Here is a 69,777-nt window from a genome sequence, read left to right as displayed (position 1 = left end):
GTCCGCTGGGGGCAGTGAGGACACCTAGACGCCAAGGTAGACAGACCAAGACCAGCTTTCTGTGTAATACAAAGTCAAATTAAACAGATGCGAGTAGATGGAAAGACGCACCTTATTCTTTCGTAAGGAGACAACGGCATGAAGACGTCACGGGGGAGGTTAAGGTTAAGGTAAACATGCAGCCTGGAGAACTCTGGAAAAGTAGAATAATGAGGTGGGGCTTTCCTTTTGCTTTTTTAAAGTACAGTTGACACTATGTAAAACCATTAGGAGCTGGCACGTGAATAAACAGATCGATAGTTAACAGCTGTGTTAGCCAGAAACCGGTGTAAGGGTAACAGGCTAATGAACCCTGTACTCGTTACACTAAAATTAAGTCCAGATAGAGCCCTCCAAAGTAAAAATAAAGAGAGGAGAAAACATGGGGTGTAACCAAAAAAAAAGAATGAAAGCTTCAGCTGGATTAGCCTCTTTGAACTACTCATAAAATCCAGGAACCATAAAACAAAATTTGTGTGTGTGTGTGTGTGTGTGTGTGTAAACTGAAGAGCAAAATATTACAATAAAACTTAAAGATCAGTGAAAAACAGGAATGTATTTACAAAGGGTTAATTTCCTTAATATGTATCAGTAAATATATAACCCAATAGAAATACAAATCAAAACTACAATTAAATACTATTTTCCACTTCTCGCACTGACAAATGACCAAGTTTAAGAGCACAGCCCAGGTGAAGGTGTGGGGAAATGTCAACGGTGGAAGCTGGCGGTGTCCATCATATTCAGAAATTTCCACGTGCTGTGCCCAGAATTCCTCCCGAGGAAACTTTTCCCTCGCAGATACACTTGCCCATGTACATAAAAACATGTACACAGACATGCCGTACAGCCTTATCTACAGTAAAAATTGCTGAAACAACGTAATGGTTTCCCAAAAAGGGAATGGGTAATTCAAACACGGCTACTACACAGATGTTGAAAAGACTGAGGCAGACGTGAATACAGATATGCAGTGCTCTCCTAGATGTACCACGAACTCAACAGTCCGAAGTGCAAAACAGGCTACGTGTTATACTCACACCTGTCCAGCTTTATACACACAGATTCTCCAGAAAGAAACTGCAGCAACTGGCCACAACAGCTGCCTCTGTGGGGAGGGAGGCTGGGGATTAGAGAAAGATGCCACTGAATCACTCACAGGGTTTGAAGTTCGAACATGTGCAGATATGTACTGAACAGTTTTCACACATCTATGAATAGGTGAAAGGAAACGGAAGGAAACCAGCAGAGCATTTGCCTTTGGGGTCAGCACCTTGCTTTGACACACAGATGGTGGGTCACACAGTTGTCACACTGATGGAAGAATAAGAGGGACAGTGCACCAGTCGCTCTCATAGCTGAGGCTAGAGAAACTCAGGTATTGCCCTCTAGAAGTAGTAAGTCCAGCGGGGCAGACGCTGAGCCAGTGGTGGCTCGCTGTGCACAATGTTCAGCTCCCTGTGTCCCTACCAGTGACCCTATGAGGTGAGAAAGAGCCAGGGCTGGGCTCACATCTGAGCTCCTGGCATGTGGCAGCCCTTTAGAGGACAGAGAGAATGAACTTAGCCCCCGAAGCAGCCACGCTGTGCCCATCGGAGGGCAGGAACAGACAGCACTCCTTCCCAGACCAGGATGCCAGGTAACACTTCCACAAACTAAACAGACAAGTAAATAAGAGATCATTAAACACCGCTTTTTTACAAAATGTCACAGCTGCGTTCCTAGAATAGTTTGGTTGTTGTTTTTATTGTTGTTTACTAAACCTGCTTAGGGGAAAGAATACCAGGAATTAGACTCTGGACTGCTTTGTGCTTAGCTGGGCACCATGTTATACTTGATTCTGGGATGGACACTAAGCAGTTTTTCATGCATTCTGTGGCACCTGAGGAGAGCACCAGCATTATCGATTTTGGCAGCAGATGCTTTCAATCCATCTCACAAAACAGTGTCACTGACCAGGTGTGCCAAGAGCCACGGCAGGTGAAGACACCTACAGATGCTGCCTCCTCTGGGCACTGCCTCTGAGTGCCTCAGCTCTGTACCCAGAGGAATGCAAAAGAGATCCCCGCAGCACTCTTTGCAATGGCTAGAAAACGGCAAATAACCTCAAAACCATCACTAGAAAAATGGTTAAAACGACCACACCAACATGCACAATATTACGTGTTATAGAGCCATAAAAATAATAGTACATATTGTATGATTCCATTTTAGGGCAGAGCATAAAAGGATAAATTTTAGGATATCCACAGCCAGAAAATGTCTGAAGGAATATAAATGAAGTTGTCATCAGTAATTATCTTAGGGGTTGGGAATTACAGAGGAATTTTGTCTTCTATGTGGCCTTTTTCTATAGTGTTTGAGTTTTAATTACAAGACTAGTGATTTATAAATTCATACACTCCACAGCCCCAGCCATTATAAGAACACATAATATAGTAACATTAGCCATGGACTTACCTAAATCTGCATGATTTTGGTCCCCTCAGGACACTGCTTCAATGCAGGGATAAGCAGACGACAAATCCACAGTGCGACCTGGTGCAGAGCACTGGGTTGGGCATCCCCAGCAGTCACATGGTAAGAGCAATTTAAAAATTTTTACCTTCACAAAATTATACATGAGTATATGTCTTGGACCCTGGGGGCCCTTATTAGCATTAATCCCATGAATGCTAAATTCACACAGAGATGACTAGAATCTATCATACCAATTGAAGTTTTAGTGGGTCATTGCATACGTGATAGATCAAAGAAAGCAACTAGCAGAAATCTAAGTTTCATATACAGAGCATCGTAGAGGATATGAACAACAGATACTCTCACACTCAGGTGTGCAAAGCTGGACACCTACTCTGGAGGGCAACAGGGCAGAATGGAGGAAAATGTCGGACCCAGTAATTTCGCTTCTTGGTACCTACCCTGAGAAACACTCATGCATTGTGCACAAGGGGTTGTGTAGGACAATGATCACGCAGTATTGTTCGTAATATCAAAAGATTAGAAATACTGTAAATTTCCATTAATGGCAGAATGGCTAAACAACTCACAGACATACTGCACAGAAGTTGAAAACAATGAGGAAAGTTCTGTGTGTACTCCCAGGCATCTCCCTACTGTTAAATGAAAAGGTAACAAATAATGTACAGGATACAATAGTTATTTTCCCACTTCTATAGAAAAGAAACACAATGCAACATCTTCTTAAGATACAAATGTGAGTCTAGCAGGAAACCCAGCAAACTGGTAACACTGGTTACCTCTGCAGTGTGGGGGATTGGTAGTGCCAACCTTGTCAGTCACCTTTCAACTCTGTGTAATGAGAAAACACCCACATATCACTTCTACAACGACACTGACAGAAGAGAAGCAACCCAGTCACCATGGATGGGAAAAACTGATGAACTGACGGAGGTACAGTCACATGAGGGGCTCTATCCAGTAAATAAACTAAATGAAACACCCCATGGGCAAGGGATAAATCTTACCACATTAAATCAGAATATTCCGTAAGATTACATCCAAAATAACAACTTTTCTATAAGCTAAGAGCAACTAAAATATAAATATATAATTTGAAAAACACATTTAGATTAGATTCTTTTACAAAGTTATATAAAAAGAAAGTAAGTGGGAGATAAACCCAGGATTCAGGATGATGATTACCATGGCCTAGGGGGTAGCAGGGATGGCAGGGGAAGGAGGGTGGAGTGGGACCACATAAGTGGAAGGGGTTACTGTCTGTATTGTCCTAGTTTTTATATTGGATAGGAGACTTGGAAATGCTTACCACATTATTAAAAAACAATCACGGAAAGCCAATGAAAGAGAGCCATGTTATATTCTTAACCAAAAGATTTACCCAGTACTGTGTATTTGAGTTCCAATAAAGAGGGAGAATATTCTTGCCTTAGAGGAGTATTCTAGCTTTCATTTACTAGATTTTAAAGCATGATGAAAAGTGACGATCATTAAATTCCATTGAATTTTATTAACAATAACAATAAAAACTAGAGCCTACAATTTCCAGAAATAGATCCAGACAGAAAATTATAAGAACCATTTGATCTAGCAATCCCATTTCTGAGTATCTACCCAAAGGAAAAAAAGTCATTATACCAAAAAGACACTTGATGGCAGCACAATTCACAACTGCAAAGATAAGGAACCAACCCGTCAACCAGTGAGTAGATAAATAAAACATGGTATATCTACACCATGGAGAATATGACTTAGCTATAAAAAAGAACAAAATAATGTTTTCTTTTTTTTTGCAGTAGTTTGGATGGAGCTGGGGGCTATTATTCTAAGTGAAGTAACTCAGGAATGGAAATCCAAATGCTGCATCTTCTCACTTATAAATGAGAGCTAACTTATGGGTACGAAAAGGTATACAGAGTGACATACTGGACACTAGAGACTCAAAGCAAGGCAGGTAAGGGGGGGGCGAGAGATAAAAACCCACATACTGGGTACCATGTACACTGCTCAGGTGACCGATGCAGTAAAACCTCAGACTTCACTGTTATAGAATTCATCCATATGACCAAAAGCCACTTGTACCTCAAAAGCCATTGAAATTAATACGCACACACAAACATAAAAAAAGAAAATTATAAGAAGTTAATATTGACAGACCTGGAGCAAAAAAAACAAAGACAGTTTTTAGTAATTAAAATTTTGCTATTTCAACTTCATCAGTGTAAATCATTAATTTAAATGTAGAGGAGTGTTCATTGTAACCACAGGAGTACATACATGTTTAGCTACTAAAGAAAAAGTAATGAGCAGCAAATTCAACGGACTTATCAGTTATTATTATTCGACTTATCAAAGGTTCATCAGACTGATTTTTGAAGTCCTGGTGTAGTAGATGCTTTTTGCATCAACAATAACAGGAAATATGGAGGATAAGGTGGACAATCATAAGCGGCAAATGTGGCTTTCCCAATGACACGAAGAGTTCATGATCATATAAAGGTCAGTATGAGAATTTCACATGCTCAGTGGTCAAAGAGGAAAAATGCAGATGAAAACTGTGGTAAAACAGAAAAGTATAAAAACCATTCAATCCAGCAATGCCACTACTGGGTGTCTACTCAAAGGAGAATAAGTCATACCAAAAAGACACCTGACCACAGATAATTCAGAATTGCAAAGATATGGAACCAACCTATGTGCCCATCAACAGAGGAGTGGATAAAGAGACGAGTACAGAAATAAACAGACTAAAACAACTAAAATACCTTGTAACGTTGGATTTGGCAAGGATTTCTTGGGTATGACACCAAAAGCACAGACAACAGCAGTAAAAAGACAGAACTTAGACTATTTCCAATTTTAAAACTTCTGTACCTGAAAGAACACAATCAACAAAGTGAAAAAGCAACCTTACGGAATAAGAAAACATGTTTGCAAATCATGTATTTGATAGGGGTTCATATCCGGAATATAGAAACTCCTAAGTCAGCAACAATAACCCTAATAACCCAATTTTTAAAATAGTCAGAGGATTTGAATAGACATTTTTCTAAAGAAGACATACAAATGACCAATAAGCATATGAAAAGACGCTCAGTATCACTAATCATTAGGGAAATGCAAATCAAAATGACAATGAAATATCACCTCACACCCACTGGTTTTGATATAAAAAGGCTGAAAATAACAACCATTGCAGAGGATGTGGGAAACTTGGAACCCCTGTGCACTATTGGTGAGAGTGTAAAATAGGGCAGTTGCTATGGAAAACATACAGTGGTTCCTCAAAAAAATTAAAAATTGAAATATTACTTCTGGCTACATACCCAAAAGAACTGAAGAAAGGATCTCAAAAAGATGTGTGTACATTACAGCATCATGCTTGTAAATACAATAAAGATATTTGTACATAACACTATTGTTCACAAAAGCTGAAAGCGACCCGTCCATTAATGGGTGAATGGATAAACAAAATAAGATACAAAATAGAATATTATTCAGCTCTTTTAAAAAGGAAGGAAATGCTGACACGTGCTACAACATAGACACATCCAGAGGACACTGTGCTAAGTGAAATAAGCCAGTCACAAACAGACAAATACTTCATGATTTCTCTGATATAAAGTACATAAGAATAGTCAAACTCACAGAAACAGCAAGTAGAAAGAATGGTGCTTGCTGAGGGGGAAGAAATGGATTGTTTAATATTATTTAATAGGTACAGAGTTTCGGTTTTGTTGGAGGAAATGCAATGTTTAAGGTTATTTAATGGGTACAGAGTTTCGGTTTCACAAGATGAAAAGGTTCTGGAGATTGGCTGTACAACAATGGAAACATACTTACCACTACTGAATGTATACTTAAAAATGATTAAGACAGTAAACTTCCACTGTATGTATTTCACCACAAAAATTTTTACAAGTAGCAACAAATAAATAAAATTGTAAAAATCTGATGTTAGTAGCTTTGTAGGGAAAGGGATGTAATATACTCACAACAGGAAGTGTAGCTTTCTGGAGTCATCTGAGTCTGTGAAGAGAGTTTATAAAACCGTAAGTCCTCACTGCCCAGGCAGTGCCACTCCGGGAGATACACATGTACACTGATTACAGAGATGCTCACAGCTGCACAATTTAAATAGTCGAAACAGTTTAACAACTAAAGAGATGAGCTAAATATCCTGTAGTAAAAGCACATTAGCATAAAATCATGCAATCATCCCATTCATGATCTTTTTTGAGGTCATGGACAAGCAGATGAAAGTTATGCTTTCCACAGAAAAATACACACAATGTCAGAGCATTCATAGACTTCTAGGAACCCACCCATGGGAATTCCTTTGGGAAGGTTAAGAATCCCGAGAAAAAGCCTCTTCAAATATGTTTGTGAACTATGCTGGTACAGGGAAATATTAGTGGAAACAAAATTAAGTGTAGAAACAGACCAGACCAGGATATACACTCTGATTCCCATTGCATGAAAGGTCCAGCGCCAGGCGGGCAGCCAGCCAGCCACAGAACAGCGAGAGGGACCCAGGAGAAAGCGGCTAGCCCTGGGCCCCAGGGGAGGTGGAGAAGGAGGGCAGAGGCAGGAGAGTTCACTGTTAAGAGCTCAACAAGGAGTAGCTGCTGCCAAACATCTCCATTCATTTACCCACATTTCACAGACAGTCTCGGGCAGGTTAAGTAACTTGCTCCCAGTCATAAAGTTGCCCAGTAGGATTAGAACCAGCTCCAGTGCCCTATTAGGTCCAAACCTACTCAGATGGGGAAACGGAGAGTCAGGGACCAGCAACAACCAGTGGCCCATTCAGGAAACACCAGCCTGGCCCCGAGGTCTTCTGCAGTGAACCCTCTGACTGTGACAACAGCCCTTCCAGGACAGGGTTCTCTGGCCATAGGAGGTGGGCTCTGAGAGCACCATGCCCCTCCTCACACACACACACAGACTCCACAACACACTCCAGGTGGAATAAGGTTTAAATGTAAAAAAATGAAACCATGCAAGTTTTACAAGAAAGTATGCATTAATTCACCATGTTGACCAGGATGGTCTCGATATCTTGAAAAAAAAAAAAAAGAAAGTATGCATTAATATTTTTGTACTCTTGGGGTGGAAAAGATCTATATATACAAGTTCAGAAACCACAGTAATAAACTAACCTTGGAAAATCATGTAACTTTTATCTATCTGAAACACAAAATTAAAAGGCAATCTATAAACTGGAAAAGAAATATTGTATCAAATATAACAAAAGGTTATTAATATCCTTAATATGTAAATAGTTTTTACAAAACAACCATTAGAAAAATGCCTAATTACACGGCCAGGCGTAGTGGCTCATGCTTGTAATCCAAGCACTTTGGAGGCCAAGGTGGGCAGATCGCCTGAGGTCGGGAGTTCAAGACCAGCCTTACCAACATGGTAAAACCCCCGTCTTAAAAAACAAAACAAACAAACAAACAAAGAAAAATGCCTAAGTAGGAAGTACAAAGTCGCACACGCACCACCCCCCCAAATGGCCAATCAACATACAGTAGATATGTTCAGTCCCCAGCAGACAAAGCAATGCTCACACCCACAGGGGAAGGAGACTTCCCCTGGATCCATTGGAGGAGCAAAGGTTTTCAATGTGACAAAACAAGTTCTGAGGAAGAGGGGAAGGTGTCAGCTTTGCCTCACTAGTGAGAACACTAACTGAACAATCCCTCCCTGGTGGGCGGTTTAGCCAGTTTCACAGTCATTTCCTTCTCCAAATGTATTCGTGCATTCCCAAAGAGATAACAAGAGACATGATAGAGTCCAAGCTACAAGGAAAGTCATCGCAAGTATTATTTTCTAAGAGGAAAGAAAAACCTAGAAAATACCCTACACGTCCATTGAAATGATTGTTTACACTGATATAGCCACTCGAGGTAACATTCTGTTATCATTTTAAAAGGTGTTCACTATATATTAAGTAGTCACCAAACAGAATTTATGGCATCATCTCATTTTTGTATAAAAATGCACTTATCCCATGCATATAAAAGAAATCCTCCAAAAGCAAACATGCCCATAACAATTGTTAATGGTAAGATTACTGAGGACTTTGAAAAAAATTTCCTTATTTGCAAACTTTACAGTAAACTTTTCTTTTACATATTAGAACTCAATGAAGAATTATTTAAAAGAAAAGAAAGGAAAGGCAGTGCATGGCTGTGGGTCTAGGAGGGTGGCGGCAGGCTGTCCTAACCAGCAGCTGGCAGGGGCTGGAGGGGATGCCCTCACTCAGAGGAAGGTCACGGCCACCTGCCTTGGAACACGTACCCACTCATGTTTTCGTAAGTTTAGTTCTTCTTTTGCTATCTTCCTGTTACCATTTCCAAATAGTATCAGTATATTTTTGTTTGTTAGATATGAACATTGAAGACATACCATAAATATCTGTAAGCCTATCTGGGCATGTCTTCATTTCATACCAGCACTGCACGATGAGTACCACACAAAGCCAGAGGATAACACTTCCTCCAGAGACCTCACTGCACAGAGAGAGGTTAGCCTGATTAAAGGTCCTTGGAATCCCTTAATAGTCACAGGCAATAAGATGCACCAAGGGCAGCTCAATTAATCTCCTTTTTGTAACACAGGTCGTTCCTGCAGTTCTGTGTCACCAACCCTGGCATACTGAGGAACCTCAACCAACACTGGTGCTCAGGGTACTTTCCTTTTTAAAAGAAGTTCAACTTTTGCTTTTCTTATGCCCCATAACTTTCATTTTGCAAAGCTCAGCCACGCCCACTCACTGAATTCCATATTACCCACACCTCTGGAAATTCACAAAGTCTGAATTCAGATCCATGCATGAGGATACAAACTGATTAGTGATAATTGCTGGCACTGCCATCAACACCTCCTGGGCATCTCAACCGATGTGAGGATAACTGAAGGCAAAGACTGTGGCCCAGCCCCTGGATTGGGGTGGAGGCAAGGAGGGTGGCGAGCTGAGCCTTCAGCAGTGGCCTCATCTCTTTGCTCCTATATCATGTGCCATTTCATACCCACTTCCAATCCCCAACATTTATACCCCATGAGTCAATTCTTCAGCATGCCACAGTTGCTGGAGATAGCACCATTTACACAGAGGCATCCATAGCAGTTACTTTTCAGGGCGGAAGCAAGAGTTTTGTAATAATCGTAAAAAACAAGAGAAGAAAGGGTTCTGAAAAGAAGAAAAGGTGGGTATAGAGGTGCTGGGGTAAAGAGCAGAGCAAAGGGGTAAGGCAGGAAAGGAGGCCTGGATTATTTCTGCAGCATCCAGGGAAAGCAGTGGCAAGCAGGAAGAGGGCCCTGGAGCCTGTACACAGCAGAGCCCTATCTTGGCGGTGCCATGAGCACAGATAGGTTTGCTGGGTGGGTGGCTCAGTGACTTCCTCTTCCCAGCCCTCAGCCCATTTGTCAGTAGTGTACACGTGGAGGGGTCACCAAGATACAATAGCTCAGGCAAAGAAGACACAGCAGTAAAGACGGCGACCAGCCCCGCAGCTCATGGTAAGAAATGAATCCTTCAGGTCATGATCCCCCACCATTGTGCTGGTCCCCTGGCTAGTCCCAGTTCAGTCCTTATCTCCCCTTCTTAAGCCAACAGGCCCAGGTTGAGTAGAACAAGCCTCCCTTGCGGCTCCCTTTGAATCAAGCACCTTCCTTCTCAGCACATTTCAAACAAATGATTACCAAGTCCCAACAGAGAGCAGATCCCTCCCCACCCACCCAGCAGTCTGCAGACCACTTGGGATACCAGTGCTATTTGTGGTTACCATGCTCTCCTATATGGCCTTAATTACTTGGAGCTAGCAAATCTAGACCTGGTGGCTTCCATTCTAAGCCCAAAATTTGTCTCCTGTGAGGCAAAAGCTTATACCCCAAGAGGTAACACAGAACAGCAGTATAAGTGCAAGGACAGAACAGTCCCACCCACAACATAGGCCGTTTACAAGCCGTGATGCATCCTCCAGAGTCCATGTGCTTCTGCTCACGCCTTTACACAGCCTTTCTTAGTGTAACACATGCAAGGAAGCCCGGACGTCTCAGTCACTCACCAAAAGGAAAAAACAAGCCGCATTCTTTAGTGAGATGAGAATTATGCATATACTTAGACCCAAATCCCAGATACATTCAGCCTTCCAAAGACTCAAACTATGTAATACACGTATTTTTTATTCAGACTTTCCCCTAACCAAACAAAAATAAGTACCACTTAGAACTCTAACCAAGTAATATTTTAAAATATTATGGCAAAGCACTCCCCACCTACACACTCACCTTCATTGGCTTGAGTGGTTCCACACATTTCAAATGATTACCAAGTCCCAACAGAGGGCAGATCCCTCCCCACCCACCCAGCAGTCTGCAGACCACTTGGGATAATACCAGTTCTATTTGTGGTTACCACGCTCTCCTAGATCGCCTTACTTACTTGAAGCTAGCAAGTCTAGACCTAAATCTACAACATGAAAATACATCCAACTTCATTATGAAGGCAATGTGATGGGGTCAAGAAATATAACATAGCAATACAACAATTCTAATGAGTTTAGAACTTGAACCTTTATTTGTGCTGTAAAGGGAAGAAAAGTGATTAGTAATTGCGTACATGATGCAACAGGATTAGTTTTTACCATACAGAGCAACATACCAGTACTTTTAACCACCCACTTCTACAGTTTCAATTTTGCAACAGCATGCCCGAAAATATTTCCCCATATGTCCATGACTAATAACACTCTAAATCCCAATGACAGTAATTGTATCATGCCCAAGCCACCGGTTAAGAACTGAACTACCATGTCAACATATTTTTAAACACTGAAAAAATGGAACCCAGAAGACAGATCCCAAGGATAAAAATATCCATGATTTTAAAAATTGTAAGTGAAATTTAAAGGGAAGAGGGACATGGTAACAAGCCATTGGCATTACTTTATCAATTTGGATGCAGCTCAGAAACAAGTAGAGTTTTCAGATCACACATATAGTAAAGGCAGTTCATCCACTCCCTCCCCACAATCCTCATCCCCTTCCCCTTTTAGCTCTTGTTTTCCAAACAGTTAGGTGACAGTTTAGTTTCTCCTCTAGTCTTGGATCATGTAAAAAGCACAAACATTCAAACTAAAAATACAATAAATTATTCATTTTAACCTTAGCAAAGGTACATGGATTCTGTCTGCTACCAAATATTATAGTAATTTTACGGTGATCACAAAAAGGTTATTTGGTTCTTGTTACAAAGACTAGATTCAAAGATACTAGGTAAGCAAAAATTTTGCCAGGATTAATATTTACCAAACACAGAAAAGACCATTATGTGTTTCTAAGGCACGATTTACATACGAAACCCCTTGAAATTCACTGCACTTTCACTGTGCTCGGAATTTTCAATCACAAGCTATCTGTGACAAATGAGTTACAAATCCAGAGGAGCCTATCTCAACTCATCTTAAGTGGTCCCTTAAATACGTTAAAAGCCCACAATGTAGGCATTTACAATTTCTAAGACTTCCAGCTCCTGTGAAAAATCACATCTTCACAGCTTCGGACCACCTATGAAGCTGGCAAAACGCAGCGAAGGACGCTGCCTATGCCAGTCTGACAAGTGACTGATTCACTTGAAAATACCCACACCCCAAATAAAACCACCCTCTGAAAGAGGCTGCCTTGGCCACCAGGAGGAAGCTGGTAAAGACGTTTACTCTGCCTGTGAGATGGCATCACACACCCCTCCCTGTGGTTCTCGGAAAACTGGTGACTCTGTGTCATCATCTATTTTCAGTTACACTTTTTCAGTCTTCCCCACCTTGCAGCAAAGCAAAACAATTTTGTTTTGCTTTTTTTGCACTTAAAGTTCTAAGCACTTTGGGAAGTTTCTAAGCAACTTTTCACTTCCAAGCAACAATTTAGCCAACATTAACAACTTACTATTATTGATTAGTAATTTCTCGGCTCACCCATTGCACTAAATTCACAAGGGCCCCAGAGTTCCCTTGACCTGCATTTCCTACCACCCCCAGCACCCACACTAGATACCCAACCCTTTCCCCTTCTTCACCTCATCCCTCCCAGTACCAGTGCCAAGTTGCATACCCCCACCTCCACACTGCAACTCCCACGTGACCAGTGCCAAGCTGTTCTCCTCTGCCCATCCCCCACAACTCCCACCTCAGGGTCCTCTTATTAGAATGCCAAAAAAGCATGAAATCTAACAAAATTCAAGTTTTAAAAAACAAAACAAGATCGAAAGGGCACTACTGGGATACCCACCATCCCTTCTCTTAGTAACCTGCAATGCAATCACAATGCCCAAACTAGACCTGCCATTTCCCACACAGATTTCAGAATGACCGACTTGTACCCTCCCAGAGTTCAGCACCACACAATGACACCCTTCATTTGACAATCTGCTTCCTCTAATATAACCCCCGTCGAAGTCATTTAAAATTAAACAGCTTTCCAACACCCCAAGTTATTTCATCAGGCTAGGAACTTCTCCGAGCAATGCATAGGCAGGCAGGCAGACAAACAGGTGGGTAGGCGAGAGGTCACGGGGCTCCTTCTGCAAGCTCCATCTATAAGGCATCAATCTGCGTTGTGGCATCAACGTTAAAATGTTCTACAGCTTAGGAATCTTCTTGAAGCAAGGTTCCAAGCACAGAACTAGTATGACTGGAAGCTCAATTTAGAAGATGCAGCATCTGAAAACCTTTAGCCCAGGAAAGGAGGGGTGCCTGCTGGCATTCATGGCTCCGGAACAAGCATTTATTCAAAGCCGATGGCACCTCAAGCCGGATGCATCTGCTGTGGACTTTTAAGATTGCCCCCCATGAGCTCATCTGAAAACCTTAAATGGTAGCCTCCTGAATACAGGGCTTCCTGAGCAAGGCCTGGAAACATGACATTGGAGAACTTCCTCCTCCTAAGCCTCTGGAAATTCAATCTGCAGGCAGCAGTTGAGGCGGGCTCTCTCCTCCAGGGTCTCCCCTCCTGCACTGCTAGGACTCACAATGGCCAGGGGCTCCATGACTCCCGCTCTCTCCTCCAGGGTCTCCCCTCCTGCATTGCTAGGACTCACAACGGCCAGGGGCTCCTTGTCTCCTGGTTCCATCTGCTCGCCATGAGGAACACTACAGTAACAAACCGAGGTCCATGAAGCATTTTTGTAACTTTACAAAATAGCTGGATCGCTATGGGCCCACTCAAGGGGCACATTCACTCCCCACCCTCTCTGCAGGCAAGCAACATCGATCCGCCCCACCCCACCTCAGCGGGAAGGCCTTTCTTCCTCCACCAACAATACCGACTCCAACAGCCACTGGGCTACTATCCCCGGCTTACCAGACGACCAGGCTATGTTTTAAGTGAATGGATAAGTTAAAGGGAGGAGAAGGAGGGGTGGAGTGAGCTCACAGAAGAGTTTAGCACCAAACCTAAAGAGAAGTCCAAAGGGGCACTGCCACCTGGAAAATAAAGCGTTGGTCAATGTTGCCCCCAACACCCGAGCAGCGTGCCTTGCAGTTCCCGCCTGTCAAACATGCCAGGTGCCGTACCAGTACCGGTGAGGATGGCGCCTTGGCCCCGCATCACTCCTCTGACCACCCCCCACCTCCGCCCAGGGGCCTGGCTTCGCATCCAGACCTGGACGCTCCACCAGTCTGGGCCCAGCTTGGGCCCTGTCCCAGGCTGAGCCAGAATTACATACCACCCTGGGCCAGAGTGGTCAGCCCCGGCGAGCTAAGTTCAGTTCCACAAGACCAGGCCTCATCCCCAGGCGGGTTCACAGCCCTTGGTCTGGAAAAAAAAAGGGCTGCTGGCATGGACAAGTTGAAGCTCGGCCCTCCCGCAGCCCTGCATCCACTGCCCGCCTTCCTGATCATTTCCAGGGCCGCAGCGGCCCATTCCTCCCGGCCTCTCTCCCTGCCTTCCTCCTTCCACACAGATGAGAGAGCACAGAGGCTTGCTCAGCCATGCAAGAGCGGTGCCTTCTCAGAGGTCAAGATCCCCCTCCAGCAGGCAGTAAGGACGGCCTGGCCTGGAGCGTGGCCCTCCCTGTGGGCTCCTGCGGGTATTTCCCACGCAGCCTGCTGCACTGTGGTCCCCCCAGACCTAGTCTCCGCCTCCTTGCCAACGTTCCTTCTCCTCGCACCCCCAAACTCCCAGACTCATCTAACTCAGTCATCTCCCCCCAACTCTGCTCTGAGGCCCTGAACTGGCCACTTCCTCCCTCCACAACTACACCCGAGCGCGCAACACTCCCTGTCGCTAACTCCTGCCGGACTGGCCACAACTTTTGCTTTTATAGCCCTCTGTCGCATCACCGGGGTCACTGCTCAACGGAACGATTCCTCCACGGCCGCCGGAAAAAAAGTCCCTCCCCGACCCTGCCCGGGGGAGACGACCAGGGCAGTGCACGGTCTCCCAGGAACTTCCCCCCACGCAAGGACACTAGTTTATCCCCGCTTCTCCTTAACAGGTGCTTAGGTTGAGGACAGCGCTCAAGGTAACATTTGGGAGGTGGACGCCAAGAGGGAGAAGACGCCTTTTCTTCCCAGGTGTTGTCGGGTCGGGCAGGGGGCGCGCTTTCCCGAGAGAGGGGCTGGAACGAGGCGCGGGTCGGGTGGGTGGGTGTGTGTGGGGGGGAGCTCCTGAGTGGGCGACGGAAGCCGCCAGGGTCGCCTCAGGTCACCCCGCCCCGCCGAGGCTCGAAAGAAGGACCGGCAGGACGTCTGGAAAATTCCAGGCGGCGGCGGAGGGATCTCTGCAGAGGGCGCGGCCCCCCGGGCGGTGCGCGTGACTCTCGGGCGGCTACGCGTCGGGCTTGGGCGGTGACGTCAGCGCCCTGGTGCGGAGTCAGGGCGGGGCGGCCCGGAAGGCTGTCGCGGCCCGGCGAGGGGTCGCGGAACGCCCCACAAGCCAACAGGAGGTTTTTTTGGTCAGGAAACCCTGCTGCGGACTGATAGCGTCCGGGAGCCCGTGGGTGACAACAGGAGCCCCGAGGAGACTCCTGGGCGCTTCGGGGGCAGGCGTCGTTGTTGTGACTGTTCCCAGGGGCCTGGCGAGGGGACGTGGTTCCTGAGAACGCACATCCCTGCCGGGGTTGAACGTTCAAGAAGTGTGTTCAGGATGGATTAAGTGGGGAAAGGCCGTTGCAAAATAATGTAAAATCAAGATTTTGTGCGGAAAGCAGGATCTGTCATCAGCGACAGACAGGCCGGGGGCTCATTTTACATGTGGGTGGGGGCGGGGAGACAGGATACATTTTAGTTTATGCATTCACTTACTGCTGCGGCATCTGTAAGCGGGCCCCCAGCCGCCTCTTCTGGAAGCAACCCTGGTGCACTCCTGAGCCCTCCACCAAGGCGGGCAGGGCCCGGGTGCGCGGAGAGGACTTCGGACCGCGTAGCGGCCTCGGCCCTTGCTAGAGGGTACAGGGTGATGAGGGATCCCTGGCCCCTGCGGTAGAGGGTAGAAAAAGGACTCCGGTCCTATTAACCAGAACAGAAAATGGCATCTGACAGGAACTTCTGCCAGGAACCTCCCTGGTTAACACCCGCACCCCAAGCAAAACAAAACAAAATAAAAACAGGCCCTCTTGGCAACGCGGAGACACTTCGCCTGCGTCGGTGAGGTGGCATCAGCAGGCAGGGCTGGGCCCGACATGCACCCCTCCCTGTGCTGCTCGGAAAACTGGTGACTGTGTCATCCGACCTTCAGTACGGAAGGTGGGGATGTGGCAAGCCCAGGCTGCTCAGCCCGATCTCCGCCAGCAGAAGATTCTGCCACTGCGGCCTTCTCTAGGATCTGCCTCGTCAGCCTGGTCCTGACCACATCTCCAGGGGTGGGTTGGGTGGGGTGATTTGGCTTGAAAGAACCGTGTGGAAAGAGGAAATTGTCTGTCAGAATGTTCTAGAAAGTGGGGCAGCTGAAGCCTATGGAGTGACTCTTCCCTGCTGCTTGACAGTACTGGGCCATGGAGTCACCCAGCCCCTTCTTTATCTCACCAGGCAACTGAGAGGTGGGTCTTCCCCACTGTTCCTGCGGAGTTTATGTCTTAATTTGCTTTTCTCTATTTCTGGTCTCAGAATCTCTCCTAATTCACACACATCATTCCCAAATCCCAGAAACCAACTATTTTATTTTTCAAAACATTAGGATCCAATCACTTTTGAAGGTCAAGGTGCAAGGATGGCCTAGAGGCCAAGAGTTTGGGACCAGCCTGGTAAACACAGTGAGACCCTGTCTCTACAAAAAATGGAAAAAAAAAAAAAGAAGCCAGATATGCATGCCTGCCTGTAGTCCCAGCTACTGGGGAGACTGAGGCATCAGGATCAGGATCTCTTGAGCCTGAGAGTTTGAGGCTACAGCAAGCTATGATTGTGCCACTGTACTCCAGGCTGGCCAACACAGTGAGACCCCCTTCTAAAATATATGTGTGTGTGTGTACGTATGGCCTGATGGTGGCTCACACCTGTAATCTCAGCACTTTGGGAGGCTGAGGGCAGCCTCAGGGATCACCTGAGATCAGGAGTTTGAGACCAGCCTGGCCAACCTGTTGAAACCCTGCTTCTACTGAAAGTATAAAAATTAGTTGGGCAGGGTGGTGGGCACCTGTAATCCCAGCTTCTCAGGAGGCTGAGGCAGAGGATTGCTTGAACCCGGGAGGTGGAGGTTGCAGTGAACCGAGATCGAGCCATTGCACTCCAGCCTGGGTGACAAGAGCAAGACTCTGTCTCAAAAATAAATTAATTAATTAAGTTAAATATATATGTTTTAAGCATGGAGAATCATCGGCATACAAAGCACAGGAGTCTGTAAAGCATAGGCTGCCCCATCACAAAGTGAAGCAAGGCACCTTTGTGCCCTTGTGTTTGGAGCTGCCCCTGCCACCCTGGGTTTCAAGGACAAAAGGACTCTGTTTCAGAGGCTCCTTATGTAGAAGCTCTGCTGGCCGCCAAGTTCCACACAGCTTGTTTTCCTCAGGAGAGGAATGTATTTAAGGAGAGATGAGCTGAGGGTATCTCTATCCTACCTTAAGGGGCCAAAGCTGTGCCCACAATAAGGAGGGTTCACATTGGGCCTGGGTTCTGCTCTCTTCCTCTACAAATACGTCTAAAAATACCTCTGCCCTGCTGGAGGGTGAGCGCACGGAGGTGGGTGTGTCAGCAGATTCCTGTAGATGAAAACAAGATGCAGAAAGCCACAGTAAACAGAGGCCCTTGGATTCCTGGTGGGGCTGGCCGCTGAAGGGCCTGCCCTGCCTGGGTGGGTGGCCACCCACTGCTTCTTTCCGAGCAGACACTGAGGAATCAGAGGGGGCTGCTTTGGCAACATCTGAATTCTGGGGTCAGGACCCTGTCTCCAAGCCCTTTCTTTCTTTTCTTTTTTTTTTTTTTGATGGAGTCTCACTCTGTTGCTCAGGCTGGAGTGCAGTGGTGAGATCTCGGCTCACTGCAACCTCAGCCTCCCGGGTTCAGGCCCTCCCAAGTAGCTGGGACTACAGGCTACACCATCACACCCGGCTAAGTGTGTTTTTTTACTCATTTTTTGAGATGGAGTCTCGCTCTGTCACCAGACAGGAGGGCAGTGGTGAGATCTTGGCTCACTGCAATCTCTGACTCCCTGGCTCAAGTGATTCTCCTGCCTCAGCCTCCAGAGTAGCTGGGATTAGAGGCACAAGCCACCATGCCTGGCTAATTCTTGTATTTTTAGTAGAGACAGGGTTTCACCATGTTGGCCAGTATGGTTTTGATCTCTTGACCTTGTGACCTGCCCACCTCAGCCTCCCAAAGTGCTGGGATTACAGATCTGAGCCACCGTACCCGGCTTTTTTTTTTTTTTTTTAGTAGAGATGGGGTTTCACCATGTTGACTAGGCTGGTCTCAAACTCCTGGCCTCAAGTGATCTGCCTGCCTTGACTTCCCAAAGTGCTGGGATTGCAGGGGTAGCCACCGGGACCGGCCTGTCTCCAAGCCCTTTCTTATGGCTATCGCCAATCAGGGTCACTGGTCTTCTGGGTGCCTGGCCCCCTCAATCTTGTTCTAAAGTCAGGTCAGCACTGTGGTTTCCAAACTATATATAGACAGACCAGTCCCAGGAAGGACCTGGGATTTCCCAAAGGAGCCCCTAGAAAGAGGGAGCAGGAACCGGGTGAGAAAGGGTGGTGCTTCAGGCTTACACCAAGGCAGGGCAATGACAGCATTGCTACTACCACTTGGGAATGTGTTGGGCGTGTGCCCTCCATCCTCCATAGTCTGGTTCTGGAGCTGTGGCCTCCAGGGTCATTTTGGGCTCTCTGCTCACCAGACATCCCAGGCCTAGGCCCTTTTGCTCTCAGCCCTGAGGCCCCTCAGCTCAGGGCCTGCGTCTGGAAACTGCACAGTCACTGCTTGCTGGCCTGGAGCCCGCCTGCCTTTCACGCCTTACAGCCAAAGCAGGAAACAAGCTGTGCCCCCCTCCCGACTCTAAGCAGCTTCTTCCTGCAAGGCTGGAGCCTGTTCTGCCCCCACCTCTCTTGTGACCCCGGCAGGCCCTCCATCGCCCCCAGCCTTGCTTCTCCATTTTGAGGCCCTTCTTGGCCCTAACATCTCTTGATTCTGACAGTGTAGTTTTGGACATGTTGTTTTGCCTGGAACACTCTTCACCCAGTTGCTTCCCAGTCCACTGCCCCTGCTCCTTCAGGCCTCTGCCCCAAGGTGACCACTCAGCCAGCCTGACCACGCTATAAAGCGCCCCCTAACTTGATCTCCTGGAGGGAGGGGTTTCCGTCTGTTTTGCCCGGGATCACTGTGCCCTGGCACGTGACTCTGTAGTTGCTGTTTTGTAAAGGTCACTGAGCACTGTGAGCTCTGGGTAAATATTTGTGGACTGACTGAGGAAGGGCGTTCCCAGCTCAGCTTCAGCCCCACAAATGTGATAACAGATGCAGCTCTGTGGGTGCCCAGGTCAGGAGACAGGAGAGGGCAGGGCAGCAGCTGCTCTCAGTGGAGTGGGACTGCCTGGAGGGGCAAGGGAACTGGGGTGCACTCTCAGCCACACGTTGGTTGACAGAGGGATTTGAGGGAGAGGGCATCAGAGGGAGGCAGGCTCCCCCAGCCCTGGTTTATAAAGCCGAGGGGAGTGAGCATGCCCCAGGCTGTTGCACCGACAGGAGCCGACTGTCCCAACCCCAGTCCCACAGCCCTTCCTCCTTCCCAGCTGTCCTGGGCCCCCCTCCTATCCCCCACACATACTGAGCCCTCTGGCTGTTTTTAACAATTTGACCTAATGTGGACTGGCCCACGGCCTGCTTGAAGACAGGCAGGGGAGGGACCCTCAGAGGCTTCTCACTCTTGCATGTGACCCCCATCATCTCAGGCATGTGGGTGCCCTTTCCTCACCACCGCCGAGGCAGATCCAAGGGGGGCTTCCTCTGCCCAGGGCCAAGCTTCCGGCCTCGGGTTGTGCTTTCCAGGAAAGAACTTTGCCAGTGTCAGCCCCCTGCATCTGGATCTCCTGGGACTACCCCTGTTCCTTGCCATGCTAGAGCACCTGTGCATCTGCCCCTTATCCCAGGCCCTGAGTGCCCAGTCCTCCTGAGCACCACCCACTCCTTGGAGCCTTGTCTGAGCTGGCACCCCAGAACACCCTGCCCTCCTTGCCTCCTCCTGTGCCTTCACTAGCTCACTGCCACCCCTGTCTTCTGTAGCCCCATCCTGACTGTCGCAGCTCTCACTAGACCTTCCTGTTCCCTCCCTGCAATGCGGAGTGCCTGTGTCCTCACTCCTGCTCCTCTAGAGGGAAGGCCTGTGGAATGCGTGGCTGGGCCCCACAGCCCTGCCTCCCCGGGCTGCCCTGCGCCTCCAGTGGCCCCTACATCTCCTCCGACCCTCCCCACACCCCTTTTAGCCAAATAAGCAGACCCAGCTTTCCTAGGCCCCACACTTTCCCCTGTGCCAGCCTTTCTGGCCGCCTCCCCGAGCCACCCACTGGGAATCCTGGCGCCAGCTCCTCTGAGCAGGGAGCCCAGGGGCTGACATCCCACCATCTCCACCCCTAGGTTTGCAAAGCCTGCTCTCTTCTCCAGGGCCACCAGCAGCCCCCGCAGCCACAGCACCCTGCTTCCTCTTGGTCTCTGCCTGTAGCGGGAAATTAGATCTGGAGAGACGGATGGCGCTGCGGGAGGGTTTTATTTAATGCGATCACAGGCTCAGTGGAATTGTTTCCTAATTTTCAGCAAAGGACAAAGAAAGTGGGGTACTTTTTATGCATCTAGGCTGATGCAGTAGTTACAGAAGCCAGAATAAAGAACAGTCAACTTGTGACATGTCTTGTGTTGTACTTTACATTTGAAAAGTAACATTTTGAGAAACACATTTTGTAGTTTCTATCTGCTCTGTGACCTTGCAGCTGGTTAGCAAGAAAAACAGGAATTTTTAGAGGCCTGGGAACTTTGTTAAGAATGTGGGGATGACCGGGTGTGGTGACTCACGCCTGTAATGCCAGCACTTTGGGAGGCCAAGGCGGACAGATCACCGGGTCAGGAGATGGAGACCATCTTGGCTAACACGGTGAAACCCCATTTCTACTAAAAATACAAAAAATTGGCCAGGCATGCCTGTAGTCCCAGCTACTTGGGAGGCTGAGGTAGGAGAATCGCTTGAACCCAGGAGGTGGAGGTTGCAGTGAGCTGAGATCACACCATTGCACTCCAGCCTGGGCGACAAGAGCGAAACTCTGTCTCGGTGCGGTGGGGTGTAGGGGAGAATGTGGATAGATAAGGGTTAAATGGTTTGCAGGAAGGCAGTTTCATATTTTGCCTTAAACAGAGCTGGGGAGGTATTGTAGCACACAACACAGCAAAATTTAATCTATAGCAACTACAAATTATAAGGTTTTGTTTTACCGTTATTGCTGTTATTTCCTTCTTGATGCCGACAGGAATGGCTTGCGCTGTGCTTGTCCCGGTGGCCCTACCAGAGCACCAGTTATGACTGTCCTTGAATCTCTGAAGGAGCCTATCCTGCCCCAACCCCCCTTGGTGTTACTGAATGCCCTCCGTGAGCAAGTTGGCCATGGTGCCAGGGCTTCTGCCGGGAGTAGACCCCCCCCGGGAGGCTGCTGACCTTGACGATGCTGTATGGCAGGCCTGTGCTCCCACTGGCTGGGAGAACGTCAGGGTCACTGTCACCCCCACCACACAGCGCCAAGGTCAGATGGGCACAGGACAAAGAAGTCCTTGGGAAGAGCTGGGACTATCACTATTCTTTCTTTTGCAAATTATGTCAAATAGTTAAAAGTAGCAGGAGGACTCAGTGTGTGGCAGGGACAAGAGGCACTGGCGGAGGGCTCAGGACAGCTGGGAAGGAGGAAGGGCGCAGGGGCAGAGGCCAGGGTGTGCTCACCCGCCTCTTAGATGTCTCCAAATAGCCCCAGCTAAAATATTTTTACTAAGTTGTGATTTCACAGAAAAACACACATCTAAAGTAGAATCTGTTTCCAGGACGGGGATCCTGATCTTTGGAAAACTCAGGACCTGTCCCTGAACTGAGGAAGCCCGCCCCGCCCACCACCAGGGAAACAAACTCCTTATCCCATGTTTTCAGAGGTTGGGGACCCGCTGGTCAGGGAAGTCAGAAGCCAGGGCGCTCACTCTGAGAGGGGTGAGCACACAGCGCCAGGCCCAAAGCCCCCCCCCCCCCCATTCTGTCGTGGGGCACGACCCTGGTTCCAGGTTGCCTGGGCGGGCGGTGCTGTTCTCTGTCCCTGCAGCCGGGCAGGAGGAAAGGGCGGGCTCAGCTGCCCTCTGCTGGCCTCAGACGGATTAGCAATCTGCAGACGGGAGCCGGCCCGGCACTAGACTTGCTGCTTAAAACTGAAGTCCTTGACACACACCCGCTGCCTCCCCTCTCATCCCTCTCTGCCTCCCCCTTCACCCCCTAAAAAAAAAAAAAAAAAAAAAGCCAGGCGCGGTCGGTGGCTCAAGCACTTTGGGAGGCTGAGGCGGGAGGATCACGAGGTCAAGAGATCGAGACCATCCTGGCCAACGTGGTGAAACCCCGTCTCTACTAAAAATACAAAAATTAGCTGGGTGTGGTGGCGCACGCCTGTAATCCCAGCTACTCGGGAGGCTGAGGCAGGAGAATTGCTTGAACCCAGGAGGCAGAGGTTGCAGTGAGCCAAGATTGTGCCACTGCACTCCAGCCTGGCGCCTGGCGACAAAGTGAGACTGTGTCTCAAAAAAAAAAAAAAAAAAAGAAAGAAAAAGAAAAAGAAAAAAGGAAACTGAAGTCCTGACCCAGGTCCAGCCCTGCACCCCCGCTCTGGGTGAAGTTGGTAGTCTGCCTACTTTCTTTGAAATGTGGGGTGGATTTGGACAGGAAGAAAATGCCAGGTAGCTCCAAAAGTTCTCTGCACCTGGGAGAAGAATGAGCAGTGAGAATCTGTCTCCAGGGCTGCACTTCCATTGGGTCAGGGCTGTCAGTGTCCCTTAGTATCAAGGTCACAGGCTTTGTTTGACTGTCCCTGCTCTATCCCATGCCCTCTCATTTTGCTCCATTTACCTGTATCCTACTGAGCCTGTCAGGCTCCCTCCTCCAGGAAGCCCTCTTTGATCACTGCTCCCTCTCCCAGTCTATTGTCTATTGTCTTTGTCTTGTGTTGGGTGGTGGCCTGCACATCTGTTAGGGGCATCATGTGTATGCAGAGTGACTCATTTTCCGGTCTTTATGTTCTCATCCCCGGTGTCATCTGAAAAACTGCCTGGACTTCGAGCTGATGTCCCCATAACTCAGTTGCTAATCCTGCAGTCCTGTGTTAGGGAGCAGTTGGAACCTCTGCTCCTGACAAGTATTGGAGGCCCCTGGCGCATCCACCCCAGCCCTCTCCTTCCCAGCTCTGTGTCCCTTGCATCCATGTTTTTTCACTGATGACAGCTTCCTGGGTCACCTTGGTGGCTGTGTCTTTTCTGAGTCCCAGCAGCGCCTCCGGACTCCTGCGGGTCTCTCCATGCGCGGCCACTTGGCTGGGGGCCGGCCACACGAAGCCTCAGCTGCGGGTCTGCGCAGGCCTCTGGCTGGGCTTTGGTTGTGTCCAGCTAGCCCCGGGCTGGGAAGCCCCCAGGAATGCTCCCGCTGCTGCTGTAAGTGGAGAATGCTCTGGAAACCCCAGCCTCAGAAGGGACAGTAGGATTGCATGTGTTGACTGCTCTGGTCACCTCTGCCACCTGAGTTCTAAAGAGTTAAGGAGCATCTGGGGACTGGGGACTGTGAAGACGTCATCCACTGCACTGTCCCCAGGGGTAGTCTGGGCAGAACCTCTTCTGGTCTTCCGGCCTCTGGATCCAGGTGCTGGCTGAGCCAGGCAGCCTATGTCAGGCTGGCAGGGGAGGTCACAAGCCAGTGAATGCCTGGATGGCCTGCAAGGCACCAGAAGCTACAGCAGGCAAGGAAGGACTCTCCTATGGGTTTCAGAGGGAGCACAGCGCTGCCGAAACCTGAATTTTGGGCTTGTAGCCCCCAGTTCCCATTGTTTTAAGCCACCAGTTTGTGGCACTTCATTATGGCAGCCCTAGGACACTAAGACAGGCAGGAACCACATGACTCTGGTCACAGTGGGTCTTAAGGATGAGTGAATGAGCCGGACATGATCACTCACAGATGTGGCCATCACAGGCTGCAAATGCTTTCCCACGTGTTACCCACTGCCACCCACAACCCTCCGAAGCACAGGTGGCTGCCCCACCACCCAGATGAAGAACCCAGGGGTCAGAGAGCTGACTTCTGGCCTCACAATGGCATGACCACCTCCCTGGACTCTAGAAGTCCAGGTGCCCACCTTTCATTTGCAGATGTGCACAAAACAGCCTGCCCTTGGGGGTGGTAACAAACCACTACTCTTGAGCCCAGTACCAGCCAGGCGCGGCAGGCATCGTATCGTATCTCCTTTATAACCTGAGGAAGTAGGTACAGGCCGGGCATGGTGGCCCACGCTTGTAATCTTAATGCTTTGGGAGGCTGAGAAGGGTGGATCACCTGAGCTTGGGAGTTCAAGACCAGCCTGTCAACATGGCAAGACACAGTCTCTACAAACAATACAAAAATTAGCTGGGTGTGGTCGTTTGTGCCTGTAGTTCCAGCTACTTGAGAGGCTGAGCTGGGAGCTTCTCTTGAGCCCGGGAGGCAGAGGTTATAGTGAGTTGTGATCCCACCACTGCAATCCAGCCTGGGCGACAGAGCAAGACCCTCTCTCGCTCTCTAAAAATAAATATTCTTAAAAACCAGTGAATAATAGACCATTCTTACTCTGGGTCTGTAGAATAATAATAGTCTGTTCCAGCAGGGGTAGCAATCCAGCCAGATAGGTTGGGGGAGTGGGGCAGGGAATATGGGGTGTTGGGATGCCTAGGTGGGGAGGGGATTGGAGAACGCGTTTTCGTTTTTTGCTTTTTTTTTTTGAGACAGGATCTCACTCTGTCACCCAGGCTGGAGTGCAGTGGTGTGATCACAGCTCACGTGATCCTCCTACCTCAGCCTCCTGAGTAGCTGGGACCACAGGTGCAAGCTACCACACCGGGCTATATATATATATATATATAAATTTTGAGACTGAGGCTCACTCTGTTGTCCAGGCTGGAGTACAGTGACATGATCTTGGCTCACTGCAACCTCCAGCTCTTGGATTCAAGCGATTCCCCTGCCTCAGCCTCCTGAGTAGTTGGGATTACAGGTGTATGCCACTATATTCAGCTAATTTTTGCATTTTTAATAGAGACAGGGTTTTGCCATGTTGGCCAGGCTGGTCTTGAACTCCTGACCTCAGGTGATCGGCCTGCCTCGGCCTCCCAAAGTGCTGGGATTACAGGCATGAGCTACCTGGCTATTTTTTGTAGAGATAGGGTCTCTGTTGCCCAGGCTGGTCTCAAGCTTCTGGGCTCACCGAATCCTCCCGCCTTGGCCTTGAGCATGCCTGGAATTTCAAAAGGGAGAGGAACCTGCTTGGGCAGAAGCCCTGAGGCTGGAGACTGCAAGGTGTTCTGGAAACAAGCAGAGCCAGTATGTCTGGTGGGCAGAGGATAATCCAGGACTTGTGGGGCCTGAAACATATTTTTAGAGGCCCTCTTTTAAGAAAAATAATTTTTATTATTTTTTGAGATGGAGTTTCACTCTGTCACCTAGGTTGGAATGCAGTGGCGCAATCTTGGCTCATTGCAACCTCTGCCTCCCGGGTTCCAGTGATTCTCCTGCCTCGGCCTCCTGAGTAGCTGGGATTATAGGTGCCCGTCATCACACCTCGCTAATTTTTGTATTTTTAGTAGAGATGGGGTCTTAACACGTTGGCCAGGCTGATCTCAAACTTCTGAGCTCAAATGATCCGCCTGTCTCATCCTCCCAAAGTGCTGGGATTACAGGTGTGAGGTGCTGGCCCTGGCCTCACCTCCTGAGAGCCCCCAGGTACCCTCCTTTCACTGAGATATTATCATGGATCATGGGAGTGACCCAATGTAATCAGAGGGTCCTTCAAGAGTCAAAGATGCGAGGACAGAGGTCACTGTGACCTGAGGACTCCATGTGCCTTCACCGGCTTGGAAGATGACAAAAGGGCCAAGAGCCAAGAAATGTGCTGGAAAGGGGTTCTCCCTCAAGGCCCCAGGAACGAAGCCACTGAGACCTGGGTCGCACGTCTGACTTACAGAGCTTGGGATAATGAACATGTGTTCTCTCCACTGAGGCCTGTGTCACAGCAGTGACAGGCAACTAACACAGGTGGCCTGAGCAGACTGGGTTTGGGCAAGAGGGAGGGGCTCCAGGCCGATGAATGCGGGTGTCTGTGCCATCAGCAGCCCTGTGGTCCCAGGGTGTTCTCCTGGCTTTCCAGGCACAGAACTCTCAGGTAGAGGAGCCTACACCTATTGAAGGCCTCGGCTGCCCAGCACTAAAGTTCCCAACAGTCCAATGAGGTGAGTTGTTTTTTGGGTTTTTTTGGAGACAGGGTTTCACTCTGTTGCCCCGGCTGGAGTGCACAGTGGCATGAAAACAGCACACTGTATCCTCCACCTCCTGGGCCAGGCGGTCCTCTAGTCTCAGCTTCCCAAGCAGCTGGGGACGACAGGCTTGTGCCACCATGCCTGGCTAATTTTTTTTTTTTGGAGACATGGGGTTTCACCATGTTTCCTAGGCTGGGCTCGAGTGATCCTCCGGCCCTGGCCTCCCAAAGTGCTGGGATTACAGGTGTGAGCCACTGTGCCTGGCCTGGGCACTATTATTCCCATGAAAGGTCACAGGTACCCATGGTCATGGCATCATGCTGCCTGGCCAGAGATCACACAGAGAACAAGGCGCCACTCACTGTCATGGACACCCAGGGAGACGGCCCTGGTCCCAGGACCAAGCTGCCACAGGGACAGGTGGCTTGATCCTCCCATCTCTGGAAACATTCAGTGTGAACCCTAGTCCCCCAGCAGCACTTATGCCGCAGGCACAGGCCCTGGGTGGTTGCTGCAGGGCTCACAGTGCACCAGGTGGGCCTGCTACTGTCCCTTCCCTCCCAGCTAGGTGTTGACAGCAGAATCTGTGGGAAACAAATGGCCTCCTGCCAGGCCTGGAGCACGGGGTGCCGTCAGGGAGGGCATAAGCATCTGTAGTTACTTACCTTGGTCCCCACAGGAACCCGAGCCCCTCCTGGGCCACCTGAGCCTGGGAGTACTGCAGCCAGCAAGATGAGACAGCTTGGGTGCCCCTCCGGCATCAACCTGGCCGGCCCAAGTGCTGGACGCCTTGACGCATGTTTCATGAAAACCAAATACAAAGCCTGTAATCAGCTCCTGCACTGTCACAGGCACACCCTCATTACTCCATATCAGGAGCCGCCCCAGTTTGTTAGAAACGGATTTTATTAATAAGTCACAAGATACAAAAGAATGGAACAAAGAATGAGTAAAATACTGCTTTGTCTCAAAGGACGGGCAGAAAATGTTCAGGCACAATGGGTGCTCAGAAAACACGAGAAAGGCTGAAGGGAAAGCACGTCATCTGTGTACTTACAGACACACCCTCGCCCACCCACCCACCAGATCAGAATTCACCTGGAATTGGCCTGGTGTGGTGGCTCATGCCTGTAATCTCAGCACTTTGGGAGGCCGAGGCAGGCGGATCATGAGATCAGGAGTCTGAGACCAGCCTGACCAACATGGAGAAACCCTGTCTACTAAAAATACAAAAAAATTAGCCAGCCCTGGTGGTGCGTGCCTGTAATCCCAGCTACCTGGGAAGCTGAGGCAGGAGAACTGCTTGAACCTGGGAAGTGGAGGTTGCAGTGAGCCGAGATCGGCCCACTGCACTCCATCCTGGGTGACAGAGAGAGAGAGAGAGAGACTCCATCACAGGAAAAAAAAAAAAACACCTGGAATCCAAACAGTGGGGCTGAGATGATCTGTGCTGGAGCTGCCGGAATAGGCGGGTGGGCGGCTCGGTGGGGCCGAGCGACTCCAGGAGGGGACATGAGAGGTGGCAGCTGACATCACCCTGTGGCCAGGACATTCCAAAAGACTGGGGGCCCTTCCCAGGCCTCTTCTTTCTGCCTATTATTTTAACAAAGTCCCTGCTGCCAGAAGGCAAGCCCACCCCAAAACACCTGGCACATTCACAAGCTACCAACAGAGGGGGAGGTGAATGGGCTCTGATACTTGGAGTAGAGGCCAAGCTTCCTCTCCCACGGTTTCCACCGGGAAGGGAAGACAAAGCATAGCCTTGTGCTGCCCCCGGCCTGCCTCCTTCCTGTGGGAAGTCCCTGGAGGCACCTGTGAGACCCACACACCCACCTCGGAGAGTCCCAGGAGTGGGAAAGCCCTCCTCTCAGGGGCTCTGCTCGTCTGGGAAAAGACAGAGCCTCTGCTTCTGGGAGGGGAAGCTGGGACCAGAGAAGCAAAGTACCCACATGAAAGCCACCTTTCCAAGTGTCCTTGAGAGAGAACAGACTGTCCTGTGTGGGGACACAAAGTGACATCACCAAAGGCTACTAAGGACGCTTGGAAAGGTGGCTTTGACATGGGTGCTTTGCTTCTCTGGTCCCAGCTTCCCCTCCCAGAAGCAGGGCCTGCCTTTTCCCAGACGAGTGCAGCCCAAGAGGAGGGCTTTCCCAGCCCTGGGCCCCTCTGAGGTGCACCGGCGCATGCACCAGCCCCCAGAGGAACCCACAGCACTGTCTGGGAAGGAGCGCCACAGCACTGAGGTTACCCAGGGCATTCCTGGAGTTGCCCCAGCATTCACAGACTTCATGGCACCAAAGCAGATGAACAAAGACCAAACCTATACCTAAACCTAGACATGGGAGGAGAGGGCAGGTCTGGTCATTCCCCTGGGGGAACCGCTTGGGCTCCAGGTAGTGCCCACCAGGGGACTTTCAGAAGTTTTTCACAGAGTGTGAGTGTGGGTCTTGGGGCCATGTAGTTCACAGGACAGCCACCTCCCAGCAGTGACGTCACCAGATGTTATCAAAAAGGCATGTTTCTTCTGGTCAGAGGGAGACCAGAGTGAGGGGCACAGGACCCCAGGTAGGGTTCTGCCTGGCTCCCTCCACTCCTGATTCAACCAGGGAGGTGTGGGGGCCCTGACAGTGTTTCTGTCCCAGTTCAATCCAGGGAGGCCCCTCCTGCCCTCCTCAGAGTGGCAGCCCAGCCTGCAGTGGGGTGTGGAGAACCAGCAGGAAGGTGGGGATATGGTCACCCAAGTCCGGGAAGAGGCCAAAGGCACACATTGGACCTTCAGGTCTGAAGCCTCAATCCTTGGTTCTCTGCCATTGGAGTTGCCACTGCGCACTTCAGAATAGGGGACACTTGAAATAGGCACAAAGGCAGGTCTCTGGGCAAGAGTGGCAGCTGGAGTCTGATCGGATGGTCCTGAGACAGTGGGACCCAGCAGTCACTTCTCTGTGGTCTGAGGAATCTGCAGACCCTGAGTGCCAAGGCAGCCCTCCCATGTGTGTGACCCATGAGACTGCTGCGCCAGCCCCTGCCTCTCAGAAGGACAGTGCTAGGCCAGGGCCCCTCCCTCCTGCCCGGTGCACTGTCTTCAGCCCTGCTCCAGGCTGTCACCAGTCTGCACCACGGTGTAGCTCCCCTGGCCCAAAGACAGCTGCCGGCTGAAGAAGGATGTGGTGCGCTTCGGCTTCACTCGCCTGATCCCCTTGCCTGCGAGGGAATGGAAAGGGAATGGAAGGCACACTCAGCAGAGAGGCCGGCTCTGTGTGAGGGACCCAGACCCAGGAAGCCAGGTTCTGGCTGCATCACGACAGCTCCTTCAGGAGCCTGGTCATGTGAGCGCCTCAAGTGAGCCTCACCCCGCCTCAGCATGCTGCCATATACCCGACCAGTGCCCCCTAACGCTGCTAACCTAAGGCCATCACAAACTAGGGATGTCCGTCACAGCCAAGAGAAGCCTGGGGAGACATGACAACTAAATGCAGTGTGGGGTCCTGCTGGGATCCCGGCACAGGACATCGGGAAATATGGAAATCGGAATAAGGTAGGCACTTTGGCTAGTAATAGCAATACTGGTGCTAATTAAAAGAAAAATACCATATTGCCGTAAGATGTCAGTGGTTTTTGGAGACGCAGTCTTGCTGAGTTGCCCAGGCTGCATGCAATGGTGCGATCTCAGCTCACTGCAACCTCTGCCTCCCGGGTTCAATAGATTCAAGCCTCAGCCTCCGGAGTAGCTGGGACTACAGGTGCACACCACCACAACCAGCTAATTTTGTATTTTCACCATATTGGCCAGGCTGATCTCAAACTCCTGATCTTGTGATCCGCCTGCCTCAGCCTCCCAAAGTGCTCGGATTACAGGTATGAGCCACTGCCCCCAGCCTTTGTTCTGTTTTGAGACAGGCTCTGTTGCTTAGGCTGGAGTGCAGTGTTATAATCATGGCTCACTGCAGCCTTCCCTCCTAATCCCAAGTGATCCTCCCACCTCAGCATCCCCAGTGGTTGGGACTACAGGTGTGAGCCATGGGTAATTTTTTTAGTTTGTGTAAAGAAAAAGTTTTGCTTGATCGTCCAGGTTGGTCTTGAACTCCTGGGGTCAAGTGAGCCTCGCACCTCACTCTCTCAAAGTACTGCGATTACAGGTGTGAGCCACTGTGCCTGGCCAAGACATTATTTTTATTATTATTTGAGACAGGGTCTCACTCTGTCACCCAGGCTGGACTGCAGTGGGGTGATCATAACTCACTGAAGGCTTGACCTTCTGGGCTCAGGTGACCCTCCCATCTCAGCCTTCCAGCTAGCTGGGCGTGCACTTCAGGTGTGCACCACCTTGGCCTGCTAATCTTTTAAATAGAGATGGGGTCTTGCTACGTTGCACCCAGAGAAATGCGAAGTTGCGCAGGCTGGTCTTGGACTCCTGGACTCAAGCACACTCTGCCTGCCTCAGCCTCCCAAAGTGCTGGGATTATAGCCATCTCACCTGGCCAAAATGTTAATTTTAAAAAGTCAAGCCACAGAAGAAAAATTGGCAAAAGAAATCATCAGTAATTCAGGAAGGAAATCTAAATATGATCAAGCGCATAAAAATGTCCAATCTTGGCCGGGCGCGGTGGCTCACGCCTGTAATCCTAGCACTTTGGGAGGCCAAGGTGGGTGGATCACCTGAGGTTGGGAGTTCGAGACCAGCCTGACCAACAGGCAGGAGAATCGCTTGAACCTAGTAGGCAGAGGTTTCAGTGAGCCGAGATCGTGCCACTGCACTCCAGCCTGGGCAATAAGAGAGCAAAACTCCGTCTCAAAACAAGAAAACAACCAAAAAAAAAAAAAAAAATTCCAATCTCACTGTGTTCAAACACCAGCTCAAACAAGTCCCCTCTGGTTTGGAATGATTATACCCATTGTAGATGAGGGCATGGGAGGCAGCTGCCATCTTCTCTGCTGGGAAGGGTACACCTGGGCACAACCTCTCTGAAAGGTTGTGGCAGGTATGAAAAGCCTCTTCAAAATCAGCACATTCGCTGGGCACAGTGCTCACATCTGTAATCGCAGCACTTAGGGAAGCTGAGGTAGGAGGATTATTTGAGGAGTTCGAGACCTGGCAACGTAGTGAGATGCTGTCTGTCTCTACAAAAAATTTAAAAATTAGCCGGGAGTGGTGGCTCATGCCTATAGTCCCACCTACTCGGGAGACTGTGGAAGGAGGATTGCTAGAGCAGCTGCAGCGAGCCATGACTAGGCCACTGCACTCCAGCCTGGGCACCGGAGTGTAAAACCCTGTTTTTTTTTTTTTTGAGACAGAGTTTTGCTCTTGTTGCCCAGGCTGGAGTGTAATGGCGCAATCTTTACTCACCAAAACCTCTGCTTCCCAGGTTCAAGCAATTCTCCTGCCTCAGCCTCCCGAGTAGCTGGGATTACAGGCATGCACCACCATGCCTGGCTAATTTTGTATTTTTTTTTTTTTTGAGACGGAGTTTCGCTCTTGTTACCCAGGCTGGAGTGCAATGGCGCGATCTTGGCTCACCGCTACCTCCACCTCCTGGGTTCAGGCAATTCTCCTGCCTCAGCCTCCCGAGTAGCTGGGATTACAGGCATGCACCACTATACCCAGCTAATTTTTTTGTATTTTTAGTAGAGACGGGGTTTCACCATGTTGACCAGGATGGTCTCGATCTCTTGACCTCGTGATCCACCTGCCTTGGCCTCCCAAAGTGCTGGGATTACAGGCATGAGCCACCATGCCTGGCCTAGGGTATTTCTTTTTAAAAATAGGGTCTCATCATTGTCACCCAGGCTGGAGTGCAGTGGTGCAATCGTAGCTCACTGCAAACCTTCAACTCCTGGGCTCAAGAGATACTCCTGCCTTAGCCTCCCAAGTAGGTGAGACTACAGGCACATGTCACCACACTCAGCTAATTTTAAGTATATTTTGCAGAGACCTGGTCTCACTATGTTGTCCAGGTTGGTCTTGAACTCCTGGCTTAAGCGATCCTCTTTGTCTTGGCCTTCCAAAGTGCTGGGATTACAGGTGTGAGCCACTGCACCTGCCCTATGTACTGCATTTTTACCAGCTGCACTGAACACCCCAGGATGTGGTCACAGCAGTGATTTACCCAACATTTTATTTTTTTGTTTTTTGAGATGGAGTCTTGCTCCATCTCCCAGGCTAGAGTGCAATGAGGCGATCTTGGTTCACTGCAACCTCTGCCTCTGGGTTCAAGCAATTCTTCTGCCTCAGCCTTCCAAGTAGCTTGGATTCCAGCCACCTGCCACACGCTTGGCTAATTTTTTTGTTTTTAGTAGAGACGAGGTTTTATTATGTTGGCCAGCTTGGTCTTGAACTCCTGACCTCAGGTGATCCTCCCAGCCTCCCAAACTGCTGGGATTACAGGCATGAGCCACTGTGCCCAGTCCACCCAACACTTAAATAACAGATGGTGAGTAGTTTCCAGGATCACATTCTGGACAACGCTGCAGAATGCATCTGTGATGCAGCAGTGAGAAGGGACAGAAAGGGCACTACGGCCAAGGCCTGGGCTCACCCTGCTCTCAGCCGGGTCCTGAGATGGAGGCCAGCTCACACTGGGTGTGGAGCTGCTCTGCAATGCCCTGCCCTCAGGAACTCCCTGGCCTGTGCGTGTACGGTTGTGATTGTGTGTGCACATGCACAGAAGGGCAGCTCACCATCCTCCACGTAGTCGATGGTAGAGAGATGCTGGATCCGGCTACACACCACGCTGCCCTGCCTTCGCAACTTGGGGCGCTGAACAGGAGCCGGCGAGGAGCCGGGGTCCAAGGGCGGGCCAGTCGCACTGTCCTGGGGGCCTGCAGACTCTGCGGCCTGGCTCAGTTCGATGCAGTACTCAATGAGGCTGCTCATCAGTTCAGCCTGGGGAAGAGGGGCCGGTGTGAGGCCTGGCCGGGCCCCACTTCCATGGCTGCTGCTGAGCCTGAAATGAGCTCTGCTCTCTGCTGGGGGAGGCAGGCGAGGGGACACATACCACTCAGGAGGCAGGGAGGGGGTAGACAGGGGAGGTGACCCGCCTGGGTGACTGTGAAGGTAAGTGCTGGTGGATGAGGGGTCCCTAGGTCTGAGAGGTCGGGTGGGAAAGAACATTCTAGTCAGAAGGCACAGCCCAGGAAGGCTGACTCCATGGGCAGAATCAGGTGGGGAAGGCAGAGGGAAGGAAGCCTGGCACTGCAGAGAGGACGAAGAGGGGAGGAAGTGAGGCAAAAAGGAGGTGGTGCTGGCTGGGAGGAAAACCTGCAGCCAGGAGGAAGGGGTGCAATGTCACTGTCACCAGGGCAGGGGCAGGTGGCTTCCTGCCAGCACATTCTTCAAAAGTGACTCCTGTTCAACAGGTGTAAAGCATGAGGCACACTGACACTGGCCAGGTGCCAGTGGGCACAGCTGGGCACCAAGGACAGGACCCTCAGGGTCTGAGGGAGTCGCAGACAGAGGGTGGTGCCCCTGAGTCAGGACACAGGTATTTCCTGAGTGCCTCCCACGTGCCAGGCACTGCTGCAGGCCTGTGATAGGGGCCACTTGGACAGGAATGCCCACCTGTACTCCTGACTCGTGGGGCTGGGTCAGGCGGTGGGAGTGGCCCTGCGGAGACTGGCCTGGCTCCTGCCTTTCCACGAGGCAGCTACAACCCCTCTGGGGGAGCAGGGGGTACTACTGCCTGCCCCAGAAGGAAGAGCAGAGGCCTGGTGGGCTCTCCACCCTCCCTGCCCCCGAAGCTCAGTCCACCTGCCCTTCTCTGCTCACCAATTGGATGCCACCAGCCAAAAAGCAGTGGGCTGGTGAGGGGACAGCAGCCAGTGGGTAGGGACAGAGTCCTGTGCTGCAACCGTAACAGGGAAGCCCTCTGAGTTCCCCAGAACAAAAACTCCTGCACAGCAAGACAGACGCCTCTGAGGCTCACAGAGCTCGTCAAAATGCAGCCAAAGGAGGAAGCTCCGCTGAACATCTGTCCAAGATTGAGCTCAGCAAGCCAGGGTCAGAAAGGAGCTTCCTCAACCTGATGAAGCGCATCTCGGAAGAACCCACAGCTGAATCACACTCATTCAGTGAAAAACAACGTTCTCTCTCAGGCCAGGGGTATTAGGGGTGCCTGCTCCATCCTACGCTGCGGGTCAGAAGCACTGTCAGGCAAGGCGAGCAAGAGGCACATGGATTGGAAAGTGAGACCCAGCTCACAGACCACTCACAGACCACAGGACTGTCCACATAGAAAGTCCCAGGCCAGGCCGGGCACGGTGGTTCACGCCTGTAATCTCAGCACTTTGAGAGGCCGAGGCAGGCGGATTACCTGAGGTGAGGAGTTCTAGACCAGCCTGGCCAACATAGTGAAACCCCAACTCTACTAGAACTACAAAAATTAGCTGGGCGTGGTTGCAGGCGCCTTGAATCCCAGCCCCTGAGTGGAGGCTGAGGCGAGAGACTTGTTTGAAGCTGGGAGGTAGAGGATGTAGTGAGCTGAGATTGCGCCATTGTACTCCAGCCTGAGTGACAGAGCGACACTCCATCTCAAAAAAAAAAAAGAAAAAGAAAAAGGAAAAAGTCCCAGGCAGGCACAGGGCTCATGCCTGTAATCCCAGCATTTTGGGAGGCCAAGGTGGGAGAATCACTGGAGCCCAGGAGTTCCAGATTAGCATTGGCAACATAGTGAGACCTTGTCAAATCAAAAAATGAATGAAATCAACTGAAATGAAATCAAATCAAATTCACCCGGCATGGCGGTGCACACCTCTTGTGGCTCAGGAGAATCCTTTAAGCCCAGGAGGTCAAAGATGCAGTGAGGTATGACTGCACCACTGCACTCCAGCCTGTGTGACAGAGCGAGACTCTGTTTCATAAAAAACAGAAACAACTGTATTTCTACATAAGGAAATATCAATTGGAAACTGAAATTAAAAACAGCCCCATTTATAGTAACAACAAAAGAAAAAAAGAAACAGGGAAAAATCTTAACAAAAGATGCACAAGCTTTGTATGCTGAAAACTGAAATGTTAATGAAAGAAACCAAAGACAAATAAATGGAGATACAGAAATAAATGGATTGGAAGACTTAAGTGGTCAGTGACCTCCAAAGTAATCAATGCAATCTCAATACAAATCCTAGGCAGCCTTGTTTTGGGGGTAGGAGTGGCGGAGTGTGTTGGAAATCAAGCTGATTCCAACACTTACATGGAAATGCAAAGGGACTGGAATAGCTGAAACAATTTTGGAAAGAACAAAGTTCTGGACATCACACTACCTGATTGCAAGACTTATTATAAAGGTTCAAAAATCAATATGTAGGGTGATTATTAGTCCAAGACACACATAGGTCAATGGTTTAGAAGAGAGAACTTAGAAGCAGACCCACACATGCACAGCCAACTGATTCTCAACAAAGATGTCAGGGCAATTCAATGCCTTTTTTTTGAGACAGAGTCTCACTCTGTTGCCCAGGCTGGAGTGCAGTGGTGCCATCCCGGCTCACCACAGTCTCCGCCTCCTGGGTTCAAGCGATTCTTGTGCCTCAGTCTCCCAAGTAGTAGCTGGGATTACAGGCATGTGCCACCACACCCAGCCAATGTTTTGTATTTTTAGTAGAGATAGGGTTTTGCCATGTTGGCCAGGCTGGTCTTGATTTCCTGGCCTAAAGAGATCTGCCCACCTTGGCTTCCCAAAGTGCTGGGATTACAGGCATGATCCACTGTGCCCGGCCAATTCAATGCCTTTTCTTTTTTTTGAGATGAAATCTTGCACTGTTGCCCAGGCTGGAGTGCAATGGCGCGATCTCGGCTCATTGCAACCTCCAACTCCCAGGTTCAAGTGATTCTCCTGCCTCAGCCTCCCAAGTAGCTGGGATTAGAGGTGCCTGCCACCACGTCTGGCTAATTTTTGTATTTTTAGTAGAGACAGGGTTTCACTATGTTGGCCAGGCTGGTCTTGAACTCCTGACCTCATGATATACCTGCCCTGGCCTCCCAAAGTGCTGGGATTACAGGCGTGAGCCACCGTGCCCAGCCAGCTCGCTGTCTTTTCAACAAACGACACCAAAACAATGGAGTATCTGTACAGGAACCTGAGCATTGACCTGTAGATCACACCTGATGTCAAATATCGACTTGGGACAGCTGGTAGGTTTAAATTCATACAACTTCTACAAGAAAACATGAGAAAACCTTTGTGGTCATGGGACAGGCAAAATTTCTTAGAAAACAAAAAGCATAAACCATAAAAGCCAAAATTGATAAATGGATTTCATCAAAATTGAAAACATCTTTCCAGTGGCTGGTCACAGTGGCACAGGGGTGGGGCCTGGCTGTGAAGAGGGGTGAAGGTGGGGAGGGGCACCAAAAGGAAGGCAGAGCAGTGTGGGGATGAAGGGTCCAGAGGCCCAAGGTGCAGGCAGGAGGGGGTGGGAACGGTCCTGAAAGGGACCCATGGCAGGGAGGGCTCTGATGTGACCTGAGTGGGAGAGGAAGGGGCAGGGGAGGGAGGCTGGGGTGGAGGAGGCGCTCGGTGCTGAGTAAAACGCGCTGAATGAAGGGGAAAATCAAACAGGCTTGGAGGGGCCCAGTGCTTCCCGCCCACCGCAGGTGTCTATGAGCAGGGTCACAACAGCACCGGCCTTGGGGACAGGAGGGGAAGATGAAGGCTGGTCTCAAAGCGCTGGGCAAGCCCTCAACAAACAGCTGCCCGACCCCCCCGTAGCTGCCACGCCACCGGCAGCTGTTTGTTGAGACCAGGCCTCCTGACTTCCCAGGGCGGCTCCGGGTCTGCAGAAGGCAGGCACCCCTTGTGCCCAGGCCGCCTTCATCCTCAGGCCCAAGGCAGCTTCTCACGTCCTTCCCCGCCAGCCTGGGACCCGGGGCAACAGGGCGCAGCCCCCCTGACCCGTGTGCAGGCACCGCCCACGCTACCTGCTTGGAGTAGATCTTGAGGAGCTTGTTGACAGGCGTGCCCTCGCTCTCCCCATCGAACTCCAGCCACAAGACGGGCTCCTCCTCCTCGGGGGAGGTGTGGTCCCACGACAGCTCCTGGAAGCGCAGGCCCAGCAGGACGTGCTGGCCAGGAGGAGACGCAGAGCCAGGCATGACCCCTGGGCAGAGGCCTGCTCCCCACACCATCCCACTCAGGCATCAGGCATCACCAGGAGGGGACACCTGGCTAGGGCGTGTGCCTCTCCAAGCCAAGTGTACATTCTTTCGTGTGTTTCTCTAAGGAGAGGAACCTCAGCTTTCATCAGAGCACCCTGGGACTGCGGTCCAGGGAGGCTGAGATCCCCTCTTCCACAACAGTCCCACCAGCGGGCCAAGCTCCTGACAGCTGGGGAGGCACATCGGGAGGAGAGAAGGGGAGTCTCTTCTATGAGGTCAGGGGGTGGCATCTAGCTTGAGGCTGAGGTCAGCCTCCAGGGCACAGATGGCAGGAGGGGCTGGGGTCCCTCTTCTGGAACAACCAGAAGACAGCCAAAACTCTTCTGCTGGCTTAGGAGTGAATTCCTGCCCAGGAAATCTGCCCTATGGGGCTGGCTGCTGCTGTGGCCCTGTATCCAGGGCTGGCCCCTAAATGCATGGAGAAGAGGATGTGGTCAACCCAAGAGGGCTGCCCACTGCAGGGTCTTCTGGAGCACCAGGCCATCCTCTAGCTATTAGCCAGGCAGAGCAGTGGGCCCTGCTGCCCTCCCTCCACTCGGGTGGAAATCCCAGCTGCAGCCTCCCCTGCCCTGGCCACCCCGCAGCCTAGCATGCTGGGCAAGAGGACCCAGGAACACCCTCAGGGGCTACAAGAACCACCGTCTGAGGGAGGCAAGTTCCCTCCCAGACAGTCCACCCTTCTTGCCCCCAGGCCCCACAGGCCCAGGGAAACCAGCAAGGCTTGGGTCAGGACACCCCTCCCATCCTCTCCACCCGGGAGGAGCTGGGGGCAGTACCTTCTCTCTGCTGTCGATGACGTGCACGCCTTCCAGACTGATGGCCACAGAAACTGGCTTGCGCCCACCCCGGTGCAAGAAGCCCGGGGCCGGCTTGTCAACCTCGCCATGGAAGAAGGCACACCTAGGGAGGGACTGGGGTCAGCCTCCAGCTGGCATCAGCAATGCTTAGGGAGGCTGCTCTAGGCCCTGACCTGGGCCCTGAGAAGCTTCTGCTGTTTGGGTGACTGAAACCCATCACAGGGAAGGGAGAAACAAAAGTGAAGGGGAGGCTTTGTGGGGGAGGCAGCAGTTGAGCTGGTGGTGCCCAACTGGAGGGAGAAGGGCCTGATGGCACAGAGAAGGGTGAGTGCTGCAGGTGGAGGGAAGCGTGTGGCCCCAGGTGTGGGGCAAAGTCAGTCATGTGCGCTCAGCACTTGGGCTGGAGGCCAGGGCTGCTGGAGGTAGCAGGAAACCCTGCTGACCACTGTCCGTGGCGGTGACCTTTCAGCAGCAGGGACCCCCTGGGAAGCATGAGGAGGTGAGGGGAGTGGCCCCAGGGGTCAAAACTGAGAAGAGCTGCTGCCTGTCCCTCCTGCAGCGTCGCCCTCTCTCGTCCCTTGGGCTCACCCTCACCCTCGCCACCCACCGAGCTAGAGCCCAAGGTAAACCCACTCTCCCTGTGCAGCGGGACAGGGCCGGAGACCAGCATGGGCCACCTTGAATTCCTGGGGCTGTCCCACTCCAGCCTCCCCTGGAAGACTTCAACCCCGCAGGCTCAGCTGATGGCTAGCCGTCCGATTTCACTGAGTAAACTGAAGCAGCCAGGAGAGGGCTGCCGTTGGCTGCTGGATCACCGTTAGCATACGTGGGCTGTCACCCCTGCCCTGGGTCAAAACCACTAGAAGACCCATTCCTTGACACCATTTTACAGCAGGGCTGTGCTCATGCTTGCCCACCAGACTGGAGCCCATCCATCGCCAGCTGCCAGGAGGACAAGTGGGACATGTGCTTGGAGCTGCTGCAGTGGAGCCCTCATGCCTTTCTCCAGGGCCCCTCCTCACCCAGCCCACACTCGCCTCCCAGCGTCTCTCTTCAGGTGCCTTCCACATGCACAGGCATCACCAAATCCGAGCTCCAGTTCTGACCACTAGAGACCAGATGCCCACTCGAAGTCGCCAGTGGGGCGTCTAACAGGCATCTCAAAATCAACCTGTCCAAAGCAAGCTCCCAGCCAGGCATAGTGGCTCACACCTATAATCCTAGTGCTGTGAGCCCAGGAGTTCCAGACCAGCCTGGCCAACAGGCAAAACCCTGTCTCTACAAAAAGATACAAAAATTAGTCAGGTGTGTCAAGGTGCGGTGGCTCACGCCTGTAATCCCAGCACTTTGGGAGGCCAAGGCAGGCAGATTACCTGAGGTTAGGAGTTCCTCCAGCCTGGCCAACATGGTGAAACCCTGTCTCTACTAAAAATACAAAAATTAGCCAGGAATGGTGGTGCATGCCTGTAGTCCCAGCTACCTGGGAGGCTGAGGCAGGATAATTGCTTGAACCTGGGAGGCAGAGGTTGCAGGGAGCTGAGCTCATGCCACTGCCCTCCAGCCTGGGCAATGAGAGTGAAACTCTGTCTCTAAAAAAAAAAAAAAAAATTAGCCAGGCATGGTGGTGCGCACCTGTGGTCCCAGCTACTCAGGAGGCTTATTTGAGAGGCTTACTTGAGCCCAGGAGGTCGAGCCTGCAGTGAGTTACGACTGTGCCACTGCATTCCAGCCTGGGTGACAGAGCGAGACACTGTCTCAAAACAAAAACAGAAAACCAAATTCCTGAACTTGCCCTCACCTATCCACAGCACCACCCCAGCTCAGTTGATGGTAACCCCATCTGCCAGGTGCTCAGACAAGTCCTCTCTGCCTCCTCTCCTTCGCTTCGTCCACCGCACATTCATCTGGCAAATTCCGTCACTCTGCCCTCAGAATGTCCTGCATCTCACCTGTTCTGACCACAGGGCCCACCCCACACCCCACCCTCTGGTCTCCCAGCTGCTGTCCGTGCCCACCAGCAGGCTCTCAACCTCTGTATTCTCGTCTCTCTCTGCTAGAACGTCAGCTTCACCAGGCAGGGGCATGGTGTCTTTGGCCCAGAGGGACCTCCAGTGCCCAGGGAGGGTGCGTGCAGTAGGTACGCAAAGGTGTTCGTTAGATGCCAACTGCATGACAGAGACAGCTGGCTGAAGACGAGGTTGGCCGAGCCAGTGAGCAGGTGACTGTTGTGCCAGGTAGGAGAGAACCCATCCAAAGTGTCCCAGCCCCTGACAGGAGGAAGTGGAGGAGGGCATGTGCCCAGCTTGGGTTGGAGGGGCCTGAGGTGCTCGTGACAAGACACCACTTCATGGGGACACAGCTCAGTGGTGGAGGGGTGGCTTCACTGGCAGCTGTGCTAGCAAAGCCCAGGGACAGTCTGCGGGGGTGGGGGCACCACAGGGCTGTGCTCTCACCCGTAAAAGGGCAGTTCGTGGCACTTGAGGAGGTAGGCACGGTAGTGGGTGCCCAGGGTGGCCTCACACCCATCGTCGCTGCTGGCCTCCTGCACCTGGCGGTAGGCGTTCAGCAGGCCCTGCTCGCCTGGCCCGGCCCTGGCCCCACGGCCCCGGAGGGCAGCAAAGAGACCCTGGCCCCGCTTACAGAGGTGGGCGGGGAGGAAGGAGTCCAGCTTCTCCCTGTGGAGGAAGAAAGAGACAGGTGCTAGTGGCCCAGCCAGAGGCGCCAGGCTCATGGGAGAGGGCAGGGGAAGCAGGGTTGCCTGGAGGAAGTGGACACACAGCTACTTCCAAGTCAGAGGCTGGGTCAGGAGCCCAGGAGGGGAGACCCAGGCACCACACAGAGCGGGGAGTTCAGTTCCTGGCCCCTCTCTGAAGGGCAGACTCCAGGGCCAGCCTGTCTACCTCTTCCACAAACAGCTGGACAGCCGGTGAGAGGTGCCTCCTGTCTTGAGCCCACTTCCTCCAGAGTGGGGGATGGTGACGCCCCCACCTGTCCCAGGTGAGCTCTCCCAGTCCTAAAACATGACAAGCTCTCCAAGTGCAGGCCCAGGATGGTGATGGGGCTCCCTATGAGGCCCACCTGCGGCTATCCCTCTGCCCATCTGATCCAGGTCACCCTCTGAAGCCAGAGGCTCATCCTGTGGCTCCAGATGCCTGCACATCCAGCCAGGAAAAGGAACTCGGGCCCCACCTTCCCATACTTCCCACCAGTCCTGCCTCAGCTGGCTGTCTCTGCACTGCAGCCCATCTACACCAAGGGCCCCTCCAGAGCCTGGTCATGTCTCCCAACCCTTCCTGCCTCCTGCCTGGTTGGCTACCATGTGCTCACCCAGGAAACTCACAGGAGCCAAAGGAACAGACACAGGAGTCACCAGGCCCCTCTTCAGCCCCAGAAGGGTAGGAACCACCACCCTGAGCACCTGCAGTGCACCTGGCACTCCAGAAGTCCCCCCACTCCAACCTGTGAGGGCATACAGACACGCAGGGCAGCCAGGCAAGTGAAGGAGGCCCAGAGACCGGCCCAGGTCTGTAGCTCACAGCAGAGGCGAGAGGCTGAAGGAGGGTCTGGAGGCTGAACAAAGAGACCCCATTCACCTGGAATCAGCCTGCAGCGGCAGCTTCAGAGCAATGTCTCTGTCACCAACTCAGGAGAGGTGGGATTTCTGAACCAGTGGAACTTTTATAACCAAACTGGTGCAGGGGTCTTAATGCTCTCAATGCTTTATTCTGCCAGAAAAAATGTAAAAACGCCAACCTACAACCAGCGCAGGCTCACAAAAGAAAGGGCATCTCCCCCTGCCACAAAGAAGGAGAGATGCTGGCATGACCGCAGCTAGTTCTGCCCCTCAGGCGGCAGGTGCTGTGTGGGCTGTGGACCAGCCATTCAGAGAAGCTGTGGGCGGACAGCTCAGTCCTTTTTTAAGACAGAGCCTTACTCTCTAGCCCAGGCTGGAGTGCAGTGGCTCCTCTCTGAAGGGCAGACTCCAGGCCCAGCCTGTCTGCCTCTGCTGTGAGCAACTGTACAGCCAGTGAGCCGGTGAGAGGCACCTCCTGTCCTGTACCTGCCTGGCTCACTGCAACCTCCACCTCCCGGGTTCTCCTGCTTCAGCCTCCCAAACAGCTGGGATTACAGGTGTGTGCCACCACACCTGGCTACTTTTTGTATTTTTAGTACAGACAGGGTTTCGCCGTGTTGGCCAGGCTGGTCTCGAACTCCTGACCTCAGGTGATCTGCCCCCTCAGCCCCTCAAAGTGCTGGGATTACAGGCCTGAGCCACTGCGCCCAGCCTAAGTGCTGTCTTTGAGGCCTCTGAGGTTCCATTTCCCTGTGTCTGAAACGAGGACACCAGCCCGTGCCCAGCATGAGGAAGTGTTGAACAGACCTCACTGCAGTGTCTTTTTCACTAAAGAGGGGAGGGGTCCCTGCTGCAGTTTCTGGAGCATCAGATACCACGAGCCACCATGGCAGAAGGGCCCAGGCAAGACACTTGCAGGCCCAAGGGGGCCATGAGGAGGGATCTCCGGGGCTGTCCACCCTTCTCTGGGCAGCTGTGGGCATCTGCCATCTGTCCCCCCACATCCCTTTTTCTGGCAACACCTCCCACTTGTCACATGGAAATCCAGCCTTCCCTGCTCTCGTCCAGGTTCATGAGGGACCCAGGGGAAGGTGGGGTGGCAGCTGCTCAGTGGCCTGGCCTCTGACCATGTTCCCCTGTGGGTGGGCTGGGATCACGCTCCGGCCATCAGAGTGAGTTGAGGTCGGGTAACGGCTGAGAGTCTGTGCCTTCCTGCCACACAACCATGGCAGCCACCTGGCCAAAAGGCAAGCACCCACACATGTGAGCTGGCCCAGAGGACGCAGGGCTGGGCGAGGGAAGTGAGGGGGGTCTGGGAGCCTGGCCAGAGCCGCTGCACTGAGCTTGGCCCAGGGCACACCAACCACCCTGGATTTGTCTGTTACATGAGGTGACATGGTACCCTTGCATCCCAACAGTTTAAGCTGGTTCAGCTGTCACTTGCAAGAAGAACAGACATGCCCAGCATGAGGGCCAGGACCCCACGGTTACTAGCCTTGGGCCAGCTCAGCTGGGAGCCCTTAGTCTTGACTGTGAACGTGGGGGTGGCCCCTGCCGGGCTCTAGCTGTCAGTGGAGGGTCCCCGTCTCCACATCTCTCTCCCAACACCCATATGTTGCAGTGTTAGGGTACAGAGAGCCCTGGCTAGGGTCAGGCTGGGCTCAAGCCCACCTTCACCGGAATTCTTTCTAAACCTCGGGATAATCTTCTATGGAGGCCAGAGACTGGCCAGGGCTTTGGCAGGGCAGACTCAATCCTCACCACCCAAGGCCCTGCTAATTTACACAGCAGAGAACTTGGTTTCTCGAGAGGGCTGGGAGGTGGACAGCCGGCGTGCGATTGCCTGGGGAACATCCCAGGAACCTGGAGCTGGACTGTTACTAATGACAAGGGTCAGTGTCTGGCTGGTCCCTAGCTGTGATTCCAAAAGCCCAGCTCCCCTGGCCTTGGCCGGAGGCAGGGCCATAGAGCTGCAGATTCCTCTCCCAGCCTTCACCCAAGGATCCTGCCCAGGGCTGGTGAGGAAAAGGAGGCTGAGGGGGAGGTGGAGGTTGCAGTAAGCCAAGATCACGCCACTGAACTCCATCCTGGCGTCAGAGTGAGACTCGGTCTCAAAAAAAAGGAGGCCGAGGGGCAGAGCAACTGTCTAGGGCCAGAGCAAGCATGTGGGGCTGAGGCCTCCTGACTCCAGGACCCTGCCCCCTGCCCCCTGCCCCCTGCCCCCTGCCCCCTGCGAGACTTAAGACTGCTTGTAAGTTGGATTCCGAGGACAAACTCCCACCAGCGCCCCCGCCTCAGGTCACACAGGCCCTCACCTCAGAGCGCAGGCAGCCGGCTGGCCAGGCTGGTAGGGCCCGAGCTGCACACGGCACACCAGGGCCCCCAGCGCCTCGCAGTCCTCCACGTCGCACGGGTACCGAGCGGCCAGCACGTTGCCCTTGGCCTCCTCATAGAGCAGCCGCAGGACCTCTTCGTCATGGATCTGCAGGCCAGTGTAGCAGGGAGAGCCGCTCAGCTGGGCTGGGGCAAGGTGTGAATGTCCAGGGGTCTAGGGACAGGGAAGGGGGGCGCGAGGGGCCGGGCCTGGTGGGGCCACCTGGGCTCCTGGCTCACCTGGAGCTCCCGCTGCTTTGGGAAGAACACGTTCCTTCGGAACTGCAGGAAAGGCTCATCTGGGGAGAGAGGCTGAGTCACTGCCAGGCCTCCCCATCCTGCTTAGCCCTCTCCTCTCCCCTGACTGGCCCTGGCCCCAGCGCCAACCTCACCCACCACAGCTGAGAAAACCCGAGGGCCATGCAGAGGGCCGGGTGCGCAGCTCAGCCCAACGTGCCCCGGCGGCTCCCAGCCCATCTCTCAGTGGGGCTTCTCTCAGGGACCCCTTCCTCCCTGCCAGGGTGGCTGATGGAGTCTAGGGGAGATGCAGGCCCTGTCCTCAGTGGGACAGCTCCTTGCTGCAGGGCCCTGGCTGGGCTGGGAGCCAGAGCTGCAGACTTAGGGGTTCCCAAGGCAAGGACAGGCAGGCAGCAGCACTGACCCATGGCCACGTCGTCATCTGGGGCGCTGGTGAAGCGCAGCAGCAGCTCCGGCCACTGGCGTCCCAGCTTGTAGGGCTGGTGCTTGGGCTTCAGCTGCACCTCTGCAGGATGAGAGGGGAAGTGGCCCATGCGGCCTCTGACCCTGCAGCCTCCTACCCCGCGGCCTTCCACCACGCAGCAGCCTCCCACCACGCAGCAGCCTCCCACCCTGCGGCTTCCCACCCCGAGGCCTCCCACCACGCAGCAGCCTCCCACCACACAGCAGCCTCCCACCACACAGCAGCCTCCCACCCTGCGGCCTCCCACCCCGAAGCAGCCTCCCACCACGCAGCAGCCTCCCACCCCGAGGCCTCCTACCACGCAGCAGCCTCCCACCACACAGCAGCCTCCCACCACGCAGCAGCCTCCCACCACACAGCAGCCTCCCACCCCGAGGCCTCCCACCACGCAGCAGCCTCCCACCCTGCGGCCTCCCACCCCGAGGCCTCCCACCACGCGGCCTCCCACCATGCAGCTTCCAACCAGTCCAGCAGCTGCCCACCCACCCATCACACCACCCATCAGCAACAGCATGATGACAGTTGCGACTAACAGTAACTGAGCGGGTGCCAAGGGTCCAGAGACATTTTGAGTGGTCTAGAGGCATTTATTGCTTCAATAATCCTACCCCATATTTCACCCATAGAGCAAATGAGCCTCAGAGAGGTCAAGTTGCTTGTCCATAGTCACACAGCAAGCGATGGGGGTCTGGCTCCAGGCAGAGCCAGCCACTAACTGCGCACTACAGCCCCAGGGCAAGCTGAAGGTGGAGGCTGTGGCCAATGGAAGGTGCTAGGGCACAGAGGGACCCGTAGTGCCATCAGGAAGCAAAACCTGAAATTGGCAACTGGGGCCCAGAGGCCCAAGGGGCTGCCTTGCCTTCCCCCTGGCAGAGCTTGGGCCTCCCACTCATGAGACCCTACCCTGACACCTCCAAGGAGCTCCAGCTGACCTTCCATCCTGCAAGCTCTGCACCTCTGTGGCCCACACGCAATCTGGCTCCTGCTCAGCCCTCCCACTTCATTTCTCTCACTGCCTCTCCAGCTCTGCTCCTGCCACCCTGGCCTTCTTAAATCTCTTTCACGTCCCCAGCTTGCTTGTGCCAGGGCCTCTGCACTTGCTGCTCCTTTTCCTGGACTCCTTTGCCCCAGATCTGTCCCATGGCTGGCTGGCTCAGGTCTTAGTTCAAGGGCCACCTTCCCTGGACCGCCTAACTAAGGCAGCCTCTCCTCAAAATTTTCCACCGCCCTAATGGTGCGACATCTGCTTGCCTTCACAGGTTGATCGCCACCTGACTCTCTCTGCTGCCGCCACCCACAGGGGCTAAGGACTTGTCCACTGCTGCATCCCTGGGGCGTAGTGACCTCGCTAGAGGTTGGCAGAATGACCAAGTGTACCCAGTCCAACCCCTCAAACTCCAGGCTGCCCCATACCACTACTGCTCTGGACCCAGGATCAATGCCTCAGGCCAGGAGGGACAAAGCCTTTCAGCTCACACACCAGCACCCACCAAAAAACAATGGCCAGGCTGGGCATGGTGGTGCACACCTGTAATCCCAGCACTTTGGGGGGCCAAGGCGGGTGGATCCTGAGGTCAGGAGTTCAAGATCAGCCTGGCCAATATGGTGAAACCCCCATCTCTACTAAAAATACAAAAATTAGCCAGGTGTGATGGGGGACGCCTGTAATTCCAGCTACTCGGGAGGCTGAGGCAGAGAATTGCTTGAACGTGGGAGGCAGAGGCTGGAGTGAGCAGAGATCGTGCCACTGCAAACTCCAGCCTGGGTGACAGAGTGAGACTCTGTCTCAAAAACAAACAAACAAAAAACAACCACAAAAAACAAGGGCTACCTGGGTCTCTGCCTTTGAGAGGTGTGAGGCCACTTCCAAGTTCATCCAGAGATGAATGGGATGTCTGTCGCTGGGGTGCAGAAGCCAGAGCTTGCTACAAGCCTCGAGAGCCCCCCCGATCCACATCTCCCTGCTCTACCCTTCCAAGGTCCCCACTAATGGCTGATCGCCTGTCCTGATGGCCTGAGGCCAGGGGTCCTCATCTCTGCTCTCTGGGCCATCTGGGACTTCCACCTGGATCCTGATCTTAACCCAAGAGAGTAGCCACAGCCTCCAAATGGGCCCCCTTGCCAACAGCCCTTCCACTCATCCCTGCATCCAGTCTCTGCAGCCCTTTCTTGTCCCCTCATTTCTGGTCCAGATTTCCCAGAGGCTCCACAGCCCTCATTTGCAACCTAGACCCTCGGCCCCACCCACCTGCCACCACCTCCAGTAGGGAAACACCATTTGCCCCCAACAGTCACCTCCCCACTCCCTCCAGAAAGGGCTCCATCAACTCCCCTCACTTGGCCATTGAGCCCCTCATGGAGTCCTCACACTCTCTGTCTGGGAAGGATGTCAACTTGAAGGATGTCAGGGCTGGAAGACATGGAGATCACCCACTTCACAGCGGAGAAACTGAAGCTCAGGAAGGCACAGTGACTGCCTGAGGCCACAAGGGGTTAGTGGCTAAATCAGGAACAGAGCTCTGCTTCCTAAACCTCCCTTCACGATACTTTAGGCTCTAAAGTTCCAGTGGTGGCCAGGCACGGTGGCTCATGCCTGTAATCCCAGCACTTTGGGAGGCTGAGGTGGGTGGATGACTTAAGGTCAGGCCAGCCTGGCCAACATGGTAAAACTCTGTCTCTACTAAAAATACAAAAATTAGCAGGGTGTGGGTTGGCTTGCTTGTAATCCCAGCTACTCAGGAGGCTGAGGCAGGAGAATCGCTTGAGTCCACGAGGCAGAGGTTGCAGTGAGCCAAGACTACACCCAGTGTACTCTGACCTGGGCAACAGAGCGAGATTCTGTCTCAAAAAATTAAAAATAAAATAAAATCAGTAAAATAAAGTTCTAATGGCGAGTTCTCTGAGGCAGGGACACCACCAGTATCTGTATTCCCGGCATCTAGAATGCTACTTGGCCTGAGAGAGGCTTTGTGTGTCCTTATGGAATTAGCACAGTAACTGACTAGATGGGGCCTCAGAATGCTCTGAAGACAAGGATGCCCTTCCTCCTGTCTACAGCCCAGCCCTGACCGGCCTTAACCCCAAGCCCCAGCAGCTCAAAAGACTCCTGTCTCCAGAACTCCAGCAGTCCCAGACTTCCAGACGGGGGCCTTCCTGCCTGAAGGCCGTTATCCAAATGGAACGGAAGGTCCCTGGAGCCTTGTTCCATGCAGAGTGACAATGGCATGGAGAAGGCCAGGCCCTGCCAAAACATCCGGCATGAAGGGCAGCTCCAGAAGATGTCACCCTTCCCTGCCCTTGCAGGGCACTCAGGCCCCGGGGGCATCTGTCACCACTTCACCCCATCAGGGGTGGGGGAGGCCAAGGGTTCTGGCGGGCCCAAGTCATAACCAAGCAGCCTTTCAGCCTCCCTGGACCCAGCCTGGGAACCGAGTGGGTGCTGACTTTGTGCTGGGGTCTTCTGCCACCCTCCTCCTGCACAGGCGACAAAGCAGCCCATTCACATCCATTCCAGCCTCCTGCGGGCCCTGGGGGACCAGGAATGTGGTGAGGAGAGATGGGGGCGGAGGAGGTGAGAGGCGGCAGGCTCTGGGAGCTTCCAGAGGCAGGGCAGGGGCCAAGGTGGCAGAACTGCACCCCAGCTTTCAGACACAAACCAAGGGGCCCACAGTCCTGATCTGCAGCCCGGAGGTGAAGGAGAGGTGGCCAGGCTGGGTGTGGGGTGGCCGAGGAGCCAAGGCAGCAGGAAGAGGGCAAGAGCCTCCTAGCAGCAGCTGAGCAGGAAGCTCCCATTGGCAGGGGGGAGGACGTGGAGGGAAGGATGAGGGTAGGGGACGGGGTGGCCAAATGCTCCTTCTCCCCCCACCAGCAGCCTCAGGAGAAGAAGGCTGTCCTGTGCACTTCCTTAATAGGACTGGTTACCCACTTCTTGCCTGCATTCCTCTACAACAAAGGGAATGTGTAAGCTAAAAAAACACACCGGCCACCGCACCGATTTACTAAATAACCTGGGGCAGCCTCTCCCTTGGCCCCTCCTGTGCGAACCAGCAGGCTCAGAGACCTGTTCACCAAGGGACCCCGGGCTGAGGGTCTAGAGAGCCACTGCCCGCAAGTCCCTCCGTCTTGCAATCTCAGCCTGAAAGGGCAGGATGTGGGTGGTCACGAGGCCGGCCAGGCACGTCCCTACTCTTCTCACCCTCCCCACCCTCCCTAAGAGCCTCAGGGTCAGAGAGGCCTGCTTCCTGTACTGTGTTCCCTCTCCTCCCTGTCTCCAAGGAACAGGAACCGTTTGAAGAGGCTGGCCAGGAAGCACTTGGGCCTGGGTCTGTCTGCTCCTAACACACAGTAGTCTCGCCACGCCAACCTCAACTTGCTCATCTGCAAGACTGGCCTGGGTCTGAGGATAAGGTGAAATCATGGTTCCCAAACGCCACCCAAGTTGTGGCAAAGGTTATGCTCAGCAGACAAGGCCCCCTTCCTCCTGCAGTACTGTTCCCTGACAACCCAGCTCCAGCACGACCAGGTGGGGCAGACTTGGCCATTCCTCCACCATCAGCAGAAAGAGAGACAACAGGGGCAAGAGCGGGGCCAGGAGCGGGGGCCTTCTCAGGGCTCTAGGTGCTCAGACGGGTGGACAGCTTAGGACACACCCAAGTCCCACTGTCCCCCATGAGCGGCTCTGACCACTGCCCCCTCCCTCCGGTACTGGTCAGTGCCCTTCCCACCCTCCAGCCTGGCCTCCTCACTGCCAGAGCCTTACCCAGCAGAGGGGAGACCAGCCAGAGCGCGAAGACCTCCAGGGCCATGTCTGGGAGCTGCAGGACCTCGCGGATGGCGCGGTGCAGCTCGTGGGCGCTGAGCGAGGGCAGGTTCTCCACAGCCAGGGGCACCACTGTGTCATCCGCCAGGTATACCAGCACATCAGCCACTGTGATGGAGGGGCAGGCTCAGCTGAGGCCTCTGCCTGGCACAGCCAGGCCGACCAGGTACCCTCCACACCCACTGGGGCTGGAGCCCTCACCCTGTACCCCTTGGGGGTGACCAGGGCTACACTTCTGCAGCAGAGTCCATGCCAGAGGCAGAGCCCTAGGAGCCCCCAAAGACCCTATCATGAATGCTATTAGTGCTTCCTTGAGACCCTCAAACCACCCAGAAACCCAGTAACGCCTGCCAGGAAATCTGGCCACCCCAATCCCCCAAGATTCAAATTAAGCCTGGCCATTGCAACCCGCCCCTCACCACCATAGCAGCCCCAAGGATTCAGCTGTGCTTCTGCCCTGAGCAAGAATGTTCCACAGGTGTGAAATGGCACAGAGGGGCTGAACCCATCCTGAGGCTATCGTGGTTAGTATTGGGCTGGCAGGTGTGAGAGCTGGCAACCCATGCTGTCCTCAGGCAAGTCTCTCTCTGGCTCAGGCTAACATGGGAACTGAAGATTCCTTAGGCCACCTAGGTTAAAGCAGGTTCCAGGTCTCAGCTTCCTTAGGACTCTTTAAGCCTCAGGAGTCAATCTTGGGTCTTTCAGGTCAGCCTGAAGCAGGCTAGGGAAGAACAACTCAAATAGCTGAGTGTTCCCTTGGGACAACTGTGGGACTCCAGAGCCAGAGTCACTTAGAAGAGCAACCAGATTCAAATCCCCATCCCTGGGACTGCAGGCATGGTGAAGGAACACCGAGCTTTGGGGCCAACATACTCGGGTTCCCATCCTTGCCGGGTCACTGGTCAACTTCAGCAAGTAAATTTAAGTGTAAGGCTGGGCACAGGGGCTCACGCCTGTTATCCTAGCACTTTGGGAGGCCAAGGCGGGTGGATCACAAGGTCAGGAGTTCGAGACCAGCCTGACCAACATGGTGAAACCCAGCCTCTACTAAAAATACAAAAAATTAGCTGGGTGTGGTGGCAGGCACCTCTAATCCCAGCTACTCCGGAGGCTGAGGCAGGAGAATTGCTTGAACCCAGGAAGTGGAAGTTGCAGTGAGCCGAGATCGCACCACTGCACTTCAGCCTGAGCAACAGAGCAAGACTTTCTCAAAAATAAAAAAGAAAGAAGAAAGTGTCAGTTGCCTCATCTGTAAAAGTAGAGCTAATAACACCTCCAAGAGTGTGTGGAAGGGAAGGGTGCGGTTTCTCATCAACAGAAAGGAAGGTGCTTCTTGGACCCCAAGTCTGTTAAGCCCCGCAGCTACTCTCAGAGATCAAAAAATCATTTCCAGGAGGCTCAGGTCCAGATCCACTTCTCAGGTGAGGAGAACTGAGTCACAGAAAGCTGCGGTACGTGTGGTCACTTGGAGAGCTTCCGGAGTCCGGGACCTTAGCCTCCCTAGGGCCCAATTTCCTCCCTATCAAATGAAGATCATGATCCTCGTTTTCAAAAGGCTGTTTGGGAGAAAGAAATGACACAAAGAAAGTGAACATGTCACTTTTCTTTTTTCTGTCACTCTGTTGCCTAGGCTGGTCTCAAACTCCTGGGCTCATGCGGTCTGCCCACCTTGGCCTCCCAAAGTTCTGGGATTACAGGCGGGAACCACATCAGCTTTCATTTTCCATTCACATGATCTCATTTGAATTTCACAGCTATGTTAAACAAGCCCATTTTACAAATGAGTGAGATTCAAGAGGACCCAACCTGGCCAGTAAACCAACGACAGAGCCTCTGACATCTGTGAGTTTTCCACATCTGAATGTACCTTATTATTTCTTAGTTGATACATAAATCATCTTTAACGAAAAAGAAGCCAGGGCCACTTCTCCAGGGCTGGGGTCCCAGGAGGGTGTGGAAGAGAGGAGAGGGGGCGAGACCCACCTCGGGCTCCCACAGAGGACACGCTGCTTCGGTGGGACCGCTCAGCGGGGCCGGGCTGCCCAGCACTGCCTTCCGTCCCGTCCATCTGCAAAGGCAAAGAGAAACCAGCAGTTACCTGGAGCCAGGGAAGGGGGGTTGGAGGTCTCCTCAAGATCTCATTGAGGAGGGGAAGGGGTCCCCGAGCTGGGTCTGCAAGGTTGAGCAGCGCTGCCTGAAGGGGCCAGGAGTGCAGCCCTGGCGCTGGTCGGCGGGGTGCGGGCTGCGACGGTCAAGAACGGAGGTGGACTGGGATGCCCAGACAGGGCAAGGCGCACCCCCAGCCGGGGGCGGAGGCCCGGACCAGACATCGCCGCGCTCTCACCTCGCAGAAACGCAGAGCCCGCCACCTGAGAGGCCAGGTTCCTGCTTGGACTCCGGCCCTGAAGCCGAGCCCGCCACCGCCCGCACTCGGGATAACGCCAAGGACCCAGCTGCCGGGGAAGCGACGCGGAAGCCGCGGCCGGAGGAAGCGCGGCGCGTAAGGCCCCGCCCCTCCGGGCCGCGGGAGCCAATGGGAGCCCAGGGCCGCCTGGCGCATGCCCGGACCTCGGCCTCGCGTGTCGCGTCGCGCCCGTGGAGTGGCCGCGTCACGAGCCAGCCCTGCTACCACCGGAGTGACCCAGGGCTAGTTTCCCCTCACAAAGGCCCCGACTGTTGGCCTGTAAGAGGGTTTGGCGAAAATTCGAGAAAATCAAGGCTAGGGGCGTTGGCATGCCCACGCGTGGGACTTCGGGCTAGTTCCCTATCTGTGAAATGGACACGTGCCAGGGATCCATGCGGCGCTGACAGCGACCTGTACTGTAGCGCCCTCCTGGCTGTGGTCAGGAGACTGGGTCCTGGCCCGAACTAATTCTGGACAGTCCCTGCTCTGGGCCTCAGTTTCCTCATCTGTAAAATGAGGAGGTTGAACTCTGTGACCCCCCAAGGACTATCCCCACTCTCAAATGATTATTGATATACGTCTGTGTCAGAAAGCCAGGAGAGACACTCTGTTTTTCCAGGGAGCAGTCACATGAGCCCTTGCTATCTTACACAACAGCCTGGGAGACCTTGAGGTGTTCCCAGGCTGGGAGGAGACTTGGGGCCCCAGAGAGGCAGGTGTGAAACCAACTCCCCTCAGGGCCATGTCACCAACACGTCCTGGTAATGCAACATGTGTGCATCTGAGATGTGGAACTCAGGAAGAAAAATAAGTCCATGGGGCACCTTCTGTGGCCAGAAGAACCAGAATTTGTCCCAAGTGACAGCAGTGAGCTTGGTGATCAGGAATAGAGGGCATGGGGTTCACTTTGTCCTGGTTCCCTGTGATTGGAAAGCAGCTCCAGCTCCTGGCCCAGCCCAACCTTCTTCGGTATGTGAACCAACTCTGCCTGTCCCCCTATGAGCTGCACTGCCCCACAGCTGAGCCCATGACATCACATCTGCCTTGCTGACGTGACCTAAGGACTTGAGGAAGCTCAGATGTGGGCTGCAGGGGAAGGGTGTCCAGTGGGGGCAGGCATCTCATTCCTGGTTCTCAGCCCTGGGACCCTCAGACCGGGACACACTACGTCCATGGCCTCTCAACCCAGCTGAAGTGAAGCGGGAACAGAGGAGTTCAGTGTTGTTTTGAATGCTTGCTGGATGTGGGGCCTGTGCTAGGTCAGGGGATGCAGACTGAGGTGAGACATGGCCCTGCCCTCAGGAAGTGTCTGTTATGGTTTAATTGGGGAGTGGAGGAAGAGGGGAGAGAGAAAGAAGCCCAGGAGAACAGCACATGTAAAACCACAGCACTTTGGGAGGCTGAGGCCGGAGGATCGCCTGAGGCCAGGAGTTCAAGACCACTCTGGGTAATATACTGAGACCACATCTGTTAAAAACCCAAAAATTAGCTGGGTGTGGTGGCAGACATCTGTGGTCCCAGCCATTCAGGAGGCTGAGGTGGGAGGATGGCTGGAGCCCAGGAGTTCGAGATCACGATGAGCTCTGATAGCACCATCCTGCCACTGTACTCCAGCCTGGGTGACAGCGAGACTCAGTCTCCAAAATAGTGAAAAATAAATCACAGAAGATGACAGCATTGCTTTAAGAACTATGAAATGCCCCGCCCGGCCTGGTGGCTCACACCTGTAATCCAAGCACTTTGGAGGCCAAGGCTGGCAGATCACCTGAGGTTGGGAGTTCAAGACCAGCCTGACCAACATGGTGAAACCCCATCTTTTTTTTTTTTTAAAGAACTATGAAATGCTACATGCAGGAAAAGGAGGGTCCTCAGTCCCTGCTCCCCTGCTGTGTGTGTGACACTGGGCCATGCCCTTTCCGTGTCATTCTCATGCGTCCTCAGAATGGAAATAAGTATTAGCAGTTGCTATTTACGTGCCAGCTACTTTTTAAAGTGCTCGAATCCTTATAACTCACTAAGAAGTGAGTATCATATCTCTTTTATGAACGAGAAAACAGGACTGGAAATATTAAATGATAAGACTGATGCCTGGCAGTCTGCGTGGTGTTGGTGAGGAGGCTAGAACGTGGGGCTAGCTGAGGACGGGCACTGGGAGAGAGTCCAGGAGGATGGTGGGGAAGGAAAGGCATTCCAGGTGGTGGGAGCTGCATGAGCATAGTTAGGACCCCAGGAAAGACCCCTGCTGTACCAGAGCACAGCAGGTGGGTGGCACCCTGGGGGAGGTCTTGAACCCCAGGATGACAGATATGGGGCAAGTGTGTCAGACAGTAAGAACATATTGGAAGGGAGCCACAGTGGCTCAGGCCAGTTGTCCTGGCACTTGAGGAGGCGAGGCTACACGGCCAACCTGGGCAACATAAGAACCTCTCATTCATTTAAAAATTAAAAATTAAAAAAAAACATATTGGAGGTTGTGATCTTGAGATTGACAAGATGATGCTATGTGTGGGTGGGCTTCCCTACAGAAAGACCCTTGGGAAGTGGAAATGAGGGTCTTTCTTGAACTAGGGGGAAACAGTGAGATTGGAAAAGAGAATGAGGCCCATTCTGAAGTGAGCGAGGAGGAGGCCTCCCGCCTTTAGCGCCTAGAGGCCTAGACAGCAATTAGCCCGGCTGCTGTCCTACTTTGGCAAACAATAATAGACCCTACGGCCCACAGAAGGGGTTTCTTGACGTCACTCAGGGAGATAATATAACTGCCCATTGGGTTCACCTCACCCTCTGCCTAGACAGAGCCAGTTTCTCAAGACAAGGGAATTGCAATAAGGAGAGTTTAATTTATGCAGAGCTGGCTGTAGGAGAGACAGAAGTTTTATTATTACTCAAATCGGTCTCCCTGAGAATTCCAGGATCAGAGCTGTCAAGGATAACTGGGTGGGTAGGGGACCAGTGAGTTGGGAGTGCCGATTGGTTGGGTCTCGGGTGAAATCACAGGGAATTAAAGCTGTCCTCCCGTGCTGACTCAGGTCCTGGGTGGGGGCCACAAGACCAGATGAGCCAGTTTATGGATCTGAGTGGTGCCAGCTGATCCATCCAGTGCAGGGTCTGCAAAATATCTCAAGAACTGATCTTAGGTTTTCCAATAGTGATGTTATCCCTAGGAGCAATCGGGGAGGTTCAGAATCTTGCGGTCTCCAGTGCATGACTCCTAAACCATAATTTCTAATCTTGTGGCTAATGTTACGCCTACAAAGGCAGTCTAGTCCCCAGGCAGGAACAGAATTGGTTTTGGGAAAGGGCTGTTACCATCTTTGTTTCCGAGCAAACTATAAACTGAGTTCCTCCCGAAGTTAGTTCAGCCTATGGCGGGAGCGAACAAGGACGGCTTGCAGGTTAGAAGCAGGTCGGATTCAGTCAGGTCAGATCTCTTTCACTGTAATCATTGTATCACTTATAGTTTTTTGTTTGTTTGTTTGTTTGCTTGTTTTTTCCTGAGAGATTCTCACTCTGTGGCCCAGGCTGGAGTGCAGTGGTGCGATCTTGACTCACTGCCACCTCCGCCTCCTGGGTTCAGGTGATTCTTCTGCCTCAGCCTCCCAAGTAGCTGGGACTACAGGCACCCACCACCACGCCTGGTTAATTTTTGTATTTTTGGTAGAGACGGGGTTTCACTATGTTGGTCAGACTCGTCTCAAACTCCTGACCTCAGGTAATCTGTCCGCCTCTGCCTCCCAAAGTGCTGGGATTACAGAAATGAGCCACCTCTCCCGGCTGTATCAGTTACAGTTTTTGCAAAGGTGGTTTCAGGAACAGGAAGCAGAACCAGGACTGCAGCCCAAGCCATCATGAAAGCCAGTCTTTGGGGTTGGTCTTTTAGGGTGATCTTTGGGGGATGGCCCAAGGAGCCCCAGGCAGCTCTAGAGGCAGGAGGTGGGAGATGAGGTCCTGTCTCCAGAACCTATCTGCCCAAGACTAAGTAGCAGAGGTGACTGGGTCCTGCTTGGCCACAGTGAGAGGAGAAGCGTGAGCAGGACCGGGCCTGGGCCATCTCCCACAGGAGACTAGGAGCTGCAGGGAGATCTGGAGGGGAGCGTGTAGGTGTCACTGGGCCTTTCTGTTCTCCAGGGCCCTTTGGCGATGGGAAGAGGGAACTGGAGCCCCAGGGCTGCCGCTGATGCTTCTCGCTGACATTTCTGTTTGTTCAATCACTCATGATTTACTGAGAGCCCACCCTGTGCCACTCACTGTGAACAGAACACCCAGAGAGCCCTGCCCAGACAGACAAGTTCCTCCCATCACGTGCTGGGGTGATAAGTGTGATGGATAAAGAGAGGAAGAGCCAGCAGTGCCTCTGGCTGGAGAGGCCAAGCGGACCTCACTAAGGTCGTGACATTTGAACACCAGCTGAAGGGGTGTGAGGGCGAGAGTGTCCAGGAAGAGGGAGGAGCCAGTCCACAGGCCTGGAGGCAGAAGGCTGATTGAAGAAGAGTCCAGAGGCTCGGGTGGCTGCAGCAGAGAGAGAAGAGGGTGAGTGGCAGGACGTGAGGTCAGAGGAGAAGAGGCGGCACCCGTGGCTCACAGAGCCTCAAAAGGATTTTGGTTTTGACTCTGAGCAGAACGGGGCCATTGCAGAGCAACACGCACTTTAAATAAGCAAAACCCCCATCTTTCCCCTGGGAAGGAAGAGGCCGAGGGAGGCTGTGTTTCTGACTCACACAGGGGAGTGGTAAACAACCCTGGAGAGAACAGCTGGGCCTGGTGAGTCACTCACTCCTGGGAGTGGCTCCTCCCCACCCTGCCGGGCAGCCTGCGGGCTGGGCCTACCTCCTTGTGGCCACACTCCCTCCCTCCGCACCAGGCCTCTCTCTGTGGAGTGTGGGTGGCCACGCACCTCGGTGGAGATAGATGGGAGTGGGGCTGGGCTGGCTGGGCAGGCAGGGGTTTTGCTTCTTGCTAAGGCAGCCCTGGAGGGACCCAGTTGCCATCCCCAGAGCCAGGATCATTGGCCGGGCTGGGGGATCAGGGCCCCCCGTGGTCCCAGCACGCCTGGCCCATGAGACTGTACTCTGCATGACTCCTCCAGGTGGCCAGGGTCACCAGAGCTGGCTCGCTCCCCTCTGCCAGTTGCCCGAGGTCTGGGCACCAGGTTACTTTTCACCCTCCCACCAGGGTTAAACATTAGTGAGAGGTTATCAGCGTGGGCCGGGGAGGGAGAGGTGGGAATTCACCTCTGTCTCCTCTGCTGGAGCCGCCAGTCCCCGCAAGCCCAGACAATGCCCGTGGAGGAGTTTGTGGCTGGCTGGATCTCTGGTGAGACATTTTTCTTCCTTCTGTCACATTGCACCCAATGGTAGGTCACTCCCTGGGGAAGAGGGGTGACATAGGAGAAGCTGAAACCAAATTCTGAGTTCCAGCCTGGAGGGAGGATCACTTGAGCCCAGGAGTTTGAGACCAGTCTGGGCAACATAGGGAGGCTCCGTCTGTACAAAAAATAAATAAATTAGCTGGGTGTGGTGACACACACCTGTAGTTCCAGCTACTCAGGAGAATTGCTTCAACTCAGGAGTTCAAGGCTGCAGTGAGCTGTGCCCATACCACTGCACTCCAGCCTGGGTGAGACCCTGACACACACACACAGACACACACACACACACAGACACACACACACACACAGACACAGACACAGACACACACAGACAAACACACACAGACACACACACACAGAGACACACACACAGAGACACACACACATACACACCGGGGCAGGCCATGGTGATGCACACCTGTAATCCCAGCACTTTGGGAGGTTGAGGAGGAGGATCACTTGGGGCCAGGAGTTTGAGATCCGCCTAGGCAACATACGGAGACCCTGTCTCTATAAGAAATAAGAAAAAAATTAGCCAGGCTTGGTGGCACATGCCTGTGGTCCCAACTACTCCAGAGGCCGAGGTAGGAGGATCACTTGGGCCCTAGAGGTTGAAGCTGCAATAAGCCGTGGTCACGCCACTGCACTCCAGCCTGGGTGACAGAGCAAGACCCTGTCTCAAAAAAAAACAGTCTGGGTTCCCTGGAGCACCCCAGAGCTGGCTGTCCCCAGTCCTCGGGGAGTGGCCGATTGGGAGAAGAGAGGAAGGCGCAGGTGGGAGGGTGCCTGCCTCTGCCTTCCTCGGCTGCACTGCCTGACACCTGCAGAGGGCAGGAGAGCCAGGTGAGCCCGCTATGCCTCTCGCCCTTCTCTCCAGGCCCACCCTGTGGGGCTCACAAAGGAAGTTCACCTCTGACCTCACCTACTGTCCTGAGTTCCCTCTGGGCCTCTGCCCCACCTGGCTGTGGGCCGCAGTCCCGGGCCCCGAGGCCTGTTGTGTGTGGTCCCAGCCCAGCTTCTGGGTGGCATTCCTCTTAGGAGAAAGAGAGGGGTGTTCTGAACCTGTCTCCTGCGGGCACGACCTCCCCCATGCTCCCGAACCAGCCTCTGCTGTGGAGGGCAGGAGTGGGAGTGGGCAGGTGGAGGGATGGGGGAAGCTCCCTGGCAGGTGCCCAGCCCTGACTCCCATCACGGCCCTGCAGCTCTCCTCAGCCGGCTCGCAGCAGGGCCTCCTCGGGGTCCCGGCAACAACATTATGAGTTGAAGAAAGGAGCACAGCTCTCAGGGAAGCAGCACAGCTCTCAGGGAAGCTCTCAGGGAAGCTCTCAGGGAAGCAGGGAAGCATTCGACTGGAGTCCCCCAGTCCATATGCAGTGGGACACCCGGGCACGGGCTCCAGTGAGGACACGTGTGTCTTTGGCTGGCTCTTCCCTTCTGGGTATGCATCCTCAGGTGGGGCCTGGAGTCTCACTCCCTTGTCCCAGTGCCTTCCTGGCCCAGTGCCTGGTGTGGAGGGGCTGTCGGTGGCAGCTGGAGTTTCTGGAGCTTGGCAGGAAGGTGGCTGCACGTGTCTGAGATGGCCCTGCTCTCCTTCCTCCTGCCTGAGCCCTGAGTTCCTCTTGGCACAGGCTTGCTTCCTGGGCCTGGCACGAGGGCCCTCACTCATAGCACTTTCTTGTCACCACAGGAGCTGTGGGCTTGGTCCTGGGACACCCCTTTGACACTGTAAAGGTGAGTTTAGGAGAGGCACCAGAGGAGTGGAAGAGTTCACCCGACCCAAATGTCAGGATGCCCTGAGGTCAGGCCTGGCTAATCTTGCCCTTCCTGGCTCTCCTGCCAGCTGGCATTCCGCTTGAGAGGGCAGAGGGAAAAGCTGGCCTACCTGCCATCCCGCCACCCCACCTGCCCTGTCCTCCCCATCCAGGTTCGGCTGCAGACCCAGACCACGTACCGGGGCATCGCTGACTGCATGGTCAGGATTTACCGCCATGAGTCTGTGAGTGGCCCACTTCTTTGGGGTCCTTCCCCTTTGGGGGAGGCATCTGGGGCCATTGGTACCAGCTGCCCTCTCCTCTCCAGCATGGTTCTGCCCCAGGAGGAGAGAAGACCAAGTCTGGGACCCTTGGGGGGGCCAGGTGGTAGCTTGGCACCTCAACAGTGCAGCCTCAGCCTGTCCCCACCTGTCCCCACCTCCCTGTGGCAGGACTTGGGAGCAGTTTCGAGCCAAAGGTGGCCATGCCAGGGCTGGAGAGGACAAAGGGAAGGCCCCATGGTGTCTACTCCAGTGCCAATGTGTCTCTCTGCAGCTCCTGGGCTTCTTCAAGGGAATGAGCTTCCCCATCGCCAGCATAGCTGTGGTCAACTCTGTTCTCTTCGGGGTCTACAGCAACACCCTGCTGCTGCTCACGGCCACCTCCCACCAGGAGCGGCGGCTCCAGACGCCCAGCTATATGCACATCTTCCTAGCGGGCTGCACTGGGGGGTTCCTGCAGGTGAGAGGGCCGCGTATGGGCACAAAGGAGTCACAGGGATGGTCACCCACCCCGCTCTGGTGACCCACAGCTATAGAAGCACAGGCCTCCTGGAGGGGAACATGAGGACTGGGCTATAGCTTTCTAGGCTGCAGGCCTTGGCAAGAGGGCTGTGGGGAATGAAGGGGGCAAAAGGCAGAGAGAGCTGGGGGACAGTGCCAAGAGGGCACCTGGAGAAGCAGCCTATGCCATCACTCCAGCTGACAGGGCTTATTACCCTCCAGAGGGGTCTGCCAGCCTCAGAGCTGCGGGAAGCCCACTCCCCAAGGAGACCTTTGACCCTGGAGAACTGCCAGCCCCCCACAGAGCTGTGAGCCCAGCTCTTCTAGCTGGGTCCTGATGAGGTCCCGACACTCCCCCGGCGCCGCCCAGCTCTACCCTTTGCCTGCAGTGCTTGGGTGGCCACGACCTGGGAGCCTCACTTGAGGCCTGGCCCAGCGGAGCATTAACCATTAAGTCACTGCCATCATTTAGGCTTCCAGCTTTAGAGGGGTGGGTGGAGGGAAGAGGGACCTGCCAGTGCCAGCGGGAACCGGTGTGGAATGGAGCCTCTGAGCATAAACTGGCAGAGGGTGCACCCAACGCCCGCTCACACCCCAGCCTCAAGCCAGGGTTACCCTCTCCTGGGCGCCTGTGCCAGGGCCCCTGTCACACTTCATGGGGCAGAGAGCAAGGACAAAGTCAGGCTGCTCCTTCAAATGAATTAATGATTAATGAGACCCCCAGAGGCCCTGGCTTTTCTTCTGCCCCTTCTTGTTCTATGTGTCACCTACAGGTTTCCTGAGCCCTGAGAGCAACACCCCACAAATGCAAGGAAGAGAACTGAGACCCTCAGCTAAGTGGCCAGTCCCGGCTTCTAAGTCACCCTGCCCCTCCAGCTCTTTGGAAAGCAGAACTGGGGACTGTGAGGGCCACCAATGGAGCCTGGGTTTACAGTCAAACCTGTGGCTTCAGTTTCACAGAGTCTTAGAGCAAAAATGAGTTTTAGGCCGGGCGAAGTGATTCATGCCTGTAATCCCAGCACTTTGAGAAGCTGAGGCGGGCAGATCACCTGAGGTTGGGAGTTCGAGACCACCCTGACCAACATGGAGAAACCCCATCTCTGCTAAAAATACAAAAATCAGCCGGGTGTGGCAGGGTGTGCCTGTAATTCCAGCTACTTGAGAGGCTGAGGCAGGAGAATCGCTTGAACCCGGGAGGTGGAGGTTGTGGTGAACCGAGATGGTGCCATTGCACTCCAGCCTGGGAAACAAGAATGAAACTCTGCCTCAAAAAAAAAAAATGTATTTTAGTTTGGAGTGGGAGGAAGAGGCAGGGATTGACAGCCTCTGGCAGGCACAGACATTGCCCTGGCCTTGGCTGAAGCTGACCTCCTGAAATGCGGAAGTGGCATCTGACACTCCGCCATCCCTGTGGGGGCATCTGTCACTTGGCGTCGGCCCAGCCCTGTCCTCAGCCCCAGGAGCTCAGGGCTCAGAACACTTCCCAAAGCCCTGAGCTCAACCCTGCCAGCAGGCCCAGGAGGACACCAAGGACCCATCTCCCAAGGGATGATCCCCAACCTATGACCCTTCCTGCCAGTGCCAAAGTGAATAAGCGAAGACCTGGCCTGCCACACCCCAGGGACCACCACTGGAGGCGACTGACGGCCCCCATCGCAACCAGCCATCTCCAGGGCTGAAGAACTGAGCCCATGTACCTGTCACAAAACAAGCAAAAAACACATAAATCCCTCAGAGATAGGCTAGCCTTGGCGTAGACCCCAACTCTCACCTGGACTTAAAAGCCATCTTGACCTAGTGGCATCTCTGACCCAAACCTTAACCGCCTCCATCTCACTCTACACCCCCCTAGCACTGATGCTCACCAGCACCCCAGCCCCAGTTCCATATCAAATGTATGTGGCGTCTGCTGCTACTGATGTTAAGAGCTCTAGCACCCGGCAAGTCCCCCATCACCCACCTTCCCACACGCAGAAGCCTCTTTGGTGGGGCCTCTCCAGAGGTAAGAAGGGCTGGCCCCATGCCCCCCAGGCTCTGAGAGGTGAGTGCAGGAGGGAGAATCGATGGAGCTGGGTCCCATCATCAGAACAACACTCACGAGGGGACCTCCTTCACCCTGGGAAGGGGTAGGTTCTTTCTGTCTCACAGTCACAGACGGAATCATTCACTCAGCCTGGCTCACAGTACAGGCATGCTCATTGCTGGCTTCAGGGAGGCCAGAAACCAACCTGCTTCTGCAAAAAGAATCCAGGCTGTTCTGAGCGCCTGCTGCAGGCCAGGCAAGTTGGTCACTGTTGCGTGAGGAGGAGTCGTGCCTGATGCCAAGTGAGATGGCCTGTCCCTGTCACATGCAGACGTCCTGGCCATCCCAGTCGCACATGCGTGAGAGAGGTTGGGCGCTGCCGGGGTTCCTGCGGGACTGGACCATGCTGCCTCTGCCTGTCTCCTTCCTCTTGTGAATTTACGGGACCAGTTCCCACCCCAAAGCCCCACCCAGGGCCTTCATGTTTCCTCCCCAACAGGCCTACTGCCTGGCTCCTTTCGACCTCATCAAAGTCCGGCTACAAAACCAGACAGAGCCAAGGGCCCAGCTGGGGAGCCCCCGACCCCGGTACCTGGGGCCGATGCACTGTGCAGCCTCCATCTTCCGGGAGGAGGGGCCCCGGGGGCTGTTCCGAGGAGCCTGGACCCTGACACTGAGGGACACTCCCACGGTGGGGATCTACTTCATCACCTATGAAGGGCTCTGCCACCAGTACACACCAGAAGGCCAGAATCCCAGTAAGCAAAGTGGCGTGAGAGGATGGGGGATGGGGTGTGGGTAGCAGGCAGGGTCCGGCGGAGGCTGGGGAAGGTTAGGGTCTGGGGAGGATGCTGTGTTCTGGTTCTGACCCCTGCTCTGGGCTCCCTCCGCTCCAGGCTCAGCCACCGTGCTGGTGGCAGGGGGCTTTGCAGGCATCGCCTCCTGGGTGGCAGCCACGCCCTTAGATGTGATCAAGTCCCGGATGCAGATGGATGGCCTGAGACGAAAAGTGTACCGGGGGGTGCTGGACTGCATGGTGAGCAGTGTCCGGCAGGAAGGACTGGGGGTCTTCTTCCGGGGGCTCACCATCAACAGTGCCCGTGCTTTTCCTGTCAATGCTGTCACCTTCCTCAGCTACGAGTATCTTCTCCGATGGTGGGGATGAGCCCTGCGGCAATGACAGCAGCTGCCCATCAGGCCCATGTCCCAGAGGCCAGTTTGAGATTGGAGGTCAGGAGGAAAGCCTACAGCTTGCAATTCAGTGCAAGAGGCTCAGCCCTTACGGATCCTCTGTGTAGTTGGCCTTGACTCCTTTGCCTCCCCTATCTGTGAAGCAGGGAGCACGAGGCACAAATGAGCTGGCAGTGGTGCTGGTGACATCCCAGCCCCTGTCCTGTGCCTTCACCCCTTAAGGAGCTCCGAGACTCCGCTTCTGAGAGGCCCTGCTGCCTCCCACCTCCCTGCCTTTCACGGCTCTCTTCCCTGAAACCCAGAATAACCCTATGTCTCCTCTAGGAGTCCTTCGGCGGCTCCCATCACTTTCAGGAAAAGCCCAAGCCCCTTCCTCCTTCCGGGTTCCTCCCTTACCACGAGGCTGGGGTTGCTTCCTGGACCCTGAATGAGCCGTGCTCTCATTGCCTGGGCCTGGCCAGCAGTGCACAGTGGCCGGCAAGGTGACTCCATCATCCCCGGGTCTGGCCCGGCTCTCCTACGAGACCCAGGCTGAGTTTGGCCTCCTGACCATTCCTTGACTCTCTTCCCGACCTGAGGCTGACTTTGGGGTTCGGACACCCCGCCCCACACGTGCCATGATCACAGCACTTGCCTGCACTTCTTCAGTCATTGATTTGCTTCTCGGCTTCCCCACTGGACTGTGAGCTCCATGAGGTCGGCGATTGCGCTTTGGATGGTTTCTAGCCGGAGCCCAGTGCTTGAACAGACGTGTGCAATCCATGCTGATTAAATGATGCGACTGCACTCCTGACCTGTCTCTCCCACGCCAGCCGCCACACCTGCTTCCTTGGTCTTGCCACATACCTTTCTGCTGAACCTCCCAGCCCCCATGTGCCTGCTCTGACCTGTCTCGAAGTCACCGGCAATGGAGGGTGCTGGAAGCTGGGGGTCTGCTTTGCCCACTCCCAGCCAATGGCGCTTGTTTTCTTTTTCTTTCTTTACCTTTTTCTTTTTTTAGAGACAGAGTCTCACTCTGTTGCCTAGGCTGGAGTGCAGTGGTGCTACCAAAGCTCACTGTACCTTGAATTCCTGGGCTCAAGCGATCGTCCCACCCTGGTCTTCCAAGTAGCTGGGACTACAGGTGTGCACCACCGTGCCTGGCTAATTTTTTATTTTTTTGTAGAGAGAAGGTCTCACTATGTTGCCCAGGCTGTTTGAACTCCTGAGCTCAGAATCTTCCTACCTTGGCCTCCCAAAGAACTGGGGTTACAGGTGTGAGCACTGTTGTTTTCTTTAGTATCTCAGTTGCTCAGTGGGAATTAAAACCTGGTGATGCCGGGTGTGGTGGCTCACGCCTGTAATTCCAGCTCTTTGGGAGGCCCAGGTGGGTGGATCACAAGGTCAGGAGTTCAAGACCAGCCTGGCCAACATAGTGAAACCCTACCCTGTCTCTATTAAAAATATAAAAATTAGCCAGGCATGGTGGTGGGTGCCTGTAGTTCCAGCTCCTTGGGAGGCTGAGGCAGGAGAATTGCTGGAACCTGGAGGTGGAGGATGCAGTGGGCCTAGATTGGGCCACTGCACTCCAGCCTGGGCCACACAGTGAGACTCTGTCTCAAAAACAAAAACAAAATCCTGGTTGAGAGGGTTCTTTTAACTGACAACAAAACTGAGCATCATTGGCCATTTGTTCCCACTGATGTCCCTGTCTGGTCTGAGATCAACCTGAGTCCACCTCATGGTGACCTGAATTCCTGCCATTTCCTGGGGCCTCCCTGTAGAGACGGTCACAGTGTTATGATCACAGTTGCCAGAGAGGCAGCCTCAGCTCAGAGACTTTATGTAACTCGTCCTAGGTCACACTGCAGGTAAGTCATATGATTTGCTGGGATGCCTCTGAGCTTCCAGCCCCAGTGTCCAGTTACTTAGCTACCCTGCTCCACTGGGGCACATGGTGGCCTCCCATGAGTCACCTATGTTCAAATCCCCCTGTACCACCCTGGGCTAGACCTGCCAGGACATGCTCCGTCACGTGCTCATCAGAGCTCTCCTTCACTGGATCACATGCTGCAGATGGCTGGAGGCCACTGCAAATCCTTCTCCCCATTGCCCGTCATCAGAGTGTGCCGCTGGGTGTGTGGCCGCTGCCCAGGGCTACATTTCCCAGCCTCCTTTGCAGCCAGGCAGAGTCTAACCCTGGTTAGGTTCTCACTGGAGAAACACCAGCAACTGGGATGTGTTGCCCATCAGTTGCTTCAAAGGAAAAGCCTCCGTGTGGGCTGGAAGTGGCGGCGTCTGGGGCGCCCTGGAAGGCACTGAGAGGATGCTGGAGGTGCCCTGTTGGCCTGGCACCTGGGTGACCTTTGGGAGCACAGCCACCCCTCCACCCTGGGCTGTTGTGTTCTGTTGCACTCCTTGTCGCAATGGTTCATTATTTATTTATTTATTATTTTTTTGAGATGGAGTCTCGCTCCATCACCCAGGCTGGAGTGCAGTGGTGTGATCTCAGCTCACTGCAACCTCCACCTCCTGGGTTCAAACAATTCTCCTGCCTCAACCTCCCGAGTAGCTGGGACTATAGGTGAGTGCCACCATGCCCGGCTAATTTTTGTATTTTTAGTAGAGACAGGGTTTCACCATGTTGACCAGGCTGCTCTCCATCTCCTGACCTCGTGATCTGCCTGCCTTGGCCTCCCAAAGTGCTGGGATTACAGGCCTGAGCCACTGTGCCCGACTATTTATTTTTTGGAGACAGGGTCTCACTCTGTCTCCCAGGCTGGAGTGCAGTGATGCAATCTCAGCTCACTGCAATCTCCGTCCCCCGGGTTCAAGCAATTCCCATCTCAACATCCCATGTAGCTGGGATTACAGGTGCATGCCACCATGCCTGGCTAACTTTTGTATTTTTAGTAGAGACAGGGTTTCACCAGTTGGCCAGGGTGATCTTGAACTCCTGGCCTCATGTGATCCACCCACCTCAGCCTCCCAAAGTGCTAGGATTACAGTCTTGAGCCACTGCACCTGGCCTTTGTTGCAACAATTTAGCAAGCTTCACACTAACTCAGTGGGTAAAGGGCTGCAAGCTTCCAGGTCAGTGGTAATCCAAGTGTGGTCGTGGAGCAAAGCTTATTAGATATGCAGCATCAGGCTGGGCGCAGTGGCTCAAGGATGGGTGCAGTGGCTCAAGCCTGTAATCCCAGCACTTTGGGAGACTGAGGCATGTGGATCACAAGGTCAAGAGATCGAGACCATCCTGGTCAACATGGTGAAACCTCGTCTCTACTAAAAATACAAAAAATTAGCTGGGCATGGTGGTGCGTGCCTGTAATCCCAGCTACTCAGGTGGCTGAGGCAGGAGAATTGCCTGAACCCAGGAGGCGGAGGTTGCAGTGAGCCGAGATCGCGCCATTGCACTGCAGCCTGGGTAACAAGAGCAAAACTTCATCTCAAAAAAAAAAAAAAAGAAAGAAAAAAAAGAAATGCAGCATCTGGCTGGGTGCAGTGGCTCACACCTGTAATCCCAGCACTTTGGGAGGCTGAGGCAGGAGGACCACTTGAGACTGAGTTCAAGACCAACCTAGGCAACATAGTGAGACCTTGTATCTACCAAAATTTAAAAATTAGTCAGGTGTGGTGGTGTGTGCCTGTAGTCAGAGCTACTTGGGAGACTGAGGTGGGAGGATTGTTTGAACCTGGGAGGTTGCGGCTGCAGTGAGTCTTGACTGTGCCACTGCACTCCAGCCTGGGTGATAGAGCAAGACTCTGTCTCAAGTAATTAATAATAATAATAGTAATTTTTAAAAAGATATGCAGCATCTCAGGCCCCACCCTGACCTGCCAAATCAGAATCTCTGAGGATGGGGCCCCGGAACCTGTGTTGTGAAAAGCTCTCCCAGGGATTTCTACCCGTGCTAAAGTTTAAGAATCCGTGTTCTGGGTGTGGCTGATGGGGGAATGTGCCACCCTTTCAGGCTGAGAAAAGCGTATGGTGGCTCACCTCAGGTCAGGAGTTTGACAGCAGCCTGGCCAATATGGTGAAACCCCTTCTTTACTAAAAATGCAAAAATTAGTCACACGTGGTGGCATGCACCTGTAATCCCAGCTACTAAGGAGGCCGAGGCAGGAGGATAGCTTGAACCTGGGCGGCAGAGGTTGCGGTGAGCCAAGATCACGCCACTGCACTCTAGCCTGGGTGACAGAGCGAGACTCTATCTCAAACAAAACAAAACAAAATCTGGATGTTTTAACCAGCAGGGTCTCATAGGATGCATGTGAAATTGCTTAAGGATTTAACAGATGGTATTTGAGGTTGCTGTTATTTTTGAGAACTCTTTTAGACAGAAGAAATCCCTAAGAACTAGGAGATAGTTTGAACCCGCTTTGAGGTTACAAAGCAGGTAAGGTCTGACGGTCGCTTGCAAAGAGCTGATAACTGGAGCAAACATGTTGAACGAGTGCCACTGAACTCTTGTCGTCCAGCCGTCATGCTGCTTTTTATAGCACTGACCACATCTGAAGGAATTCCAGGAGACTAACTTATGTGTATAGTGACACTCGCTGTGGCTTTCCCCGCTGCACTCCAGCCTGGAGAAAGCTACATGAGCAGGGAAAGGGGGAAACGGCTCAACATAAGATGACGCTGGCTAAAATAACTTGTACCAGACTCAGGAAACAGCTGAGCCAAGGGGGTTCACGCCATGAATGTGACTTAACTGCTGTCTCCAGCCTGCTCAGGCTCCTGAGTGCCAGGCCCACACTGCTGTCTCTGGTCACGGATCTTCCAGTTCCCCCAGCCTGCCCAGGGAACAGGCATGCCCTCAGCTCCCACCCCAGGCCAATGCCTGAGAGAAGCTCTCCCTCTTCCTCCTTCCCATGCCAAAGGAGTCCCTAACTCCTCTTAACCTTTTGAAACGTTTCTACTCCTCTCCCTTTTTTTAGAGATGGGATCTCAGGCTGGGCGAGGTGGCTCATGCCTGTAATCCCAGCCCTTTGGGAGGCTGAGGCGGGAGGATCACTTGAGGACAGGAGTTTGAGACCAGCCTGGGCAACATGGAGAAACCCCGTCTCTACTAAAAACAAAACAAAACAAAAAACAAAATTACCTGGGCATGGTGGTTCACGCCTGGCATCCCAGCTACTCCGGAGGCTAAGGCAGGAGAATCGCTTGAACATGGACACAGGTTGCAGTGGGCCGAGATGGCGCCACTGCACTCCAGCCTGGGCAACAAGAGCAAAACTCCGTCTTAAAGGAAAAAAAAAAAAAGAGATGGGGTCTCACTATGCTGCCCAGGCTGGTCTTGAATTCCTGGGCTCAAGTGAATCTCCTGTCTCAGCCTCCAAAAGTGCTGGGGTTACAGGCATGAGCCACCATGTCTGGCCTCCACTCCCTCTTTACCAATCCTAATAGCACAGCCCTGGTTCTGTCTCAGATCTGAACATATACTTTAACTTTTGGCGGTAAAGTTCTTCCCCAAGTCTCCCTCTCCTCAATGGCTTCCCATTCCTCTGCAGAACCAGGGCAAGCTCCCTCCCACAGCCTGCATGGCTTCCAAGTGTTCACCTTCTTTTGGTTCCTTAAGCACAGCGGGCTCCCTCCCACCACAAGACATTAGCACATACCCTTCTTCCTCTTCCTCCTCCTCCTCTTCCTGCTCTTCCTCCTCCTCCTTTTCTTCTTCTTCCTCTTCCTCTTTTTCCTCTTCTCCCTCTTCTCTTCTTCTTCTTCTTTCGAGAGTCTTGCTTTGTTGCCCAGGCTGCAGTGCGGTGGCCTGAGCACGACTCACTACAGCCTCGACCTCCCAGGCTCAAGCAGTCCTCCTGCCTCTCAAGCAGCTGGATTACAAGTGTGTGCCACCTTGCCTGGCTAATTTTTATTATTTACTTATTTATTATTGAGATGGTGTTTCGCTCTTGTTGCCCAGGGTGGAGTGCAGCGGTGTGATCTTGGCTCATACAACCTCCACCACCTGGGTTCAGGTGATTCTCCTGCCTCAGCCTCCTGAGTAGCTGGGATTACAGCGACCCACCACCATGCCTGGCTAATTTTTTTTATTTTTAGTAGAGACAGGTTTCACCATGTTGGCCAGGCTGGTCTTGGACTCCTGACCTCAGATGATCCGCCTGCCTTGGCCTCCCAAAGTGCTGGGATTACAGGTGTGAGCCACTGCATGCAGTCTAATTTTTAATTTTTTTTTTTGTAAAAATGGGGTCTCATTATGTTGCCCAGGCTGGTTTTGAACTCCTGGGCTCAGGCTATCCTCTCGCCTTGGCCTCCCACAGTGCTGACATTACAGGCATGCGCCACTGGGCCGGCCACACGCGCCCTTCTGCCTGCCCA

At 53.2% G+C, this 69,777-nt stretch overlaps 2 protein-coding genes across 6 annotated transcripts; one reads left to right on the top strand and one right to left on the bottom strand.

The window, feature by feature from the left end:
* Nucleotides 1-29,009: 29,009 nt before the first annotated feature.
* On the bottom strand, nt 29,010-52,420 carry FRMD8 (FERM domain containing 8). 2 transcript variants are annotated; one of them, XM_009008473.5, is made up of 11 exons: nt 52,287-52,420; nt 51,810-52,010; nt 49,883-50,050; nt 45,064-45,165; nt 44,643-44,701; nt 44,345-44,511; nt 40,909-41,130; nt 38,435-38,558; nt 37,422-37,565; nt 33,185-33,389; nt 29,010-29,710 (listed from the first exon to the last, which is right to left on the bottom strand). In XM_009008473.5, exons 3-11 carry the CDS (start codon nt 49,926-49,928, stop codon nt 29,592-29,594), a joined length of 1,188 nt encoding a protein of 395 aa, XP_009006721.1. In that variant the 5' UTR covers nt 49,929-50,050; nt 51,810-52,010; nt 52,287-52,420; the 3' UTR covers nt 29,010-29,591. The 2 variants fall into 2 exon arrangements, with proteins under 2 accessions (XP_009006721.1, XP_003734354.1); XM_003734306.6 differs by having other exon boundaries at nt 51,926-52,010.
* Nucleotides 52,421-56,699: 4,279 nt separating this feature from the next.
* SLC25A45 (solute carrier family 25 member 45) lies at nt 56,700-64,244 on the top strand. Of its 4 annotated transcripts, none has more exons than XM_017978279.5 (8): nt 56,700-56,873; nt 57,602-57,656; nt 59,399-59,442; nt 59,636-59,707; nt 60,018-60,203; nt 62,767-63,025; nt 63,164-63,303; nt 63,402-64,244. In XM_017978279.5, exons 2-8 carry the CDS (start codon nt 57,620-57,622, stop codon nt 63,573-63,575), a joined length of 912 nt encoding a protein of 303 aa, XP_017833768.1. In that variant the 5' UTR covers nt 56,700-56,873; nt 57,602-57,619; the 3' UTR covers nt 63,576-64,244. The 4 variants fall into 4 exon arrangements, with proteins under 4 accessions (XP_017833768.1, XP_035119162.1, XP_009006718.1 ...); XM_035263271.3 differs by having other exon boundaries at nt 56,963-57,656; XM_009008470.6 differs by lacking the exon at nt 57,602-57,656.
* Nucleotides 64,245-69,777: the final 5,533 nt, after the last annotated feature.

This window comes from Callithrix jacchus, chromosome 10, assembly GCF_049354715.1.
Source record: "Callithrix jacchus isolate 240 chromosome 10, calJac240_pri, whole genome shotgun sequence".
Lineage (NCBI taxonomy): Eukaryota > Metazoa > Chordata > Mammalia > Primates > Cebidae > Callithrix > Callithrix jacchus.
The sequence above is the reverse complement of the archived record's forward strand: the minus strand, read 5'-3'. Positions and strand labels throughout refer to the sequence as shown.

Excerpts from the sequence above, each read along its gene's own strand:
- FRMD8 (XM_003734306.6), bottom strand. The coding sequence starts at position 52,010 with ATGGACGGGACGGAAGGCAGTGCTGGGCAGCCCGGCCCCGCTGAGCGG. Across the intron at positions 44,702-45,063 it reads AGATGACGACGTGGCCATGG|ATGAGCCTTTCCTGCAGTTC; the intron begins GTCAGTGCTGCT and ends CTCTCTCCCCAG. Across the intron at positions 29,711-33,184 it reads CATCGACTACGTGGAGGATG|GCAAGGGGATCAGGCGAGTG; the intron begins GTGAGCTGCCCT and ends ATTCCCTCGCAG.
- SLC25A45 (XM_017978279.5), top strand. The coding sequence starts at position 57,620 with ATGCCCGTGGAGGAGTTTGTGGCTGGCTGGATCTCTG. Across the intron at positions 57,657-59,398 it reads TGTGGCTGGCTGGATCTCTG|GAGCTGTGGGCTTGGTCCTG; the intron begins GTGAGACATTTT and ends TTGTCACCACAG. Across the intron at positions 59,443-59,635 it reads ACCCCTTTGACACTGTAAAG|GTTCGGCTGCAGACCCAGAC; the intron begins GTGAGTTTAGGA and ends CTCCCCATCCAG.